We start from the raw sequence: 72,089 nt of genomic DNA on the forward strand, positions 1-72,089 counted from the left end.
TGTCAAGGCAAATGTAACGGACACTTTCTAAATTCATATTTTGAAAAGGAATCCATTCATGTAACTATATATTTTTTAAATAATGTTTACCATATAGGGAAGAAAAAATGGAAAATTCCGTATTTCATACTGTGCGTACACTCCAATCGCGGCCTGGTACGCCCCTGTGAGAAACAATCGAAAAAAACGCGCATATATGTTCCCGCCTATGTTGCTTAATATAGAGTTAGGCGGTTTCAGTGGCGTCACAGCTCTTGAAATCTAAAATAACGGTCATTTTTAGTACACGTGGTTTAGTCGTTTTGATATATTTGTACTGGACGTTTTCTGAAACATGTCTCAAAAGTGTGTATACCGTAAACATAACTATGAATGGGCCAAACATTGAAAAAGAAACGAACTATTTTTATTTTATATTTCATTTATATACAGTTTCTTGTAATGATTTGTTAGTCATTTTGAAGGTATTTATAAAAAGAATATTATTTTATACTTATTTTTTTTTCATTAAATTTCCCCCTTTGGGGGATTCTTACTGCTATAGATCTAGCCCCTTAAAGTATTATTTCGAAAACACGTCAGTTGTTGACGGACTTCGAGTTTGGTTAACTTGACAAGGCGTTAGGGGTCATCCGTCCGCCCAATTTGACAAACGCAGCAAAGTGTTAAGTTCCCCCAAGTGAGATTTCATTTTTGCGTCCAAGTTATATACGTAGTCAAATAAGGTCAAAATATAAATAAAGTGATGTATAAAGTATTTGTCGGAAATCGACTTCCCGAAATGTCTCATCAATCAAGCTGTTCAGTTAATGAGATTAATGGTTGAAGAAATAAATTTAAACAAATAGCAAAAATTGATAAATTGATAGCCCACGCCGGAGAAAGAATATTGGCCCATTGTATGGCCGTGCTGATGTTCCAGCAACTGTCACTTATGTTACTTATTTACTATCTCGACCTTGCCTACACAATCTTGAATGTCATTATCCTTTGTGTAACAACCACGTCTTTTGTATTCAGATAAATAGAAAATCGCAATTGTTTGAATGATGTTAGAAATAGGCAAACGCAATAAGGATTTGCTACCAAAGTTAAATATCAAGGTGACACAATAAGATTGCTCTTAAACTAAATTGGCTTTAACAATTCTGTAACAAGGTGGTTGAGATTTTAAAACATCGTGTGTACATGCGATCAGCATGCGACGAATACAAATGGATCAGTACACTGTCATATAATGTTGTATCGCTCCTCATTACATAGAAGAGAACTTTTTTGCTTTATATTTTTTATATAACCTTTATATGATTGTGGGACAATTGTTTAAGTTTACGTTAAAGTTTGTTTTATGTATGTGTTCAATCGAAAAGATATTATCTTTTTAAATATGTGTTTAAAGCTTACCTGAGCAAGAATTGCACAAGTTGACATATTGCGCACGTCTATGTCCGTCTTCCGTTGTCGTGAGTGGTGCGCGAATATTAGATTGCAGTAAGGATATTGAATGGTCATCAGCAAATGCTAAAATAAGGATTTAGAGGTTTTGGTGCAATAGAAACACGTTTTCTACTAAATATGGCATATATACTAAATAATCCGAAACCTATGCGACAAAAACTGAAAAACAAGTAATGCGAACATGTTCTACTACTACTACTACTATTACTAGTAATAATACTACTAGTACTATTACATCGCGACTACTATTACATCTTTAATTGTGACATTTACCAAGGTCGTGAATGTGACACTAAATGAAAGAATGAATGCCACTTTGTCTAGATAGTTTGAAATTGTATATATGCAAATTCTTTACACACGTATTTCATTTCGTTGCTTTGAACTTATCATGGATGTGCACAACAAAGACATACCTTTAAACTAAGCTGAAATTATCTATATTTTATTGATTATAAATACTTCATATGGGAAATAGAATATATATTTTGTGCAGTTTGGTCAAAACGTGAATTATCTCTCTTTGGCAAATACTTACTCGGATGTAAGTGGATTTTTTTTTCCAACATTGTGTGACATATTTAATCAAAGCGCTGAAGGCACTGCATTTGTTCGCTGTTGTATAATCTCAGACGCAACTCAGTTAAAAAAAAATATATTATAGCTTTTTATATCGCACGCTTGAAATGACCACAACCCATTCAAATTTATAAAGAGTGTGTATTAAAGCACAGGTCGAGATGTGTTTTTTTTTCCTTCAAATTATTGATACAGCTAATCAGTGTGCACAGGCTAATCTTATTTGACATGCATTAAGCCCCGTTTTCCCTGAAAGCAGCCAATATGTACAGATTTCAATGATAAACACAAGACTGGCCAACGTTGTCTTACAAGCTGTTTTATACACACTATGTAGTGTACCAGTGAGAACAGGCATATGAGGTTGTTAGAGCAAACGCTTGAAGCATTTGTCGTCTTCTAAATTTTACTGCAGTTATCCACACAGGCAGTCATGGGTAACGGTTCCTACCGTAGCTAAGCCATACTGATTTGCACCATTGCGTCTGCATTATTTGTGAGCTTCGCTCACAAATAATACGGACATTAAATATAAGAATTTTGTAAAAGCAAGTTTAATTTTACGTTAAATTGATATGTTTTTGTAGTATTTAAACACAGAAGTATCTTAGCTGTCATGATTATTGATACAAAATGTGTGATACTTACAATGCCTGGTTCATGATTCTTTTCTTTCCTTCGCCCAGTGGACTAAATAGAAAAGACAATTAAGGGTATGCGTTCGCATAACGGAACAGAACTCGTTTTAATTGATTGAATGAAAGGCACGTTTGCGTTTTGAAAATCATATGTTTTATATAAAAAACATATATATTACGAATCCCCTTTATGTCGAAGGCACGCGAAAAGTGATGAGTGTTAAAATCAAATCAACGATTAAAATAAACTGCGGATAATATTGGAAAATTGATTCTTTAATCAGTTAGACAAAGTTAATCGTTTGTTATCTATATTAACGCATATTAAATCTAAACAATAAGTAAATACACATGATAAACAATGCATAAACGAGTAATGGGTGCCGCCATGTATTCCCGTGCATAATTAATGCTACACACAAAACACAATAGGTAAGCTGCAAGTGATGAAATATTAAAAGTATACTTCGCAAAAAAGAAACAGACAGCAAAACCTTAACTGTACGCAATTAAGAAACTTTCCTCGCAGACATGAATGAGAAAGGCGATACGAAAAGGGGAGAAAATTCTGATATAAATGTTCACAGTTGAGCATTGTTTATGACATGCAGACTGCTCAACGAGAGGACGAGAAACGCAACATGATACACGATTTTCTTCACCGGAACATTAATTAAATTGTCTCTTATTTGTACATGACACAATTTACTCAAGATTCCTTTGTTTAACATGTTTTTTTTTTTAATCAAGCTTGTTGAACGTTGAAGCTGAATTTAAACTCTGGAATCGTTATTTATTTTATTGCAAGTGTTCAAATATAGTAAAAATCAATTGTACATCAGTATGTTATCGATTTTTTTTCAGTAAACGAAAACAACCGCAAACCGGATTCAAAACTGAACTACCTGCCTTAATCTTATGAAAATTGTGCATCAAGAAATACAATTAAGGTGCAATGAATAATGTATAAAATGGGAATATTATATGTGTTATTAACTATGAAAAACGAATTAATATTATCACGGTAAAAAGAAGATACTTTTCATATTATATCAAATGTGAAAGCGCCGATTAAAAAATGATTGATCCTCTTTAGTGTCAGGGTATAACGCGATACAAAATGTTTACTGTTATCCTTTTTCCAAGTTCCAGAAATAACAATCATAAGTGGGATATTTAACACGTTTCAAATTTACAAATACGAAAGTAGAAAATGGTGTTGGGAAATTAATCTTTAAATTAATTTGGGTTAAAACTACATTTCAGTGATTGCAATGTATCTATATTTTTAAAAATAGACGCGGAAAAATTAAAAACTGAATCCTTAAGAGTTTTCACGTCTTCCTATGATTAAAATGTAAAATAATGATTTGCATTGCACAATGTTTTAATTTCATATGATAGTTTTACATGTTTTGTTTTATTAACAAAAATATTTTAATAATTTGCTTACCCTTCAAACAGAAAGCCTCGTCTGCACAATCATCTTCTGTTAGTTTGCTACGTGTTCATTATTTAAATGAACTGGCTCGTTTATCATGAGTATAAAACAATTGGTATTTGCATTTTCCATTTACGTAAGGAAATGGATAATGTTCATCTATTTTATTGTTTGTTAAGACGGTTTTAGAGCGATTTATAATTGTTTTATCTAGCTGCGGTAGCGACTTAATCATTACTATTTGCGATAAGTTCATTGGAAAAGCTTTCGGATTGTTGTTCTGCACCATGTTCTCGGCTATCGGTAACTGGTATGGGATATTCTGAGATGGCCTGATAATTTATTGGACTCGCATACGATTGTTTGTCGTTTGGACAAAATACATAGACTGAGCTTCTTCAGTGAAACTGTATGACGCTTTCCATTGTTTTAATTTCTACGTGTACCGGTGCTGTCGTCAAATGTGCTCGCGTCTAATTATATTGGCATAATCTAGCACATGCCGACGTATTGTACAGTTTAAATTCTACTGTGTCTTTTAAAGTTTTATTACTGGCGAGTTAAGCTGAGCACAAGTTTGAGCATTGTGTCCAGACCGCTTTGCTAACCAAAATCCGGTCATATCTACAGTATAATAATTAACTAATGTTTTACAGCTTGCGGTTCACAACATCTGTGTCCTCTGTCTCACATACTTCATCTTGTGTCGGCAAGAAAACGCAACGCTCCAAACCGTTAGCGTTGTAAAGTGTAAAATAAACATAACGTTTTGTAAATAACACAATAAGATGTTTTAGAATATTTGTTTCTCAACATCACCATATCTGTTCCAGCCGAACGAAATATAAATACGATCGAAATCGGGTATATCAACCAGTAGCCAATTGTATAAATCTTTATATCTCTTATCCAGCGGATACATTTTGGTAATCTTCAATTTTATGATATATTTTTTGGTTAACGATTGTTAATAAAAAATATATGTCCGAACAAGTGCACGTTTTAGTTAAATTTTGGATGAGATTTAGCCACGGTATTTTACTTTGGTTTTCTTTATCCGAAAAAGGTTACCTATTGGATTGGCTAAAGTTATCCATATGTATATAATTGGCTACTGATGCTTTATTCCAAAAAATATATTTTGATCCGCGTCAACTACGCAATAAAAGATTAATACTCGACACCCAAATATGTAGTAGACCGAAAACATGGGCATATGTTAAACGCTTCATTAAACTATTTGTGTATCCGTCAACATTTGTTTATCATTTTAGGCATATAACATGATATTCATACCGTCTAATCTACCGAACGAAATCAGGTTTATTTAGATCAAATTTTCGTATTGCGTATTTCTATTTTTATCTTTTTATAGTGAACCCAAGGTTAACTATAAACATGTGTTAAGATTCCTTAAAGTGTGTCATTCCACATCGTGTAATATAATGTGTTTGAATTACATTTTCACAATCCAATTATAAAGTACGCGGTATCGTTTAAAGTTGCTTTACATCTGGAAAAGTATGTACAAAGTGTGATGGAAATATTAACAGTGCAACATGTGTCTGCATTATTTGTATAAGAATGCCATTGCAACCCAAGTTTCAACGCAGACAGACTATATATTTTATACTTAATGCTTTTAAAAGGGAGTTTTCACATGTATACAAATTATCGGCGAAAAGCGTTATTAACCTTTTAAATTTTGAATTTTATTTTGTTTATTGTCCTTCAACGAAACATTCGTATTTTTCAATAGTAATTTTAACTTATTAATGGCATTCCGCTTGTTTAAACATATAACAAATACAGACTGTTTTGGGACTTATTTTTGTTTCGAAAATCATAACTTTGTCATTAGGTGAACATGCTCTTTTAAGGGTTTTGTCTTTACGAAGTAACACAAACACAATGCACATACATATTTACACATTATTTTTTTATTTTTTCGAAAATTCTTACAACACAAACTTCATTCGGTCAGAATTACATAGTTATAACTGCATGTGCGGCAATCTAACTCATTGTCTATACTCGCGATATATAAACATTTGCGCAACGAGCATATGTTGCATTGAGATCTGTAATGAAATATACTTAAATATTTGTTTTGATCAGAAACATCAATATGCGATATAACAATATAAATTGGTAAAAATAGCATTTTTATTTCCCTATTACAAAGTTGAAAGCAAGTTAGAAAGAAATACACAACGCAATAAAACTGATTAGCGTTAAAGCATTAATTCTGTTGATATATAACAAAGATACTGGAAAAGTCTTAACGTTTTGTTGTAATTGAAGTGTTTTAACAACAAATCGTTTTAATTAAGCCTTTAAAATGTATATGCACATTAAATGAGATAAATACAAATGCATGATACCGTATCCAAATAAAGTCTTTTATTTCTCAATTGTTTACACCTTAGTTTTTGAATCATGTCAGCGTTAAAGACTGTCTTATTGCGTACTAAGTTGTCCCTCAATTATGCAATTTATTTATAGATGTGGTATTTATTTCATCAAGAAAGACACGTGTTATTCATATGGTCAAAACAAAAAGCCGTATCATAGCTATATTTATAACAAAAATAGCGCTGATTTGAAGACCCGCACTCGAGACCGTGTAACCGCGTCATAAGATTCAACAAAACATATCATTAATGCAAACTACAAGGATGTAATAAATAAGAAACCAAAATAGACCTAACAAAACTTCACACATACGTCTGCAAACCGTATCAATAAACAATATTTGCGCAACAAATGCCTGAATTATTTACAAAAGCAAGATTGTGGAACCATTCCGCTCATATATCATCCCTTCACAAGATTCTACCACGCATTGCTTTTTAAAACATGCGAAGTGTACAAACATGTTACATTTTAAATAACAATATAAAACAAGATAGCCATGTTATGAGCGAAGAGCAAAGTTTCGGAAACATTTCAGCGTTAAAGACTGTCTGTCAGCAAGGAAGACAAGCGTCTTCTATTTGGTCAAAACAAATAGCCATTGAAGACCCGCAGTCGAGACCGTAATAACGCGTCATAAGATTCATCAAAACATATCAGTTATGCACATTACAAGGATGTAATGAATAAGACACCAAAATACACATAAACAAGCTCCAAACATGCGTCTGCAAACCGTATCAATAAAATGTGTACATTTTGGCGTACGGATGTGTAGGAATCAAACCATAAAGGTGTGCATCTGAGTTGACATTGTCACGTTTCAAAACATCGAATCAAATAAAAAAGGATTAAGCCTCCCTTCCTGAAAACGGGGTTTAATGCATGTGCGGAAAGTATTGTCCGAGATTAGACTCTGCAGTACCCACATGCTAATCAAGTGCGACGCTTTTCGCCTATAATGGAAGTTCTTTAAGAAGATACTACATTTAAAAGATACCATACAAGCGGAAAGTACGCACATGCATACAGTCATGTTTTACCAGGGCGTCTTAACTTTATAAATAACCTTGCAAATATAGTAAGAATTATATTTTATATATATCAATAAAAAATATTTTCCAAAACCAATGGCTGAATTGTTAACAAAAGCAACATTGTGGAATCAATCCGCAATTATATAATCGCTTCACAAGACTCCACTATAAATTGCTTTTACAACATGCAAAGTGTACAAACATGTGACATTTAAATAACAATATAAAACAAGATGGTCATGGTATCCCTTAAGCGCTTACACTTTAGTATCATTTCAGCGTTAAAGACGGTCTGTGTGCGTAATCAGTTTGTCCTCAATTATTTAATTAATTTATAGATGTAGTATTCATTTCAGCAAGGAAGACACGCGTGATCTATTTGGTCGAAACAAATAGCCGTATCACAGCTATATGTAAAACAAAACATAGCAATGGTTTGAAGACCTGCATTGGAGACCGTATTATCCCGTCATAAGATTCTACAAAACATATCATTTATGCAAATTACAAGGACGTAATTAATAAGAAACCAAAATAGACATTAACAAGCTTCAAACATATGTCTGCAAACCGTATTAACCGTATTAATAAGCAGTATTTGCGCAACAAATGCCTGAATAATTAACAAAAAGCAAGATGGTAGAACCATTCCGCGCATACATAATCGCTTCACTAGATTCCACCACGCATTGCTTTTTAAAGCATGCAAAGTGTACAAACATTTAACATTTTAAATAACAATATAAAACAAGATAGACATGTTATCCCTTAAGGGCTAAGTTTCGGAATCATTTCAGCGTTACAGACTGTCTGTCAGCAAGGAAGACAACGTCTTCTATTTGGTCAAAACAAATAGCCATTGAAGACCCGGAGTCGAGACCGTGTTAACGCGTCATAAGATTCATCAAAACATATCAGTTATGCACATTACAAGGATGTAATGAATAAGACACCAAAATACACATAAACAAGCTCCAAACATGTAGAAATGCTTCTTTTCGAACAAAAGCAAAAAAACTATTGCAAAAATTTACTTTCCTATTTGTACTGAGTATAATATTATTATTTATGGAAAAAAATAAAGAGCGCTTTAAATGTAGTCCAATTCAATGCATATGTATGTTAGTACGTTAGAAACAAATGCAAATTTCTGCAACTCTTTTTCATTCATACACCGTGTGCTCCTTAAGGCATTATTGTCTGCTTCACACTGTCGATTTTCGTTTTGCAAGCGATGCAAATGTTCAAATTCTTTGCACAGCTCATGCACAACAAATGATGATGGCATGGGAAGAAGAGGGCGTCAGTCTTTTGAACTTTGCATTGATTGCAGTATAGCTCAGACTTCAATCGTGCGTTTTCACTGTAAATTGTCTCGATCAATGCTGAAACCAACAATCATTATGGCTGTAACTCTTAGTTAAAAGCAACATCCAGTTAAGTTATGATCGTGTTAGATGTTTAAACAAAAAGAGCGATCATATGCACATTTCAGGAAATCGAAGAACCTATTCTCAGTAATTTCTTAAGAGGTTTAAATGATTATCGTACCAGACTATGTAATGTTTACTGTACTCATTTTCAGTTTGGTAAACATCTGATGCAATATAATGGGAACAGACAGCATGAACAGCTATGAGTTATAATTCTGAATGATTACAGGGAATCAGTTGATATTTTTTGTAACGATTTGACAAACTCTCGAGCTTGGTAGAGAATTTATTTTAATGTTTTCAACAAAGGTTTGTTTTTGCAATTAAATTAACCACATAATTAATATATATATGCACTTTTTGTACATGTAGTCTGCTGCTGTTTATCCTTGGTACACGTAACTCTTAATTCTGTATATATTGTTTGATAAACAAACCGTCCCGATCAGATTATATGAAAACTTATATTGTGTACTAACAGACCGATATACATACGACCAGCCGCTATACGCAAGTGCAGTAAACCAAGCAATATAAGTTTAGAAAAACAAATTCAGGCAATTTTAGTTATAAATAAAATGTCGTAGATCCTGTTGCTGCATACATCAACATTATTTGCAAATAATAATTTACGTAAACTTACGTGTCAGTATTGCTATGATTCGGTCTTCGATATTGGTGTTGCATTCCGGACAAACCCTAAAGCGAGCAGAGCATCGCATGCACATCAAAAGATGGCAGCACGGCACAAACAAGACATTTTTATAGCTAACCCGGCATCTCGAACAGCATACACAGTCTTTCAGTCTAGCGTTTTCTATGAAAAAAGGTGCAATATAATATTATTTTATATGTGGCTAAGCTTTTAAGTCATTTACAATTGATATCTCCATATTAACATAATATTAAATTTTATATACACTGTATTAGGAAATACTGCAAAAAAAGAATAATACGGTTTCTTAATGAGATACCTGTATTTACAAAATGAGGATAAAATGTAGAACACATATGTCAATTGGAATACTAAAATGGTAAACCGTATAGAGAATCTATAGACAATGGTCCTTAACAGAATCTTATTTTGTATCAATATTAATTGGAAATGTTTTTGTCTTACCAGTAATCAGGTCTCGGTTGATTGAACCCATCTTGCTTAATTACATAGTCAGAAATCGTCTGAAAGTAGAAGTTGACATTTGTAATTGATTAACTGGTAAAATGTTCGAAAACTATTTAGGACTCATTAATGCACTTTTAATTTATAACTACAAATATCTCAGTTACAGGCAGCGCACTATATTTAAGCTGACGATCTACCGTTGTTCAGGGAATAAATTCCGTATTTTCATTGTCATTATATATACAGAGAATATAATGTGAGTTTTGGATAAAGATCAAGTTTATCATACGAGGCTTAGAACCATGTTAGCGCGAGGCTTGGTTCGAGTCGAGCATGATAAACTCGATCCTTATCCAAAACTAACATAATATTATATGTATCATATTATTTCGTCCCTTTTCCATTAATACTTATTAAAAATTGCATTTTAGACGATTTTATTTTTCCATACTTGACAAAAACATATTCTCCAATAGATTTAATTCGGAACTCGCGCGCTGTGGGTTTTTCCGATTTCTGAGCGCGCGCGGGAGGTACAAGCTTTGTTATTAATACAGTAATGACCAGTAACGTCAATTTCCGATTTGCTTCCCATTCAGTAGTAGATATAAGTATTTACACGACAGTAGTGTTTTTTTTTAGGAAATGCCAAAATTCAAATCTTTGTTGTTGTTATTACTATTACTATTATTATAATTAATTACACAAAACATATCTAACACTGATATACATGTATGTTAGACGTTTAATACAGGATTAAAGTCTAAATACACCGTTCAAATGTACAGCCGCCTATATACGAATGGGTCCAGTAGCTAACATCCTTAAGACATGAAAAACAGACTTTGTCAGCTGTATGGTAATGAAGGAACTTGACATATGCAATATTTTTTCTGAAAAACATTATTCATATTCTTGTTTTGTTCGGCATGCTTTATAGATATAACAAATAAAAGTAATGTATGGTAAAGCTCGTTAATGATGTGCCTTAAATTAATTCTAATCTTAGTCTATAGCGAATAATTTTCTTTACTTTTCAGATAAGATGAAAGAAAAACATGACATTATAGAGCTATATCAATAGACATATAAATACCCAACTGATATGGAACGCTATATTAGTTCTAGTACTACGAATGGACTGAGGATAGTAAGGTTTTGTTGTTTGGTACTTGTCTGTATGATTTTAAATATATTTGAATAGTATAATATATATACGATGGAGTCAATGTATTTGTAGTTTCGTTGACAAACTTCCATTAAAACTGTATGCCCAGGCCTACGCAAAGCATATGCAATGACATAGTTACGTGACCGAAGCTGGTAAAATGTACATGCTGCATTATATCGTGTTACATAGTATTCTTACAAATTAAACACGATGGAGATTAGTTCATCTAAAGAAAAATTATAAAATCATAGTATTTTTATCAACTATAACGAACGTTTGAGCAGAAAAAGTGGCGTTCACTATTCAGCGGTAAGAGTAATTATTGATTAACTCTCTTTTAAAATATGCTAGTCATCTTTTGTTTGTACCTACCGCGCGTGCTCAAATATCGGAAAACCCCAGACTGGAGAGCTCCGAATTACAACTTTTTTTGGAAAACCCCAAATCTGATCTAAAAATAGCGATAGTATAGAGCTCAAGGTTACACGATAATTGTTATGCTATCGATAGGATAAAATAACTTCTAATGCCTCATACTCAGGCATAATATCGTTGAGAGGTTAACATGTAAACACGGTTTAAATAAACACAAACGCAGAGGTTGAATAGTTGAGCGCATATTTTTGAGATAGTGTCTAAGTTAAAAAAGGCCTATGGTTGTTTACTGAAAAATATCAGGGTAAATGTGCACATAAGCAAAATAAGTAAATATCAAGGAATTTGATAAGCATATCTTAACATATTTTTAACTGTTATACACTTTGAAACAATGCAGGGATGCTCCGTGATTGATGTTAATTTTATATAGTCTTGCTATTCACCATCAAAAAGAAATGCCGACACAAAACGATGTCATAGACTCATAACAATTGTGTATTACAGTCATACGGCGACGGTATGTTCAAGTGTTTAAACAGATTTATGGGTAAACTCAGCAGATCTATGATGTTAACCAGTACTATGGAATCAGAGGTATACTCAAAATGTTAGTATAGATAACGCACAACTTACAATCAGTATAAACTTTACACATGTAAAAGGTAATTTTGTATTTGATATAAAATGCTCGTACTTACAATGCAGTCCAGCAAGGTTTACACACTGTTTTGAATTCCATATTGATGAAAGAAAAACAACCGGATTCAAGCACGAAATCTGACATAACTTTTTCAAACTACACATTGAGCATGTATTTCAAAATGGTTCTACACGACATAGTGTGTTCACCTTAAATAATTACACATATTTGGGTTTTTTTCCTATGGAATCCCAGCGTATGATTTGTTTGGGTAAAACCATTGTAGCATGATATCACATCAGCGATAGATTATGGACTTTTGGGAACCCATAACATATGGGAATTCATTTGGAAAAGCAAAACTGCATGTATTGCATCATTTGCATGATTGATAGACGCGATTTAAATGAGTGTTTGTCATTCATTATGATTAGGCTTTATGTTACAGTTTGGTAAAACGATTAAGACTAAATTGTTTATACATATATAAAATTAAAATTGTTAAACTTACTTGTTGCAAATCGAAAATAAGTTGAAATTAAAAATTGTTCGCAATGATTATAAATAATAGAGTAATTGTGTTTGCAAACACATGTTCGTGGGTCTCTGTATTAAATAAGGTGCAAATCAGCAAAACTCCAAAAATCGTCAGAACAGGATAAAACCTAGTACACAATTATATTTGACTAAAAGTATACAACTACACATGCAGAAATTACAAATAACGTTTTTGCTGCCATATTCAGGGCGAGTTAATATATTTTCTCCGTCCGTCAAGTACGTCGCTCTGATATTTGTATCACTTGAACTCCAACAGATCAACATTTAATGGACGTCTTATTCGTACGTAAATGCGTTTTATTAAGCAAAAAAACAGCGCAAAGATTGTACTAATTCACACAACTTAGTATTATTTTAAATATAACATTTTGCAGATAGTGTGTGTTATTAAAGATTGAGATGGCCTTTTTGATAAAAAAGTAAACCTGGTCGTTTTTAGAAAAGATTTACTTATAAACGACCTGTATATAATGTTACACACAACAATATTAAATATTTGAGTCATTTACAGAGGAGAGTTTCTAAAGTTTGGAAGTTAAATTGTTGACGACATAGAACATATAATTCACGAAACCTGACGCCGGACGCCGGAAACTTACCCACCAAAAATTCTTACCATGAACACTTTGTTCTCAAGTGGACTAAAGTAATATGCGCTGACTTTCATCGTTTGTAAGTGAAACATGTAACAGCAGAGTATGAGAACGATGCCATAAAAATTGCAACAGAACCTACAATGTCATTTAAACACCTGCTATGAAACGGTCGCGAACGGGCTTCTTCTAACAAACTCAAATCGATCTAGTCAACGAGACAAAATGGGGAACATAATTCAAATAAGAAACTCGTTAAACGAAATCTCTTTCACCCGTATGTATTTTATTAAAGAATTTGAACACCATTTTCGAGTGGTCCCCTAAAACAATCATTTAGAAACCTTTGAAAATCGTCTTGCCAACAATCAGTATTTGCTGGGCAGAGTTGATAACTGATCTCTGGATCTAAACAACGTTAATCTCGTAGTATCTCTTGATAAGTAAATTTATATGAAAATCCCACGTTTTCATCCCGATACGGAATTTTTAGTAAATAAGGAATACTCATATTTGTCTTGTCCTGAAAAAACGTAGTAAACGAAAACGTACAGGCGTTATCAACCGTCTGAAACTGTAGCGCTTACCTGGCTGAAGGGTGAAAGAAACGCAACATATCATTTTATATAAAGGAATTATTGGAATCGACTTCTAATCAGGAAACTATGTTCTCTGGTCTTGCAACAACCGTAGTTCACATAAAAGGATCTGTGCCTTCCGTTGTGCTATTCAAATTAACACATGTCAAACGGATATTCAGACACATCAGAGGTTAGAACAAAGACGCCACATTGCACTATCTGACATTCATTTTTTCTAAGTTTGTAAGATAAAATCTGTTAAATGTAATAAACCAGTCTGACAAAGTATGTCCGATGCAACAACATTATTTGTTTGTCACTATCCAAGTCTTAACAAAAATCATTGGCGGGTCGTGTTAGCCTGCTAGTCAATGAATACAAAAGGTGGGTTCATAGAACAATGCGATGAGTCATGTCTCAAATTGCCGTTAATTGAAATCTGTAGAAATTTATAAACTCTACAGACGGCACGTTTTTAACAATATTCCTGTAAAATATATCTTGACCCCGTTAATAAATTATCGTTATCCCTGAAAAACGATGCCACCAGAATACGGGACAGTTCACGTTTTTGAAAACGTAATTAGGCTTATGAAACTTGAAACGTGTTTATTTGCTTAAACGCCACTTACTATGAAAATACATATTCAATGGCGTTTTACAATAAGCTGAAAATAAAACAAATTAAACAATGTATAAATAATAAACCAATGATAACACTGGTAAAAGTATTCAATGGCGTTTTACAATAAGCTCAAAATAAAACAAGTTAGACAATATATTAATAATAAACCAATGATAAACCTTGTAAAAGTATTCAATTTTGGCGTTTTACAATAAGCTGAAAATAAAACAAGTGAAACAATATATAAATAATAAACCAATGATAAACCTGGTAAAAGAGATAAAATCGGGGTTATTTAAAACATTAAACCACATACGGTATTTCGATTAAAATACATTATCTCAGAAAAATGCATACAAATCACGGAAAAGGTAAGTTTTAAAATTCTTCTTAAAAGATTCTAAAGAATTCGATTGTATAAGATCCTGAGGCAAGGAGTTCAAAAGTCTTGGCCCAGCCGTACTGAAGCTCCAGGTCACTGAATGCCTTTCGCTTATTGAACAAAACGTCATATGGGGTCATGTTAGAGCCGCATGACCGCAGACCTTGTCTATTTGGAATATGTTTCGTGCGAAGTTCAGTGAGGTAAGTCGGGGCCTCATCATTTGAGAACTTGTACATGAATGTAAGTAGTTTGAAGAGTATCCTTGCTTTGATCGGCAACCAGTGCAACTCATATAACGCTTGCTTCGAACTGTCAAACTTGCTTCGTTGTAAAACCAATATGGCGCACATATTCTGAATTCGTTGCATTTATTAATAGGCAATTATTGCATATTCAGACGAAATCTAGTAAAGCGATTTAAATCTATAAATATATGAACTCTATAATAATGTTCCACTCCATATCGGCAGTTTCTACAGTATGGCTATATTTAAGACTAAAACAACAGCACGCCAATTGGTTTGTCTCTGATGTGTGGTTTATTGTAACAGTTTGAGAGTGCCTACGCTCATTATACATTTTGTGATGTTCATTTGTGGCTTTTGAAAAAATAATGAAGACAGGTTTGAAAACACAATTAGTCCAATTATTATTGAACTCGAAGAGAATCTCTGATCAATGATACTTTTTAAAGGCTCTTTTTTCCTGAAAATCATTGCGAATCAACAACCAGCGTTTACGTACATCAAATTATTTGTGGACTTGTTAACTCACGTAGAGTCACGCGTTTGTTTCATCATTATAAATCATGTATAGAATATGTAATTGAATGCTATGCCACACCAAATTAAAAGTCTTCAATGAAGAGTGAACCATTTGACCACAAGGTCATATCGAAAAAGAAACGTAGGACCTTATTTGGCTATGGGCTTCATCATTTAACAATTGTATTGTAAAATGAAATTTTCTGTTAAAAATGTATGTTGTAGATGAGACTTATGGACATTTTTTATAATCGTTTATAAATAACATGCATGATATTATAATAAACCAAGGAAACCTGTTTTCGGTCATACCAACAAATTGTTTAAGAAGTGGAGAGTTTGTCCCATTCGCTTGATAGCAAATGTACTGAATGGCATATACAACTTAATCGTCGGCTAAATTGTCGGTTATATTTCAAGCTTCATAGGCTATTAGCAGTACATTAAAAGTGAGTTATGTAATCGAAATTTGTTTAAGATCTTTCATATTCCTAGTTATTCAGACATAGTTTATGTATGTTTATCGCTAGCTATTTAGATTAATTATTTCCTATGTATTAATATATCCCCGATTTTAGCTGTACAGTAACAGCTTAAATACCTTTACCCCATATCGTTAAAATGGTTTAACCTTTAGAATGACATACGTACACTAAAAAAATGAATATTAAGCATTTTTATCGCGTATTACGAGTAGAAAAGTTTTCCCTTTCTGTCTACGTGTGTTTTAGCTTGTTTGAGACTGTTGTTTACCTTCTATACTGGAAGCATTAAATTGCAAATATCCGTACAAAGACTTGTATTAGCGTTTTTGAAACCACTTTCTGAAGCTTTTTAAACAAAGAGTGCATATTTTGTGATTAAATCAATTTAACCAGTTTCAACGTTTTACATATACCGTCCAAAGGCAAATTCCCATTTGCATGTGTTCGCCATACCTATTTCATTGTCTCATGTTATTCATGTTTATATGAATAATAGACCTTTAGAAATTTTATCAAGATAGAAATTATTATTTGAATTCGCATTCAAACCTTTTTTTCGTGAAATCAACTGACTTATCGACCATTTAAAGGCGTAGAAAACCTGATAACAAGCAAGACCTATATTTCGCTTAAAACATATGGTTAGAAACAAAACGCCATAAGTATCTAGACTAAATTGTCAAATATACCTATAAACCTCAATTCAAGTCGAGCTGTCACCACTTATGTTAACAACATTTGCAGATATGAGATAGATACTCATTTTCATTGATCACTATTTAGTTTTACTATACTTACATAGTTTCAAGAAGTCATTAATATGTCGACGATTCCTTGACTATACTTGCATTCAGCTAATACGGCGGCTCGGTGATAATCGTGTGCCCTTGTTAAAGTTCGAGCATATCTAAGGGGTTTTATCACCATGCAATTCATGACGCGATAACACATTTGTTATCAACTTTGCCACTGTTTTGGGACTTGGTGTCGTATTTGAGTTTATGTTTCAAGCTCAAATGTAAAGGTCACATATACAAGGCAACGGTCAAATACGAAGATTGTATTTAACGCACCTTGCACGGTCAGTAACTTCATTAATCAGACAATTAAAGAAAATTCTTTTGCCACTGATTTTTATCTTATAAAGGCATTGCAGCGCGTGGTTGGCTATTCTAGCTCTGGATTAGATGAACCAATCATGCAAAGAAAGAAAAAGGCAAGTAAGATATGACACAGCTTGCACAGATTGCAACCTCATCATTCAATGAGCACGTTTAATTGTAAAGCACAACGTATTTAACTCGAGCATTCTTTACTCGAAAACCTACGATAGCTCGAACATATATCTAAGTACAGGAACTTAGTGCTTAGTATTAATGTCAACGAATTTTAATTACTTTTGATAGGCCAAATTTAAGAAAATGTTTACAACATCTCAATAGGACACAAAAATAACTCGTAACCTTCGATACATCGAACATTTCTATCAATCCGATGAGTTTAAAAAAGCGTTTGTGTCAACTACATTGTTGACTTTATGGAGTATGTTTCGCGCAAAAGTCGTGTCCAACATTCAAAGGGCAAGGATTTTTTTAAGTATCAATGGTAGATTATGAACACTATAAAGCAGCTAAGGATAGAAACTTTGTCATTTATCAGGCATTATCATGCACAAACGTTTCCCAATGGTAACGACGTCATTGCGAGCAAAATGTCCCTTTATGCAAGTTAAATGCCATACTTTAAAGTCTATGATTCAATTATTGGCATGATACATACTGTGCTTAATGTCGTGTCATTATACAGCCGGAAAATTAAAATTAATTGCCTGGGATTTACACTCATATGAATAGCCGTTTTGGAATCAAAACGTGTTTCCCAAGCTTAGAGGTCAAGTTCACGCCGACATAATTAAATTATTACGAACGACATTCTCAACAACGGGCCGAAAAAACAACGGCAAGGAATTGAAATTGTTAGATCTCTCAAATTTATTTACCGAGTACATATATATGACAAGAAATATGATAACGTCATGCAAATAGGCATGCAACGTTTACGATATTTATGAAAGCAACATACAAACACATATAAGCGCAATACATCAATCGGGGTTCAAGTAACTGAGCGGTATACAGTTTTCCATTTCAAGAAAAAATGACATTGAACTTGTTTAAGCTGATCCCAAATTCAACCCCAACAAAGTTAGCATGAAAGATACCGACATACAAGAATCAGAATCAAACACAAATCTAAAATTATGAAGAAGGAAACGGTTTTTCTATTTAAAAAACAGTTACCTTGGTATTGACCAAACGATTTATAAATGCAATCCAAGCTATATCTACATTAAGCTACATAAATAAAAATTTTAGCCCATTCAAACCCCAGTTATAGAAACTGTGTCTTTCTATTGTTAGTAACAGTAATCTTTATGCAAGCTTGCTATATCTTTCTCTGTAAGTTTCTTTGAGATTGATCAATAACAACTCAAGTCCGCAAACAACATATTAAATGCCGCATGCCTAAAAGCAAGCCATACCTCAACCTAATAAGTATTTTAAACTTCGTTGGTTGAATGTTTTCAATCGATAATAAGGAGTTATATAGATACCACTGCCCTTGTATTTTTCATCGAATTTAGTTCAATTTGCATATATACACCAATCCGTTGAGCGTTCTGTTTCTTCCATAACCTAAATGAACGTAAATTGGTATATTTTTATGTCCAAGATAGACAGCTTCTCGAACCAAGGAATTTTCTGGCCATATCTTGTTTAGAAGTCCGGCCGAATTACTTTTTAATTAGCTGTAAAACAATTCTCTAGAGCTATATATGATGTAAGCATGTCCTTTGGCATGTCATCATTTTATTGACATCATTCCTTTACATTTCTCTTTAGTAACCTCCACCTTTATTTAAATGTTCAAGTGTATTTAAGCACAAACTAGGACAGGAATGTCTGGACGATTGATTGTATCTTCTGCAGGCAAACAGGACATGTCTCGATTCCAAGTGCACAGTCCGTACACATCCGATGGTGGGCACAAGGCAGGAACAGGACATTGGCGTCTTTGGACTTGCATCTCATACACAAAAGTAAGTTCTTCAGTAGCTGGTTTTCCGTAAGTGGGTCGTCTGTAATATTTCGATAACTGTTTGCAATCGGTTATTCACAATTATTCCTTCAGCTGAATATCGAAAGTGAAATTCTAAATGCATATTGCAAAGATTCATGTTCAAGAAAATCAAGAAAATAATATCAGTCCCTTACCATGAACGCACTCTTGGTTGAACGTGTCGCCATTTGAACCAGGTCCTTGGATGTTCATGATTTCAATTAAAGCGATTACGTCATCAATGCTCGGTATAGTTCCTGGAAAAGGCAATAATTAATTTATTAAAACTAATAGTACTACAAAAACAACAACAAGCAGTACTACTACTTCAACCCCTACAACTACTAATAATGCTGCTACTATTAATACTACTACTACTACTACTTCTATTTATACTACTACTTCTACTGCTGCTGCTACAACAACTACTACTGCAATTACTTCTACTTCTTCTACTACTAGTACTACTACTACTACTACAACTACTACTACTACTACTACTACTACTACTACTACTACAATACGACGAAGACTACGACGATTATATTATACTGATTTTACCACTACGACTACTACTACTACTACTCTAGACGAATAGTTCGTCGGCTTCTACTAATACTACTATACTATACTACTACTACTACTACTACTACTACTACTACTACTACTACTACTACTACTACAACAACAACTACTACTAATACTACTTCTACTACTACTATTACTACTACTACTATACTCCTCCTCCCCCTCCTCCTCCTCCTCATAATACTTATACTTATACTAATTACTAATACTTAAACTAATATTTATACGAATATTTATACTAATACTTATAATAATACTTATACTAATATTTGTAATAATACCTCTAATCATAATCATTATCATTATACATTTTAATTGCCTGTTGTATGTTACGGAGACTCATGTTTACAATTTATTTTTAATATCAACTTGATTGAGTTGAGATCATCTAATATAGCTCATACCATTTTTTTTCTTCACTTCTCTTATCGCTGTTTTAAAAGTGTCATCGCTGAAGCCCATGTCGTCGACTATGGTGACGCGTAACATCTCAATTTCACTGTCCATCATAAGGTCATTCTGATGTCTAGTTTCTGTCTCTGTGTTTGTATAACTCTGTTGTGAAAAGGCAGATTGAATAGAACAAGGCGATTTTTTATGCAATTTTTAGTAAACATAGCTTATTGAAAATATAATATGTTCAGTACTTATGTTCGTTTCTCAATTTTTTTTCAGTGTGGCTTTCGAAATGGATGCTAATCAATCTGGCACACACAGACAATACTGCAAAGGTTTAAGAAAATACTGCAATGGATAAACGATAACCAATCGTGTTGTATTCTTTGAGAGTATTACAACTTACATATCATTATTTATATTAAGTTGTAATCATAAACTAATGTTGATACATATTGCCTGCACCTTACCATTTAAAATAGTTGTACCCAACTTTCTTGACCTCATTTTATGTCGTTATTAGAATAAAATCTACGTTCATAGTATCAGACACCTTTTAAATTTAGCGTATGCAAATGCGGTTAGGTAAAAAATTAAGATGCGGACTAAGGGGCCGAAGTCAGCATTAGGTTTGTTTTGCAAGTAAGTTGTATTAAGATTAAGTTGTACGACAACTGCACTGTATGAAGAGGTACATTTATGTATTTAAACACAAATATCTTTTAATAAGGTATTCGGTGTGTTGTCAATTGTGTACATTTAATATATGATTACTCTTGAGCTAAGTTGGAGGTTTGGTACGCATTAAAACCAGATGTTATCATGTTTATGCTAAACTGCATTAAATATGAGAATAATGGCTGTTTATAAAACTTTCTCTTTGGATAATGTTTCAGTAGATGCAGTATTCCAATATATTAAATAAATAGCCCACAAATAAAGCCCACAACGCTCAATGTCGACGAAATGTGTAGAAAGTTGATACAAACACATGTATCCACATATATTTGTTTCAACTTGCTACACATTGAGGGTATGTTTTCCACCTTTGTGACAAGCTCTCATTTTTTAGTATAAAATGGGGAACAAGAATTCACGGTATACAATCTATTTAATAATTTCAACGCTAATTGTGTTTTTAAATATATGTTGTGTGTACATAAGACGGACTAATACATTTTTTCTTATGTATATAACTATTAAACTAGTATATCGAAAAAGGCGTGTTGTATACATAATAAAATATGTGCAAATGAAAAAAACATCTCACGCAAAACATATTAAAATTCGTCATGTAAATATTTGTCTTACGGGTCTTGCTCCAGTAGTTTGTCTTTGAACTGTCTCGATGAAAGCGTCTCCTTTGACTTCTCGTGAAAACCTACAGGACGGAAACCACCTGCAGTGCTCTGTCCAGGGATCATCGTACACTTCCCAGTTGCGGAATCCTCCATCGCAAGCAAAACACCGCACAAGGTCATCCTCTCCTAAAACAACAACAAAAACAACTTATGTGACCCCTTTTTAGTCACAGGTATTATTAAACTTAGGTATGATATTGCTTGACTATTTATGCAAAAAGAGGAGTAGTTTTGTTTATAACAATGGACACACGACATGTCTTGACAGGGAAGCAAAAATCATATTGGAACTCTTAACAATAACAAAACATTGGCTTGTTATTTTTATGCCTGCTTTCGTATAGCAATAATTTGTTCAGCAACTAGATTAGAACAAACTGTTATTTTGTGCTTATGATTTATGGACATAAATTCTGTTCAAATACCTGTGAAGTAGAGACCAGCACCTGCCATTCGTTGAGGTGAAATAACGCTATGAAAGTTTGGATTTCGGAAGGTGTCCAAGCGTTTTTCAGAAGAAGACATTTCTGGATGTCGGTAAGGTTTGGTTGAAACTGAAACGCGGATGTTGATCTCATTTGTTAAATAATGCATTATCAGTAAACAAGAACAGCTTAATACTACAAACATAATAATTAAGTATGCATAGTATTTTCTGAATATTGGAAACTGTAATATTTGAAATAGATAATTAATTTCCGGTGCAAAATTATTTTTTAATTGTTACATAATCAAAAGTCTTATCATACAAATGTTCAATTCATTCCTGTTTATTTTGTGTTTAACATATCTCCAATATACGTACAATCGTTCCCTTGGTTTGTTTTGAACTCCATATACTGCATTTGTCGAATATTCTCGGGCTCCATGGATTTTATAACTTCCTAAAACACAATATTCTCATCAACATGAATTATGGATACATATAACACTCAAACACTAGTTTCTGCTTGGAGTCAATACAGGATATAACTATAATAAGAACCATTTGTTCAGATAGATTTCACAATTTACGAAAAGAGAAACAGTTCCTGCATTCGGGAAATATACTATATTAAACACATTATGAAAACGTGATCAGTCAATAAATAGCAATTATACAGCGACCGAATGTCTTCGTGTCTTTTTAAAATGTAATGTATAAACACAAGCTGATCTCATCTTCAGTATTGTTATTTCGTAAAAGAACTATGACAGGAGATTTACCAATCTACGTTTCAACTCCTCAGCTCCGAATAGGGTCTCCAAATATGCACATTTTGAGGCATATTTGATGTGCTCCTCCATGGGGTCATCGGCCTCATTGAAATCTTTCAGTCCAATGCCACAACAAAAGCACCTCACGAGGTCACCAGGCCCTGTAGAAAATACAATAGCGTGTATGATTGAGTGCTCAGAGAAATATATGTGTCAACGGAATCGTTATACGATTTTAGAGCTTTGGAGCAAGTAACAGTACTATATTTACCAAAAAGTATAGCATTGAAATAACATATGAATATAATTTAAATAACATATGAATATACGAGTTGAATATGCTGCTTCCTTTTATTCCGATGTTAATACTGTTTCAGCTGCCTTTAATTGTGCTGGTAAACTCTTTAAATCAAATGAAGATCAGTTTATGTACACTAATCTACCCAGCAAACAATCTATATGGGACCCATATGGGTCCCATGTGGGCACCTATATGGGCCCCATGTGGGCTGCCAACATGGGACCCAGATGGGAAGTGCAACCGGGCTCCACATGGGTCCCATCTGGGCTGCCCCATGAAAGTATATGGGGCAGCCCAGATAGGACCCATGTGGAGCCCGGTTGCAATACCCATCTGGGTCCCATGTTGGCAGCCCACATGGGGCCCATATAGGTGCCCACATGGGACCCATATAGGTCCAACATGGGCATCCCTTTTACTCAATATGGGCTACATACAGGCAGCCCTTTTACTCAATATGGGCTACATACGGGTAGCCCTTTTACTCAATATGGGCTACATACAGGCAGCATTGTACTTAATATGGGCTACAAACTGGTGGCATTGTATTCAATATGGGTACACAGAGCCTGTAAAATTTTGGACAACGCATTCATGGAAATTCAGGTTATGTTAGAAATAATATGTAGGCTGCAAACATGAAATACTGTGTTAAATTGAACATCAGACAAAAGATTCTTGTACATGTACTTCCAATTTCATTTTTTAAATGTTTTATCTATTTCTTCTTGCTGGAACAGAGCGATATCAAAGGGTTCAAGAGCTAAATAGCATTATCCTGCAAGAAATACAAGGTTTTTGTTAAAAGACTTAAAAATTTATTAAAGTACTCTCAACTTTTATTCACATAAAGTATTACACACATATACATGGATACATACATAAATAGCAGGAGGATCCCACGTTAACTATTCTACCAGAGAATTCTAAAATAATATGGTGATTCCTAACTTTTTGAATGTAACATCAGCAAAAATATTTTACATGAAGTTGCTAACGAAAACATGTTTCTATCTAATGTTCTATCCGCATGGAGTAATGTTACTCATAATCTATAAACCCAAACCAACAGTTGAACTATTTTATGGAACAATAATGACATAACTTCAAACAATACGACGTTTTTCTATAACATTATATATGTTGACCAGTTATACAACTATAGAATTAAGGACTCCTATTATTTTGATATAAAATATATATTACATATACAAAATACCTTCAAGTATTTTCCTGATGTACTACACATTACTCAAAAGCATACCCATGCATATTAAATCTTTAACCAAAACAAATAACACACCATGTACTCAAAGAACATTTGTAGAAAACATACTTGCAAGACTCAACAAAATATTTTATAAACTAGAAATTAAAAACCCTGCAGAAAAATCCAAAAACTCAAATAAATGGCAAATCCTATTTCGAGAACAAGTCCATATTATTATCTTTGATATCTTCATACATTCTAGTGTTTTTCGTAATTGCACATGATATATATATATATATATGTCTTTTAAAACCTTCAAAAACTGAAATGCTGTTTCTTCTTTTGCAAAGGAATATATACCATTTCATTTCCAGATAAAAAAGAATGTATGCTTTCTTAGAAAATGATCCTTAAAGGAATGGTTTAGGATCAATGGAGAAAGAACTGTCAATTACATTTACAACATTGCTTAATATATTTGATAAAAAAGCTTGAACTATGCAGCAGTCCTAGAAAAGATGGATCGTAGCTTCATCACCAAGATGCTCTTCAAACTCATCTATTTGCTCAAATGTTCCAATTGGAAGACTGATGGCAGTTGCATTGGCTCGTCATCAGTAGCTGACCTAGCCAAGAGCCGATGCAGCATCCGCTTCATTTCCCTGTTCTCGTCTCTCATTGTTTCCAACACCGTTAAAATCTGTGTAACTGCATCTGAAGACAGAGTAAAAAAAACTGTACCTAAAATTATGTTGACAATAATATACATCACAGCTGGGTCTTATATAATTATATCGGATGTGTGCCGATATAACAGCAGCGGGCCCGATTTGTCCCAACAGCTGTTGTACAGCTAGGGCTGATTATAGCAACTTGCACCTATATGCCCGTCAACGTCAATTTGTTTCTTTTATTAGTAGAAGTATGTATTATTATAGATCACTAAATGACTGTGTATTTTATATTTTTTCAGTTGGATTATCTGTTTACATCAATTATTTATGTAATTAACTATCATTTTATAAGCAGTAGTTCCAAAACTGAAATTATTTTAAGTTAAAGTTTCAAGCACAAAAATTAGTTACTTTGTCCTATGAACTGGGAAGGCTCTTCAGCTGGACTTAATGGGAGTGACCGGCCTCTGTCATGCACTGCTGGACATTCCTTGTAAAGACGATGTTGGCAAACCAGGTGGTGGTGAATATTTTATTTTCTGAAATAAATTTGTACAATAAACATTACGAATTTAATTATTTCTTAATACACAGACTTTTTTAATATTCTGCAAATATGTGTTTCAATAATCATTAAAATTTGTCAACAGGCAAACAACCTTGGCTTGCGTGCAAGTAATCAAAGACCTATAAAAAAAACATTATATTATACGTTTAAATTAATATTATCAATGTATAGTATAAGATAAGTAAGATTTATTAGCATTAGCATGATTACTAATTTAGTGTTCCATTTTTTCAGGCATGCGCCTGTCTGCTATAAATAGTTTGTAGTGAATTTTAGGCAGAATCAAGTTGAATTAAGCAGTTTAACTAAAAGATTGATCTATGGCGACAAACGAACGTTACGACTTACGTCGCGAAAATACATGACAAAGGCAAAGCGATGAAGGATTCTAATAATTTGCACTTTAAATTATTAAACGCACAGGCATTCATTGAAGTAACAGATAAATAAATAATGCGTGATCAGCAATATATATCTGATTTCAAAAGAAATATATAATTACGTGTATAATATCACAATTTAACAAATTACCGTTTTGAGTGTTTTGTTTTGGATGTTTTCGCGAGGCGGAATTTACATCTGCGCATGCGCATATTATTTAAATACTTTATTTTTCTGCGCGATTATTTAACTTAAAATTATCTCTTGAAAATGACTTCATATTAATCATAGTATATACATTATTTGAAACAAAGCCATATCAAAAACAGAATTTTCAAAAAAATGTGCGCCCGATAGCTGATTTTGTCCTTTGTTGGGCGGCCCAAATGGGACCCGTATGGGACCCATATGGGCTGCATATTATTTGCTTATGCATTGATTTTCTATTTTTGGGTAAAATATTAGCAGTTGAGATCAAGTTTGTCATATATACGTTTTAAAAAAATAGTTTTTAATCAAATAAATAAAAGTTTATATCTTTTTCCTGATAGCGCAATAATATGGGACCTATATGGGACCCTTAAGGGCATTCCCATATGGGCTAACCCATATAGGTCCCAAATGACTCCCATTTGGGCTTACCCATATGGGTTTGCCCAGAAACAGCCCGGTAGCTGATTTTGTCCTTTGTTGGGTGGCCTTAAGGGCATTCCCATATGGGCTAACCCATATAGGTCCCAAATGACTCCCATTTGGGCTTACCCATATGGGTTTGCCCAGAAACAGCCCGGTAGCTGATTTTGTCCTTTGTTGGGTGGCCCAAATGGGACCCATATGGGACCTATATGGACTGCATATTATTTGCGTATCCATTGATTTTCTATTTTGGGTAAAATATTAGCAGTTTAGATCAAGTTAGTCCAGCATACGTTTTAAGAAATTAGTTTTTAATCAAATAAATACAAGTTTACATCTTTTTCGTGATAGCGCAATAATATGGGACCTATATGGGACCCTTATCGCCATTGCCACATGGGCAAGCCCATATAGCTCCCAAATGACTCCCATATGGGACCCGTATGGGACCCATATGGGCCGCATATTATTTGCTTATGCATTGATTTTCTATTTTTGGGTAGAATATTAGCAGTTTAGATCAAGTTAGTCCTACATACGTTTTAAGAAATGAGTTTTTAATCAAATAAATACAAGTTTACATATTTTTCCCGATAGCGCAATAATATGGGACCTATATGGGACCCTTGTGGGCATTCCCATATGGGCTAGCCCATATTGGCCCCAAATGACTCCCATATGGGCTTACCCATATGGGTTTGCCCAGAAACAGCCCATATGGGACCCATATGTGCATGTTTGCTGGGTAGCCTGTCAATGTAAATTTGATATTGTAAAAGAGATAACACGTTCACTTACTTCAAGCTGATTAAAGTTTTGAATAAAAGTAATTAATAAATTTACAAAATGGAAAAAAACCCACAGATCTACAAGTGCCATTGTTATTCTTTGTTTACATTGAGCCACTTAACAAGATTTATTAATACATTTCCGTATATTCTACTGACATTAAGATTTCCGTATATTCTCAAAATGTCATTAAATGCATTTGTAATAAAATCTGTTGCAGTCTTAAATGATTATATACGCACGAATAAAAAAATTCTATAAATTATTTGCTTGCATTCCGAGACCGCTAAGATTAGAAACATATCACAAATGCAAAATAGACATCTCAGGCATTTGATACACAAAGCATATTTTAAACGCCATTTTAATAAAACAGTTAGTTCAAAAATTATTTATGGAAAGCCATAGCGTCACAGACAATATATACTTTTACTGATTTCAATTGATTATATCCCAGAATAGACTGATATTTAGGATTTTTTCCTAAATCTGGATTGTTATTTTGCCTATTTGAATTTTATGCACACATTCGTTTTTCAATCGATTTCAATTTTTGTTAGCATGTTATTGTGCCAAAAAATGAACAAGTTGTTTTAACTAAAGCAGTTTTAATTTGGAAGTATTTAATACTCAAGCAATATAACTATAATGATAAATAATTCTAACAACTGTGAATGATTTATGGATTTATTAATGTAAAGAGTACATAGGCTAACATTAGTAAACGGCTTATAATGTAATTTTTTTTATTTATTTTAAAATGTTTTATAACAAAGTTGCTCCTTTTAGTATTTTAATTTGCATATTGAATTAACAGTTTATTACATATTTAAACTCGCATGAACCGTTTCGATCAACTGAAACATTGTCTTCCATACTATTGTTAAAGCAGCATACACCATATCGAATAGAACGCGTTTAAACACAGGACCATTAACCTTAGATGTTTTCAATGTTATCCACTTCAAGTCTGTGCTCGGAGCATTTTCATTTACGAATTATACTTATTTATGACTTATTATATGTGACCAAAGCTGGGAAAATCAGTCTTGTGTTCAAAAAATCACATTTTGACTTTTTGGCAATTTTGGATTCTCTGAACATTGTAGTTCACAAAAATGATATAGATTTTTTATTTATCACATTAAAAACTAATTTTATGACCTTCCAAAGTGACCAACCCTACATTTTACCGTCACTAAAAGTTATCATTTAATACAAAAAAACAACGAAAATTTTCAAACAACAAGCACGTTGTTTTATTAGAACAATAATCTTTCCTTTAGTCAAATACATAATTATAGTGCAATAAACTGACAACCGCATTATGGACATTTAAAATGTACCATTTATGTTGCTATGGTAACCAATCTACATGTTAATAATCACCAGAGCACACAATCACGCCTTTTATAAATCTAGGAATTGTATTTTCAATCAAGTGTTTGTTTAAAGGCAAACACAACATTAATTTCACTGTTTTGTAACTAGTTAAACGATAAAAATCAATAATGTGTGTGTTCCATGAACAATTTCCTTTTTTTATTCAGTTACATGTGTATTTAAGTATAATGTAACCTCAAACACAACAGAATGGAAAAACACAGCATTGAAAAGTGTTGGTTGAAAGTACACTTGTAGGGGTTTTTTTTAGAGAAAGGGGAAGACGCTGGACGCTGGGTGAAAGGGGAAAAAAGAGTGCGAAAGAGACATATATTAGGGGAAAAAAATAAAAACTGTTCATTTCAATGTCTATAACTCATCAAAAGAGGCTTGTCTCTGTCCTTTTTGTTCTTAAACACATTTAACACGTATTAAAGTCAAAGTCCTTAATAAAGTTGCAGGTGTAGATCTAATAATGGGAAATGTTTTCAACTATATTTCTGTACTGGGGCCGTAGGCTGATGTCAATTTTTTTATTTCAATTTCATGATGAATGGGTTGACGATCTTGATTTGCTACAGTATTGGAAGGGAAAGGAGCGGCAGCTGCCGATTGTCTACTTTCACTTTCACAATGTTCGATGTTGATTACCTCAGAATCCTGCTGGGTTATAACGGTTTTCGATGATTCTTTCTTTAAAAATGCCTCGATGCGTTCAGTATCTTCCGAGTCCGAATGTTTTATTTTGTTTGTGTAAGAACGCCAATTGTGAGACATTTTTTTCTGTTTTCACGTTTATATCTTGGCTTGCACATAGCCCGGATGAAAATTCGAATGGTTTCCGGTAATTAATTGACGAAACACCCTTCTCGCGCAAGACCGGTATCCAGTAAAATAGTCACATGATTATTTCGATTAGTTGCCCAGTTTACATGACGTAATTTAAGAGCTATATTTAGAATAACTGGGATTCCCAGATTTTTTGTGTTCGTCTGGAGAGAGAGAGAGAGCGTGATCGTTGTACATGGTGCAAATTGGATAATTGTCGAATGCACAAAGGAAAAATAAATATTTCTTTGAGAGAAAATATTATATTTTGGTGAAAAATGATATTTTTGGTGGGGAAATTGTATTTTGAGGGGAAAAATTCTGGAAGGGGAAGACGCCGAACATCGGCGTCACTTTCTTAGTAAAAAAAATCCCTGACTTGGATACTAAATGTTTCACTAAATGAAATAATCATTATTTATCATTATTTCTGATAGATAAAAATAGACAAAATAAACAATAACTCAAACATAAAAATTGTTTGTTTTTGTTACTATGGAAACAATGTAGCAAAAAACAAAAATATAGGATTTTCATTGTAAAACATAAATAAAAACAATATTCACACTGATTTTTTCCCAGTTTTTCTGATAGGCAGTCTGTGTCTATAAGGTGAAAACAATTGCATGGTTAGATCTACATGGAAAAAATGATTTTTGTTTTGTAAATATGAGATATAAAAAACTTGAAAACAAGCTTGTGCAATTAGAACAACAAAAGTTTGCATTGAACATTTCAAAACCTGTATCAACTGACACATTTAGCAATCGTATACATGTTTTAGCTTTCCTAGGAATAGAGGACTTTTTGCATTGTTTGTGGGAAAATATATCACCCAATACCTTGGCCAAAATAAACACTGATACATGATGTATGTAATTGTTGTGGCACCATCAGAGAAGATCAGTTGCGCATCTTAATGCATCTTCTTTTTTGGGGGGCACAGTCTGTTTTTTGTTGCTCACCAGTTGCACGTTTCGGACATGTCAAGTTTTTGGTTCATCTATCCGACAGAATTCACGAATGTTTTTAAATAAATACCACTGATGGTCCAGATCAAGCCCTTTCACAAACATTTCTTATGGCAGGTTGTCACAGCTCACATTAACATTCACTTTCGAGACCTTCCTGAGAGTGATTCTGACTACTGGTGAGTCACGAAATTCCCTGCATTCCACAACATCGGGATGCTCCGCTGACACATGGAAATTAATGAAATTTGGTGACATTCTTTGTGGTGAAACAATGTTGTAAGGTAATCCTTCCTGTCTTAGATAACAACAGGATTTGAAGAGTCCCCCACAAGCTGGGGTATGTTGTGGCCCATCCTTGACGATAACCCCACAGACGCAGCGACATCAGACAACATTTCTGCATTGAAGTTTCTGTATCAAGATTACCATTTAATTAAGATACAATTGCAAAATATAGTTTTTCTATTGTCAAATTATTATTTTGTTGTTGTTGATGTTTCAATAGAAAACTACAAAGTTTGAAGGATGATTTTGCATGGGATTTTGTTTGCCATATCAAGAATTTCATACCAATAAAACAGCTGAAACTATTAAAATGAATATTTATTTTCCTGTTACAAGACATAAAGTACCTACACACTATTTTTAATTGATTTATGTTTTATCATTTTTATATTTTATTACATGGCAGAACTATACAACTGGATAGACCTATGGAAATGCAAACATGGTTAATCAAGAAGGATCATGCAGGTCACATACATCATACTGTGATAAGGAATTTACCTCCACTTTGACTTACAGATGCCAAAGTGCCAATCTGGTTTAAACTTTGTATCTTATCAACATAAAGCTTAGTGTGATGATTCTGTGTAAACCTGAAATGTTAAAAAATAGTTATTAAAAAAGGTCAGGCTACAATTAAGAATATGTGTTTTGTAGTAATTGACTGACTCAAAAATGTTGACTCATTTCAATATATTATTTTAAGAGAATTTTCCTTTTGGGATTGATACCAGAGTAATTTTTTAAACATATTTACTATATATCAAGATGCTTTACCATTTTGCAATTGCATTACTGCAAACAAATATTTTTAACAACAGGTTTAGCTAAATTAATTTCTCAACATTAAAAAAAGCTCTCAAAAACACAATAACTAAGGGCTTGTTATTACCTACAAGAACTCTCCACAGAAGGTACCAGATGAATATGTTGTTTTTATTTTGGCCGCAACAGTTGTCACACTGAAAGTGAGAATGCTGTTCGCCAAGACCGTAACTTCCCAACCTGTAGAATATCAAATTATTGGTTATTTATCTACATAACACTTTTTTTATAATAATTATTATTAATTAAATTTGTGCTTAAACATTTTAAAAAAGTCAACCTTAAATTTGTTTTGTTTATCAGCTTTTGCCACATGAAGTTCAGACTTTTCAATAAACGCAGTATCTGATGTTTTTTTTTGACAGCTTCTACATCAATATCAATATCAGACTCATCATGGTTTGACTCAAGGTCACTTTCATCACAGGAGTTTGAAATTCTATCAATATAGCTAATCTAATGGCTAAATAAAAAAATTATACCCCTATATAGTATAAAGACTAGTCTTATACTATATAGGGGTATATTTTTTTATTTTTATTTAGCCATTAGATTAGCTATATTGATAGAATTTCAAACTCCTGTGCTTTCATAATCATCTACCACATCAAACAAATCTTGAGTAGCGGGGTGAGAAGTTTCAAAATAAAGTTCATTTACATTCGATAAATCATTTAAATTTAAAAACGAAGTGTCCTGGTCTTGTGAAATTTCACATGGAATAGTGTTTGTGTTAACAAATTGAGACATGATATTTTAAAGTCAAATTTAAATCTTCCACCATTTCATGTAAACAATTCAGTTGCTATCGTACAGTTTACTTCCGGGTCAAACTTGCGAGTCGCGAAAATTAGTCACAAAGCCAAAATACACATATATCTTTCACTTACCTATTTTAAGCATGTGGAAATATCATTTCTGAACCTTCTTCGATTGAAGACATCCATTAGTACACGATGTCATTTTGATTTACAGCGTTTAATAGCCATTGAAAATGAACACTACGAGACAGGTTGCGCTACATGTGAACTGCTCAAACGAAACAGTGTCTTTCAAGGGGAATAATTTGAATTAAATATGCGGATTACAAACCACCAATTGTGCCAGTGTTTAAAGGACATATTCATGCTATATTGTGGAAATTTTCAAAGAATGTCATAAATTATGAGCCGAGAAATTGTATGAAAAAGACGAAATATCCAGCGCATTTTCGTACAAGATTTTTATCTCGCGATTTCCCGACATAAACGTCAGCGTACACAAGACTGATTTTCGCTGACGACGTCACATATATTGTTGAATAAATTTTACATGGTTTACTGAAATTATCACCCCGTCAAACAACATATGTTAGCTATTGGAAATGGGCACTTTAAAAAGAAAAGAAATGCCATACGACACAAATAGTATTGTTTTTTGTTTAATTTGGGATCATACCATGTGATATGATACACCAAGTACGTGCTACACATGATAAGAATATTATTTACCCTTATTATATTATAACTTCTAAATTACTTCGAAGAAACGGGTAACTTTCATAACAAGTGATCTTGACTGTGGATTTATTTATAAATGACCACTCTATTAAAAGAACAGCACACATAAGCGTACCTTTAACAAAGAAACCTGCGTGTGCGCATTCGTCCTTTGTTGGTTTGTGATGGTTCCATCCTTCAAATGAACTGATCCGTGTATCGTAAGTATCATGAGATGGATATCGGCATTTTCCATGTACGTGTGAAAATGAATTATGTTGATCTCGTAGTACATTGTCGATACTTCGGTTTGTATGAGGACTGTTATTAGGTATTTCTCCAGTAGAAGTATCTACTAAAATATCACTATTGGAAGCATGGTTATTTGAACCGTTCGCGGACGACTGTTCTGTAGCTTGTTCTCGACCATCAGTAACTTGTATCGGCTTTCCATCGTTGGTTTGATAATTTGCCGGACGTTCATGAGTTTGTTTATCATTTGGAAAGAGACACAGTATTTTATTATATTTCTTCAACGAAATCACGTATGCGTCTGTTTGATTTTTATTTTTCCGTGTTCTGATTGGTTTAATCTGCATGATCACAGGTGAATTTCTCAACATAACATTGTGCACAGTTGCGTAATGTACAAAGCGGCGATTATGTTGATTGCCTGAACTATTAATGTTCGATGCAAGTTTAAAAAAGAGCTTTGTATTGTCCCCAGACTTCTTTGCTAGCCAAAGCCCCGTATTTTCACTCACACAAGCAACAAATTCGCGGCAGATGGCAGTCCCCATGACCTCTTGGCACTCGGAGAACAATCCTCTGTCTCTCATCAAGCTTATTTCATCTGGCGTCGACAATAAAACGCAACACTCGAATCCGTTACCTTTTGTAGAAAAGTAAATGTATCGTTGGTGAAACGTTGATGCTAGGAATCTTACAATGGCTGATATCTCGGCGTCGCCATACTCTTTCTGTTCGAACAAAATCCATAATTTATCAATATCTGACCAAACACATTGTATTCCCTTCACCATGTTTAATTATTGTCGATTGCTTTGTAAGTATTCATAAAACATGGTGTATAGATATTTCGATCACATTTTAGTAAACAATTTATACTTAATTTTTAGACATCACGTAAGTATTGTTAACACTCCCGCTTATCATAAGGATACGCACGATCATATGTCATTGTTTGAGATCCGGTACTAAGAACACGCACTTGGATTGTTTAAAAACATTGGCAGTTATTTTTATCCATTACAATTTTAGATAAAAGCTATTAGGATCCCAATAACTTATCTCTTCGTCTCAAACAATTTAATGCATCAATAGTTGCTATTCGTAGCCCGATGATTCTTTTTTTCAGAACTATTTGGTACGCATTTCGATTCGATGATTTGTCGGTTTTCCTTAATCCACGTTTCCCCAAAACAAGCAATACAACAAGTTTACAGTAATCTTTCTATGGTGAGATACTTTCTGTTCAAATTAAATGGAAGTGTTTTCAGAACAATTATTGTTGCCGTGTCGTTATGTTTCCAGAAATGTACAGCGAAGTCCACCCATAATACCCGTAAATATGTGTAGTTGATCATTTCATGTTTAAATTAATGAAATGATTGTTTGGGAGCAAATGCGCATGGCTAATAGCGTCCACAGTTATGAATAAACGGGCAATATTGAAATTCCCATAATGTACACTGCACCTCATGATGGCATTTTGATTGTTGGAATCCCATAGACTGCGTCATAAGTTATAAATGCACGGATAATCCTTGAACATGTATGTTTGTTTAATGTTTGTAACATAATCGGATACATACCGAATACAGTTTGAACAGATTTCTAAGCAATCATGTACTCCACGATTTATACAGGTTATTTTAAATAATCAAATAAAAAATACATCAGTAGTTAATGACGTAACTGGGAACCCACGGGTCGATATTTTTTCAAAGGTGAACGGGTATTTTGGGTTTACAAATGAATCAACCGCAAGCCCACCCCCCGCCCCGCTCCGCCCACCCGCCGGTAAAACCCAAATCTAATACACTGGTTTAAAATCATAAACATTTTAACAATGTAATGGCCCATTAAACGCCCGTTAATCACGAGAACCACCTCTTGTTTGAGATGCATGAATACATGAGCCAATGCTACTTCCGAGGTGTCGCTTAGGCCCGGATGTTTTAAAATTTAATGGATAATTGTACAGGGTGATTAGGTTTTATATGTTTTTTTTCAACATATGTCGCATTATGTTTAACAATCGGCCAATGTATAGGGATTGAGCAAAGGTTAAATTCATCCCATCTCTTTTGGAAAAATGCAAAAGTATCTATTACGTCGGCGAGAAGCCAAAATTTTTGTTCATGCAGCATCTAATATATATGTTGTACGCATGTCGTTATCGATTTAATTGGGTGGAAATTTGCTCGTTACACAGGAACAATTCATTAAAATGCTATTTAAAACTCCACAATGCCACAATTTATAAAGGTTCTCATGTTTTTAAATGGGTTGAGAATGTATGTTTCTGTACATTTTGGATGAATTAATCTCTGCTGAATCGCAATATATTGTCCGATTTTAAAAATAATGCGAAATATGCTGAAAAAAGATATAAAACCTAATCACCCTCTAAAATTATCCATGAAATTTTAAAATATGCGGGCCTCGAGCACCTCCTCGAAAGTTGCATCCCCTCATTTATTAACGTGATTAACGACCTTGCTTTACGTGTTCCTTGATGATAACTCAAGAACGCTTAACCATTTCAAACAAACGTATTACAATAAAATTCGGGTCCAGATCAATGTTGGTCACTCGAAACTACATATTGACAAAGTTAATGCCCTTTTTATCTATAATTAAATATATTTTCGGTTAAAAACCCGATATTTCTAAAATAATGTTTTACACATGTGCACCAACTCAACTTAAACTGAAGTTCATTTTAGGTTTTGACAAGGTATCGTTTGGTTCAACTTAAAATTCAATCAAACATTGTTTGTAAATGATTATTCACGAAATAATTCATCATTTGAATAATATTTGGTGCACTTGTGCAATTTTATAATTCAGGTCATGCTCGGCTGTGCTCACAAACAACTTAAACTTTGCTTTACTTTTAAATACAAAAATCTGAAAAACACAATTTTCAGACAGTAACTTAGACATGAATTAATTTGTTTAAATCACGTTTGTTGCTTAACGTTTACACAAAACAGGTAAAGTTTGACTTTGATTATAAACCGCTGTGGTTATTAACCGCTTATGTTTCCAAATGAACTATCTCAGGATAATTATAGCACGAATGATTGAGCGGTTAATACATGTTTGTTTTGAATATATTATTGATTAAGATTAGACACGTCATGTTGGATCACTGACAAAAATACCAAAAGCTGTGGCCAAACATTCCCGAAACTTGGCCCAATGTAAACGATCAAAACATATCATACTTAAACACGCATTGTTAAAATTCATGATAAAAAGCATTACACACGTATCGATTTCGGTATATGGTTACGCATACACGAAACTAAATATATTTGTTTATTTGTAACTAGTTAGAAGTAATATTGTTCTTGGTTTGAATATGACGATTTGTAAAATAATTCTTTGAGCATATCCTTTGATAACAAACTGCATACCCATTAAACAATATATTTGTTTAGAAACGTTAGAAAAAAATCAAGATATCATTAATTCGCAATAAAATGACGGTACGATATTAAACAATTACTTTTATATTTGAGTATTAACAAAAGACACATACAATCAACCGATAATTTACTGATGCTAGTCAATAAGTTTATCATTCAAAACACGAATGATGCATTACTTGACTTCCAAGTTGCCATTTGCATTAAAAACGCGGGAGACATCAGCTTACGAATCCCCACCTTCCCGTTAACTATTCTTATATTAAAAATAGTTCATCTCACTCTTTATTTTAGTACTAGAAAATTATTACCATTTCGGGCATACATGATATAAAAATAAGAACATTAGAGTCAAAACCGTTCACCTAACTCCTGTTTCTCGTTCTAGAAAAACGTGTTTCAGCTGTAAAATTCTTTATTACAATCTTATACGTACATATAACAGTATAATTTACAACTATAAAAGTATAAAAAAAACATACAAGTATAAAAGTATCACGAAAACACACACTTGACTGTATAAGCATATACGGGAAGAGAGATTGCGACCCGACATTATATACGCAATGATTCTGTAATCGTATCAGCAATAAAAATATACATCATTAAGCGTCACAGACTCACACGAAAGCATTTCTTCTTCTGGCGTATTAAACACATTTGTTTTTAAAATCATTCGGCAATGGAAAATATCACATCGCTTCATTAGATTTCACACCATGACGGTACAACTTCTCTTCAACCATTATGCTAAATAAATTCGTTTCACTTGATAAGACGTTACACAACAAAATTTTGACGAATTGTTTAGGCTAATTACAAATATTATGCAAAATACACACAGTTGTGTGTTATGGCAAGTAAATAATCAACAACCATAAAATATTATATAAAAAAAAAACAATAATTAACAGCTATGGAGTGTTATGGCATTGTATAGAAAGTTTATATTTCCACATGGTACTTGTCCTACAAACTGTGTAATTTGAGCGTTATATGGCACGTATGGTCTGTGAGTGTTGTCGTACTATAAATTAACAGAGTTTCTCTTTAACTTATGGTGTGTGACAATTACATTTAACACCATTATAGCAAAACGTAAATACACTCGTTGAGTAATTATAAATATAAGTTTTGAAAATAGTTGAGCGCAATTAAGAATAAGTTTTAATGCATCGAATACAAAGTATGAAACAAAAATAAACTCCTATTGCCAATGACGGTAGTTTGAAATAAATTCAGAAAATTAAGTATCTGATCGCTTAATTTTTTAAAACACACATTTATTAAATGTCAGGCTAGGAAAGTACAGCCACATGTGCATTAAACATGAAATTGCATAATTAAGTAATAAACAACACATTACAAGAAATGTTTGTAGATATGTGCGTCGAGCAACAATATAAACATTTATTATAAATTGTTAATTCTGAATATGTACAGTTATCTCTCAGACATCAGCTAGCAATAGAAATGATTTTACTTAAGGAGTACCTATGAATGCACGCAGCAATGTCTACATGACGTTTTATCATTTATCAACGTTCACTTATCGGATCTAAAGATATTTATGGTACTCGAATATTGTACCTAACTTTAAAAAATCTCTTTTGACCTGGATCTTTGACCTTAAAATATTAAAGTGTCTTCTTTTCACAAAGTTATACCATTTTACCATTTAACATGATAGTAAGCAAAAATGATATGGAGTGGAACTAAATGGATTTTGGAGCGACCATGTCACTGATCCATACACTGAGCGAAATTCCACCCTTGACGTACACGTGCAACTCAATTTACCTATGTTTCTTTGAAGGCTGATAATAATTTAATATGCACACACATTAAAAAGAAACGTACTGGAAAACACCTCCACGCAGCAATTCGTTTCAACGGTATTCACCTGACATCAGTTTTTAAACATATCTTGTTGTAACTAAATACGTGGACAACACATTACATACTGATTGGTAAAGTTGTAAGTACGTCAGGAATTAATCAAAAATTGCATGAAATCAAGAAATGCAACTTGTTTTTAAATAATAAGGTTAATAATCAATGCAGTTGCATAATTATATTGTCCACTCTCATGAACTTTATAATTTGACAAGAACTATATATGAAGTAGCAAAATTAATTTACATTGTGGCAGGGATTGCATTATGAAGTATCGAACACCGAACATTTGCTATCTTTTTAAAAGCGAAACTATGCTACCGTTATAAAACAAAAATAGGTTATGTAAAAAGCGATACTTGAAATACTAGATATACATATATTGGTTTGATTTTGTAGTATATATGAAGGACACATACAGTGTCACTTAAACCACTTCCAGATTGTTTGGATTATTCCGTTAACTGATAATCATGTACACCCATCATCCTATTTTTATGAACAACAACAATAAAAAGCTTATCATTATAATGAAAGAAAACACGATCTTACAGACCCTTCAAATAACGAAATCAATGATAGTTAAAATGAATTATCAAACTTAAACGTGCTATACAAACTTGTTATATAACAAATCACAAAACGAGAAAAGCCAATCAAACCTAAAAAAAGAACGAATATAGGTTGTGGAGTCGTATGTAATTGCAATAATTAATTTAAAGAAAACATTTTATCAAATAAACAACATTATTTTTATCAAGATTTGTCTACTACTGTGATGTAAAAATAACTATTTAATATAATTTACTTATGATGAATTAATTTGGCTACTTAAATCAGTGTTTTCTCTTACAATGTAATGATAAAATGAAAAAGATAATCTACTGTCGTTAATGCTACCTAGGACCTAAACGTCTGCTTGGTGCGACGAATCTCCGCCGAGCAAGCACAACACACCTCCAAGTCCTTGGCACAGTCCAAACACAAGAGATGGTGTTGGCAAGGGAAGAAGAGCACGTTACTGGGTTCAACCTTGCATTTGCCACAGTATAGTTTTGACTTCAAACGTGCGTTGTCGCTGACTATTGTTTGGATTAACGCTAAAAGAAAATGTTACTTACTTAATACAAGACATTTGATGAAGGAACTGGGTAATGTATTTGATTTGGCAATACATTTCAGTTGCATTACTTCTTTTCCTTTGTTTAACAATTTAACAACGGAACTGCATTACAGTTTTAGATAAATGCTCTTTATACAATTTAAAACGTTTTTTCATCGATAATTCTGCAGATTTAGTTATACTTACGTGTCAGAATAACCTTGATTATTTCCTCTATAGTTGAGTTGCATTCTGGACAATACTCTAAGCCAAACGCACAGATCATGCACATACTAAGATGGCAGCATGGTCTAAACAAAGCGCTCTTATAGTTGACCTGGCATTTCGAACAGCACACAAGTTTCTTCAGTCTTGTATTTTCTTGAAACAACAATTTTATGCATCATTACGCTTCATAGTGGTTACAATCGATCATCGTAAACAATACTATTTTAGAATAAGTTAATGTTGAATTGTAATTGTAGTTTATTGTGTTATTATCGTCGAGAGTAACCCTTGACGTATTATATCTCGATCCGTAACATAGTTGGCTGTCTTTGGTTTTAACGGGCATAAATGTGTACTGGAGAAGGCGTTTATTTTAAGATAGACACTTATATGAACACACATGAATTCAATGCTTTTGTATCAAGTTGGCAAATCTACCTTCTTTCGGAGGTATACTTGCATCTTTTCCGTTTCCCATGTTGAATGGAAACCCGTTCGCCTAATTCAGAACTAAAACACAAAGTACATTAACTTTGTCAATACGCTTTGCATACATATTCTTATGAGAGATTTTCATAAACATGCATACTCGGTTTTGTTTATTAGTTCGAAATATATGTTTTTGTCAATTTTAATGAGGATTACATTATCTTAGAACGTTAAACACTGAACAATTACATACAACATAATGTTCTATGAAGAGAAATACACATTTAAAGGGGCCTTTTCACAGATTTTGACATTTTTTAAAGTTTGTCAGTAAATGCTTTATATTGATAAATGTAAACATTGGATCTAAAAAGCTCAAGTACAAAATCAAGAATACAATTAAAACAAAACAAAACAAAGTAACCCTCAACAGGGCTCGAACCACTGACCCCTGGAGTCCTGGAGTAAAAGTCTCCCACTTAGACCACTCCGTCATCAGTGCTCATACAATGAAGAATGTATTTTATACTGTATGTAAGCAAACCTCGTAGTTTCACAAAGTATAACGACAACAACAAAACTCTCCAAATTATTCAATCCTTTCGCGTTGCAACGCTTTATAAATTTCAAGTTTTTAAATCGTCAAACGATGCTTATAATGGCTATTTCTGAGCATAGTAAATGTTCAGTATTACTGTTTCCTCACAAATAATCATAACTGAAACGAAAATTTTCGAATCTGAAACAACTTTTTTTTTTAAAGTTTGTCAATTTACGAAAACGTGAAAAAGCCCCTTTAAGAAGCAATAATTCAACGTTTAACATGATTTATGATAAGCTGATATGCATCATGTGATACTGATTTCAATATTATATTTAATTCATCAACAACATAAACGCGTAGAAACCAATCCGTGTAAACATTGAAATTATCCTTAATAATTGAAATAAGTTTACCGTATTCTATTTTCGTTTTGCATATTCCTTTATTTGATTTATTCAAAGCACTAAGTGTTAAACACATTTCTATGTTAAATAAAGTATAATTGAATTTTTTGTTTCTACTATCCAATTCAGACTTTTTATTACTATTGTTAGGTTCCTTAATCAGAAAGTACACTCAATAAATAAATGTTATACCTGGTTTAAACCATATAGAAAATACTGGTCTACCTCCGATCATAAACTTCCTGGACTTCATCGCTTCACGAGATCATCTTGATAGCCGAAGCCGCGTTTGATACATACAAAGCAGCTTTAAATGTAACCAAATACGATATGATTCATATAGGATTTTACGATGGAAAAACACATAACACAAATTAGGATTTAATAAAATTGTCATTCACCCGTTCATTGTTAAATAACCAATGCGCAATTTTATGAATCGGCCAAAAGGAACTCATTTACAGAAAGTAATAGGAGCGTTCACATGACATAACCCTATACTTGAATCAGTTCGGTTGCGACTCGTAATAGTTTATAAGGTTTACGATATGTAAACTACATGCTGCTCACTCGATATAACTCTAATCAGATTGTGTACTTATATGTTGAAAACTTTTCTTCAATACAGATAAAGTATAGAAATATCTTCATATTAAGATATTCCTTGACTAAAAAATAGTGTTTTTATTGATATTGACATTTGAATCGCATATTTTCCCTTCAACTTTCGTTATTTAATTTTATTGTTTGGTAGATGACCATGCAAACAATTAAAGAATATTATTTGCTTAAATATTTAATAAACAATTTAATCGTGTTCAATATCTGCCACGTATTTAATTGACCGACTGACTGACTACAGTTATTTTGATGAAATGGCTTCGAAAATATTAAATCAAACGACGTCATTTTTTACAATTTGTCAACAAGCTTAAATACAGTTTGAAGATAGTTCGTGGTTAAAATTCAGGTTCATGTTCATAAAGGTTTTCCCTATTAACACCATTCCAAAACTACATTAAAATAATAGAAGTTTGATCAAATAATTACACAGAAAGTGGTTTTTGCGATATCCAAACATCAGTTCCTAAAGACAATGGAAGCATTTCGAATATGAGACTTTGTGATTTGCATATGATTCATTCTATATCATAAAATACTGTTATAGAATTAGAACTTCTACATGTTCGAGCTGTCATAATAACGTTGTAATCAATGTTCGGGTTGTAAAAATAATATAAGAACCAATGACTAGTTGTCAAAAGAAAATATTGCCAAAGTATGGATTGCTAAAAAACGTAGGAACCAAAAACTAGCTGTCAAAACAACGAACGAATTAATGTCCGTGCTGTCAAAATATCGTCGAAACTATTGTCCGTGTTGTAAAAACATCGCAGAAATCAATGCCCGTTATTTCCAATTTTGTGTATGCATATGAATATATTATGGAAATTCCAAACACTACGCACATAGTTAGATAATTTGGAATCCCAGTCAGAAGTTGGTATCCCAAATAAAATGTCTGTACATACGTGTGTTATCACAGACATATTCATGTATGTGTGTAGCAATAGTTCGATAATGTACAAACATTAAACCGCATCTCATTTAGAATGATGCACGCTGGTAAGTTTAAAATGCCTCTCATGTTTTGTGGAGTTTATGTACGTCAGGTGAACATCCAGTGTTATATTCGTTTTCTTTTTGTAGTATTTAATTTATTCAATTTTATTCAGTTTGTATTCAGTTTTGGTTTAGCATTTAAAAAAGAAACACAGATAAAGTTTGATTACAAACCGCTGTGGTTATAAACCGCATATGTATTTCAAATACACAATTATTGAATAATGACGGTGGCTTGCACGATTTGAATTGATAATTCTCCTGATAGAAAATATTATAGATAAACATGAGATACACACTGATTGATAACTGAAAAAATACCCGATTAAGAGAACAGAAAATCTTGGAACTAGTCCTAGAGTAAACACGTAGTATGTATGGTAATTTAACATGCATTTTTACAATGAGTTGACAAGAAGCGCTGCATACGTATCGATTTCGGTTAAGAATTATGCATTACCGAAAGTATATTTTAAAACTTCCATTTGTCATTAGGTAGCAGCGATATGTTTTCTTTTTTACAGTCAGATTTCTTACGAATTCTCGAGTATATATTTCGATAACAGTAAACATACTCATAAGAACCAATAGCTTTGTTCACACACTTTACAAATGAATCAGGATGTTTGCTTTTCAACAAAAGTAACATAAGTCTATGAAACAAATCACTTTTATAATCAGAACACGTCACTCAACAAATATTTTACTGATACTTAGCAACGATATAATCATACATAAAGTAAGAAAGGTTTTTAATATCGCTATTTTAGAACGATACAATTTTGTTTCATTTTCTATCGAAAAACGAATGACTCATTACTGGACCCCAAGGCTGCCATTTGCATTAAAACGAACGGCGACATCAGCAAACGGGTCCCACCCTCCCGTTCGCCTCACTCGTCTTTCTCGAACTAGAAAAAAAATGTTTCAGATGTAAATTCTTTATTAAAAATCGGATATATATATATATATGTGAATACGTTTGATTTAAATTTCTAGTAACGAATATAAATAATAGTTTCGGGCAACATACCATAAGTCGCAAGTGGAAATCTCAATTTTAACATTATAACTAATATTTCAAAGAAAATTTACCACATAAAATATAGATGTAATTTTAGTATTATACAAAATAAAAGTGTTCAATAAGTAACAATTAGAATGCAAGTTAATAACACAAATAAACACAACAGACATTTAATATAGTCTGTTCATCATATAAACGTTTGAAAAAACTTTACACAAATTAAAAAAAAACAACAAAAACATATGTCTTAAATCCAAACATTTTTTAATATTTTCAAGCACTAAACACAAAATTATATGTATATATATTTCTGAAGCATGAATGACAGAAAGGGTATTTTATCTTTATCTATAAATATACGCTATGATTCTGTAATCGTATCAACGAATAAAACATGCGTCATTGAATGTCAACGAATCACACGAATAGGGAACACATTACCTCTTCCGACTTTTCAACGCGTGTTTTGAAAATCATTCGGCCATGGAAACTATCACATCGCGTCATTTAATGTCACACCATGACTGTACAACTTCTCTTCTACCCAAACGCTCAATGCATTCGTATCACATGCCAAGATGTTACAAAACAAAACGTAGATGACTTTGATAGGCTAACTACACATGTACATGTATATCTACAGGTATAAAACAATACACACAATATAACAAATCAATTATCCACAGCTATGGAATATTGTGTCATTTTATTGAATGTTTATATTTCCACATGACACTAGTCCCACTTACTGTGTAATTTAAGCGTTAAACATAAATATTTATACTGTGAATCCGTTAAGTGAACGTTGAACCATTTTAACGCCATCTTAACATTTGAGCATGTATTCCCGGGAAACGCCTTAATAAAATCAATGAAGATTGCTTTAAATTATAATTCACATGTTTTAATGCTATACACAACTGTTTTACTAGTTTTATTTTTCATATGCTATTCATGTATTTCATGGCTTATAGCTTACAGTGAGCTTAAAAGTGTGGCATGTCAATATACATGTATTAAAATGCCAGCTTCACATGTATTTAAAGACACAATTGATGGCTGTTGAATAACAAGTAATTTAATAGCAGGAAGATTGAATCTATTTAAATTCATTCTAGTTTTTTTAAAGCCTTAGGTAATGTTCATTCTAAACACAAAATGACCATATTTGAGTTACAACATTGTTCCGTTTGCTACCAAAATATTGACGCCATTAAATGCTTCAGTCAATAAAACGTTTTGTTGATACAAGGGTAACGCATTTTCGTAGTGGCACCATACACAGGTTGTCATGATCGCGCACTAAAATCTCTCTTTCCGTATATACTTATAAAGTTAAGTGTGTTCATCATTCTTTTATTGTGGCTAATATTTTCATAACTGTATACCTCATTGCAATGAGTTAATTCGTGATGCACACGAATTTCTCGCGTAGATGCTATAGTTCTACCCGATGTCTAAGAGATAATTGTAAATATGCATTATTAATAATTTCATTATAAGTGCGTACATTAACGTTTTTGCTGCTCGACTAACATATCTACATACATCTCTTGTTATGTGTGGTTTATTTCTGTGTTATGAAAATGCATGTTTAATGTATATATGGGTGTGCTTTACTTAACCGAAATTTACTATATGTGTGTTTCGTATATCGCGAAAAAATACATGTCTGAATGTTCAGCATTGCTTGCAAACTACTATCATTGACAATATGGGATTCGTTTGTTGGCATTACCTTTATTCAATAAAGTTACACATGTGCACCAAACATTTGAAAATATAAATCATTTCGTGAATTATCATCTAGAAATCCCGTGTTAATGGAATATAAGTTGACAAGGGGAGAAACCTCGTGCAAATGAAAATTGAACTGTAAATATAGTTGATGATGTGTAAACAAACTATTTCAGGAAAGAATGTTTGAGTCATCAAATGGAAACCATGCTGGAAGGTTATCTTAGATAAGTAGAAAGCACAAAAAACTCTGCCAATATTTAGTGTTGTGTGACCAAAATTGATTTGGATCCGCATGCTATTATAACACGTAACACATGTGTAAAACTTTGTGTGAATATGTTCACCTTCTTTGAGTTATCTTCATGGAACACTTTTTAGAACGTTTAGTCCAAGATGAGCAATTACACAGACTTGTAAACTGTTTATGATTTTAAACCACCTTTAGATTGGGATATTGTAGGCTGGCGGAGAGGGGCGGACAGCCTGTTGATTCATTTGTTAAGCAAAACAATACCAATGCACTTCTGATATTATTGCCAGGATTTATGCTGATTTAATTACCAAAATTACACTGCATTAATCTTTCGAGTACACGTTGAGTACACAATTCTTTTACAAATCTGCCCAAACTGTTTTCGGTATGTATCCACTTGTGTTACATTTAATAACTTCTTCAAAACCAGATTGACGGGAATAAATGGTAGACTTTACTGTACCTTTCTGGATACATAACGACATGGCGAACGCATTGTTCTTAAAACACTTGCCTTTACTATTACTTTTAAAAGGGTAATATCAACTTGTTGTTTTGCGTGTCAAAAGCATACTGTCTTTGAATCATTCTTAAACGATTTAGTAGTAGTTGATATCCTACTTTTTAATACGACATAATTATCGCAAATATTAAAAAAATAAAGGACTTACCATTCCTTCGTTAAAATAAACAATTAACACGAAATTGTTCACGAATCTTCATTTTTGTATAACAAACGGAAACAAAGATTGACTGCCTCTAAATAAGAATCAAAGGTATTGTTTATAAATATTAGCTTTTAAGGTCCGGCATTATATGTCATTATTGCAAATTCTTAAGCATCGGATCTCAGTCATGAAGTATACAATGAACACAGATTTTTTTCCAATTTGCCCAGCTTCGACTACTGTTGATGCTTCTGTATAAAGTAAACACAATGTACTTGTACATTTTTCGGTTAGCGTGTCCCTTTTAGCATAAACGTAAATATACTATATCACACCGAGGTAGCCGTAATAAGTTTCTGAAGATGTATATTTGATGTCGTGGTTCAATGTCAACATTAACGTAATTATAAACAATCTATGATGTTGCTGATGCATAAGCAAAAAGCATCACTGCCTGAATATTTCTTTCCAAACGATATATTTGTTTCATATATTATTTATTTATCCGTTATAAAAATAAACACATTTAACTATACCGAAATTTAAATTAAATGATGTGTAATTCAAGCTGCCCCGTATTAACATCAAACGGTCCTTAATGGAATTTACAACATGAAATTGCATGACGAATTTCAAAAATACAGAAAACGAATATGAGCAAAACCAAGATTATGCTGGAATCAATACTGACAACAATAAAACATATACTGATGTAACAAGAAAAACAACGGTGTATGCTTTACCTACCCTAGGCCGCCTGGGTTTCCAGCTTTAAGTGCAAAGTTTTGACCTTTATTAATATCGCATATATCATAATTAATAGGATTTCTGATTAGCTAAAATAACATTAATGAGTGGCAAAACATTACGTTTGACTAAAGATGACCATAGGAACAACACTTTGGTACGATACACGAGTAGCAAATTTAACTGATTAAGGTCACAGGTGGTGCATAGGAATTGTATTCCTACGTTCTTGAGCAGAATATCGAAATACATGTAAATATTATCACTCTGAAAAAATCATACTTCTAATTACATGCAACACTTCGTTGGAGAGCTTTCCTAAAAGTACTGCTTGTACCTTATGACCTGTATGTTTTCATAGTGTCGTGTATGTTTTTTTCTTTCCACAAACTTCACACCGCTTCTTGCCATGTGCACAGTCCAAACAAAAGCGATGGTGTGCACATGGAAAAAAACAGTGCGTTCGACTCACTCGTTTTACATTTGAAAAAATATATTTTATCTTTTAAACGTGTGTTACTTTCATCACAATGGCAGTGACGCTGAAAAATAAACATTATATATGCACGAGAATTATAGCAATAACTTGTATACACTTTATATTTATCAATTCCTTTATTACGAAGACCTGTGTCTCAAACAACATATTTACATTATAATAATTCAATAAGCAATACACTCTATTAACCAACTACACAAACACCCGTAAGTTTTATATTAGAAAGATGCGCTGATATGACGAGGTACATATCATTACCTCTTCAACATTTTTAATTTCACTCAACCCGGCCTTAAGAAAGTACATTTATTTGAAAAATGCAAATACAAACAATGTATAATTACTAGAACATAAACAATTATCATTTATAGTATTAATCAGTTCATCACACTAGCCTTACCCGAATAAAAGTTTCTTTGGTCTCCGTAATCTCTTCGTTGCAGGTTGGACAGAAACGTATTTCTCGGGCACAACAAAAACAAAACATCAAGTGACAACATGGAAGAAACAATTCATTTCGGTTGTTCTGCCTGCATTTCGTAAATTTGAGTATGGTCCGCAGACTTACATTCTCTTTGTTTCTTGAATATCATAGCATTGTAAGAACTACTCGACCCCATGACATCCGTTTACATCACTTATTTACACATAACATTTTCACGTTCAAAACGTAAAAGAAGTCGTATTTTATAAAGATTGTAAAACAAACATCAACGATACTTCTTGCACAAATTAAGCGAACTTCCTAATTAGATGTAACCGTATAACAAATATCGAAATGATGTAAAACCGAATAATACATACCTTACTATATATAGTAACACATTTGTACAGGTTTTCATGCCATTATCACCATTGCGGGGGTCATTATAAATATTCGGCCCTAGGGCCGATTATTTATTATAATCGGCCCTCAGAATGTGTGCGCGTGACGTTCAACTGGAAAAATGGCGTCCTCTTTCAGTCTTTTCCACAAATCAACGAAATAATCAATCATAATTAGATTATTAAATGACAGGAAGCACGAAATTTGGATGATACAAATATCGATTGAAACTGAAACTCTGCTTCACATTTGATTGATGCCTCTATTTGAGTTTTAACAGGATTCACCGAATAGCAAAATTTAGAAAGTAAAAGACACACATCTCTATGACCCAGCGCATCCGAAGTTTTGGTTAATACAAAGCACGTGAACAAGGCCGTACATACACGGACTCAAAAGTCGGGATAAATCATTTCAGAAATCAAGACGCTAGGAAGCGTGCACGTAATCATAAAGAAAGGGTCCGCCTTTAAGCTTTTTGGTCAGCTCTGGCTCTGGTCCCTATCTTGACGTAAAGTATGCCTAGTTCCGATGCTGAAACTTGAATGCCCTGTGTTTATTTTCCCCGGGCATTATACCTGGATGCCACGTTGCGTTAATGAAGTGCAGGAATACATACATTTGACACGTGTGAAATAAGGTTTAAATGTGCAGGCGTGAAATTTTCACCAGTTTACAAATATGTTCGCGAATATTTAAATACATCAATTTATTTCAAAACATAGTAATGCAATATACGAGTAAACTAGCATGCTTAAGTCCTCATTGGAACAAGATAAGGACTACTGTTCAACCTCTTGCAATTCTGTCCGCAGATGGATCGTATAAACAATAATGAGCACATGACATGCGTACTATGTTTTAGACCTTTATAATTTGTAAAGAAACAAAGTATGTTTACAAATTAACATATTCATTACTTTCCAACAAGCAGAGCAAACGGATCAGGTATCATTATTGTTGGAAGCGCTTTTTTAATCGCAGCATTCTGAGTTATGGTCTTTTACATACGACTAGCTTATCCCATCCGGGGCAATCTTTCCTGACCCATCTGAGTCCTTGATTCAGTGGGAGGCCCTTCGAACATTGGACCAATATTAAGCATTGCAAGATCGGCTCTTGCTGAGAGATATCTTTAGTTTGCTGCCGTTCCATCTTGAAAATTAGCCATTTCAGAAACAGTCACTAATTCATCGGCATCAAGCGTACGTTGAAGGGACACGCACACACTGCGGACCGTGTCGCATCTTAAATATGGGGATTATCAATTTGGGCAGCTGGGAGAACTTTCGTAATTATACCAGTTTTGCGTCCAGTAGCTGCGATAGCCATCAATGTTGCGGTAACCTGGTAACCCGTTCATTGGTCTAGTGGGGGCATGTTGACCATTGACTGGTGGGTATTCTAAACTAGGTTCGACTCGACAGTCTCTTAATTTGTGGATGCGAAACAAGTCCCAAACGTAGTCTATAAATGCGTGGAAGAGGAAACGTACAGGATCGTGGGCGGCTGTATTAGTACCTTCTATCTGTCTACCAACACAAACTTGAGGACTATTGTTGAACGATTTAAAGTTGAACTGAGGTAACGCCGTGGTAACGGTGATGTCGCGAGTCCGACAGCGCGTCATGATACTACGGATATTTGCTTTGGTAAATAAAGTACTTTCGCCTGCAATAGTCATTGTCGGCGCACCTATAGGGTTATCCAGTTTTCTAATTGCCTCGTGGTTACCAGTCTGTCATCGTTTCTAAAGAACGCCTGCGAGAACAAAATTGTGTTTACCGCAGTGTCAATATCTGAGTCGTGGGTGGTATTCCAGTACGGGAGTGAAACTTGATCGCTAATTCTTCGTATTGCCTCCTCGAACATGTTGTAATCAAAATGCTTAATATATTATGCATAGATATTGCATAAGTTATAGAAACGTTAAAAAAAAAAAAACAAACTAATTACAATTGTGGAATTTGATAATATCGAACGTTCTTGTTTCTTACAAAGCTATATATACTCTGTGCCAGCCGAGAAAGTTGGTACCCCCATGTGCGGACGTGGTTACAATATCCCGGTGAAGGTTTGCGAACGTGTTGTACTGTCCATTCTGATACACAAGAGTAATAATGTTAATACAATTGCTTGTGTTGCATTTATCGATGTCATTGATTCGATTGTTTACGTTGAAAGTATTATCAGTATTTGGTGATCTATTTGAATCAGAAATACATCTCAAATTATTTGATTGGGTAAAACATATGGTTTAAAAGCTACATCCTCAGTGGTGTACACTAATAAATGCATTTTGGAAAGATTTTTCGGATAGAGCTGTCACACAAGACAGGTTGAGGTGTACAGAACGAAACAAAACCGAACGAGAAGGATAGGGCGCAAAATATACCGACGGTGCCAAAATGTGGTCTCGAATGATTACCAATCTTGCCGAAAGGATGCGACAATTATATAAAAAGCACTGACATGCTATGTCGTTGTTGTCGATGACACAATACATATTTGGTGTATAAAACTCTTAAGATGAAAGAGGGAGTGTTTTAACTAACAAGTATGGATGATGAATAAATTGAATCTAAACATTAAATTGCACAAAAAAGTATTTGCATTTTAATTAAAAAGTATTCGAGTCATGCTTTACATCCATATACAGATGATCCATGAAAAAGATTTAATCATTTTATTGAAAGGAAATGTCGGAGGATAAAAACCATAGACAAAACAGTTTTTTAAACGTTATGCAAGAAGAGTTGGTGAGGAAAAAAAACCTGTTGGATGAAGAGGAATTAAACAAGTTTTTGTTAAAGTACCTATTAATTCAATAAGTTTTAACATACTTGTTGTTTTTTCATAATTGTACGCTTTCTGCAGTGAATTGAAGGCTGGGCATATTATAATAAAATTGTACTCACCTTCAATATCTCTTACATGACATTTTGTGCATATGCGCTAATATCTTTTTATAGTGTTATGTCAACCTGTTTCAATGGCTACTGTGAGAGACGATATTCGAAGATTTGTAAGACAAACCCGCAATTCCTTCAGAAAATAAGCAAGATAAGGTTCGAATTCCAACGTGCATTCAGATAATATGTAATAATATGTATAATACTCCACTTATGATTACAAAGATTACAGATATATTCAACGTATATAAAGTTGGCGCTAAGGAAAAGAATAAGTAACCAAGTTTCAATGTTCAATGAAGACCCAGATCATTATGCGTATTTGCTCTATGCATGAGTATACCTGTCGCTTTGTGTGAGTCTAACAAAAAAAATGGACCTCAGATAACACCGTTAACAGTTTCTTTTATCCAATCAACAACTCGATAGAACACAGTTGAATGGCTGTCATCAATTTCAGTTTTGAACCGCTTAAAGTTTATTGTTTTTAGAAAAATACAAGTACTTACTATTCAATTCTTTGGAAATTTTCGTTTTTGGGTCATTTGATCAAAATAGGAATAATAAAACTCTAGAAATACTTTTAAAGAAAAAAGTTTGAGTCAGTATCCGCTTGTCTTTTTATCAAAATTAAATTGTTGATTTCCTATTGTATTCAATACCATGAGCACTATTCAACATTAAAACACAGCTTATATTAGACCAAACTAATCATAAAGCACTATAGTGCAAAAAGCATTCACCACGTTGCAATGAAAAAAAAAGCAGAAATAATACAATTTCGATTGAACTGCATATTAATTCATTGTTTAATAAGAGCCAAAGAAAAAAAAACAAACATTGATGATGCACAATTGAATTAATTAAATACAAGTACCAGTTTAACTCCCTTAGTTGCTAAAATTTCAGAACCCATATTTATAAAAAACAAAATCCAGATCATCTTAATGCGATCACGAGCAGACCCAAGGCACTAAGCAAAGTTAAAATGCCCAATTGTATAGCGTTTATATGTGTGTACAATGTGTTTACAGTGTAATAAGTGATATTAGCTGAAAATGAAATCAATCGGCGACTAAACGCTACATTTACCTCGTAAGGTTAATGCTTTTATTAAGCCTAAACGTGAATCATTAAATGTATGTACACCTTTAATGTCTGTGTTACATTTTAGTCGACATTGTATTGACAAAAATAATAATTCAAAAAGATTGTTGGATACATTTTTAGCAAATGCTATGCTATTTGTTGGAATTCAACATTGCGTTGTTAAAATAAGTTCATGGTAGTATCATGAGCGAACAAATATCCACGTATATTTAATTATATTTGCGGTAACTTTGTGAAGAACGCTAAGAAATCATATGTACTTAAGTGTGATTTTTTTTACAAATTTCGATACAATTTCCGATGAAGACATACTTGGCTAAAATAAGTTTAATAGTTTATTAATCTTGTAGATTTACTTAATTACTCATGTTTGTAGAGCATTCCTGTTTTTGTTGTTGTCGTTGATTTGAGTTTTATCATTATCTTTAATTTTAGTTAACAGTGAGACTCGTCACTCATTTGCTTCTACATATACTAGTTTAAATAGTTTTTATATTCGTGAATAACATTTACATCCCTACATAGTCCCAATTGTTTTCTCTTTGCTTACTGTAAATAAAGATAAAATTGAAACTTACTTGCAACAGTTCCATAATAATAGTGAAGAACATTTATTTATGTTTTCTAAATGATTGGAATGTGAACTCTGAATTTGCGCGAATGACCTTATAATACGTAAGACAAGCAACATTTTCAACGCTCTTTTTTCCCCCCAAGTCAAGAGGCGTAGCCACGTTCGGTAAAGCTAAATGTGTGAAATATTTTAAGCAATCATAATAATGAAATCTGTCTCATAGACATAAATAAATGCGTATATTCCTTAATTGTGTAAATTTTACATTTGAGAATATTTGTCCCTAATAAATTTTTACAATACAATACCTAACTACTAGATCAGCTATTTTCACTACATAGGAATAATCAAACTCAAGAAATATTTGCACAAATTTATTCTTATGAAAAATCCATAGGCAAGCGACGAAGTGACTAATTTCGTAATTAATGCGTGGCAATATATTTGGTGATGTATAAACATGAAAAAATAAATAAAGGAAGGACCATCTCACTAGAACGGTCATAATACATAATTTATGGTTTAAAGGTTTTAAGGCGTAACGAACCCCACACGAAGCCGGAAAAAAATACAGAAGTGTACGGTGAACTTTTATCTCATAACATAGAAGTTATCATTAAAAAGCAATTATGGAGAATGTAATCTCAATAGATATTTATTTACACATGTGTGTGATATTCATCAGAGAAACATATTACAACTTTCTTATACGCGATGAAATGAAGTAAATACTACTATCAGCTAAATTCCTTCTTGCTTACAAAATTTCAGAACAAATCATAATTTTACAAAATGTCTCGATGACCGATCAATATCTCATAGAGAATTCGCAAATCAAAGACTAAAATGCCCGATCACATAGCAAGACTTAAAGGGGCCTTTTCACAGATTTTGGCATTTTTTAACTTATTTATTAAATGCTTTATATTGATAAATGTAAACATTGGATCGTAAAAGCTCCAGTAAAAAATCAAGAATAAAATTTAAAAAAAGAAAAAGATCATTGCCCGGAGCAGGTTTCGAACCAGTGACCCCTGAAGTCCTGCCAGAGTCCTGAAGTAAAAACGCTTTAACCTAATGAGCTATTCCGCCGTGTACACATTCTTGACGTATTTTATACATTATATAAGCAATCTTCGTAGTTTCACAAAATTTAACGGCAAAAACAGAACTCTCCAAATTATTCAATCGTTTCGCGTTGCAACGCTTTATAATTTTTAGGTTTTAAAATCGTCAAAAGATGCATATAATGGCTATTTTAGAGCATGGTAAATGTTCAGTATTACTGTTTCCTCACAAATATCATAACTAAAACGAAAATGTGCGAATCTGAAACAACTTTTTTCAATTTTGTCAATTTACCAAAGCGTGAAAAGATCCCTTTAAACAACGGAATTATATTTTGACTATAAAACATGTAAATGAATATGCAAAAATGTATAATTCAAGTAGACAGTTAAGACACATTTAGCATTTACGCATTCAATAAAGCTACGTTCTTCACTTAAAAATTACACAATTAATATTACAGGCGTCTAGATTTATATATTGCAAAATCCCATAATTTATCAGGCACAAATGTAAAAAAACAACCGATGTGTATATGATTAGGCCAGCCTATTAAAATTATAAAAATTGCTTTGCGTATAACGTGATAAAAGATAATACAGAACCCCGCAAAAATACACATCTACACCTACACATAGCATTAGTTTATTATTATAGGGCCTATAAGCCGTTTTAAGCCAGTATAATTCATACATACTATATGGTTAATTTTGTCTTTCGAATGCTATCATCAACATATGTGATGAGCTGATTCAAGAAGTTTATCAGTCAGTTACTGTCATCAGTATATATGTCCTAAAAACTAAAAACAACGTAGGTTTTACCGAAGTGGTGTGCATATTGTTAAATATTGCGAAAATTATAGCAACCAATCCTTAGGTTTAATGGCCTTATTTAAAAGTGGATACACTATATTGAATTTATTTGTTATTTAACTACGTATCATAAATAATGTTCATTAATGTTTTTGAAAGTGGGGCTTTCTTCAACATTCACCATATTTAAAAAAATGTGGTGACATATAAATGATAAAGGAATTGCAACGTCTCGTGACTTTGGCTATATTTCACTTACTAAAACAACCAAATTAGTGATGTCTATGTTGTGCTCTGGCTCGAACTGGTACGAATTATAACATAGTTTATTCAGTTGAACATTGCCCCATTTAAAAAATTGACATTTGTATGTATGTTTATCTTAAAACATCACAACAGTTAAAAGTTCTTGTGCAATCGTGCGGATAGTTCGTTAATTTATTGATTATTATCAAAGTCAAAATTTTCGGGTCTTTCATGTATGAACAAGCCATTAAAAGATACTAAAATAAAGGACGACGCTTCGTTTACAACCGTTAACCAAATTAAAACAGAACTCGATAGTTAATTAAGGAATTGTATTCATGAAACTTTAATTGCGGAATGCATCGATAATAATGCATTTAAAAAAAATTAAGCTAAATAAAGCTGTTTTGAATTTGTATGATGATTTTTTTTTAGATGATATGGTGATAAGTGTTGTAAAAGTTTTTTTAATTCTTATAGCGTTTGTATTATTTTTCATCACTCTATTAAAAGGACACTCGTTGTCGTGCGGTATCTTCCGTATGTGTAATGGTACAAAACATATTTCGTATATATCTTTACAAGTAAATGAAGTCACTGTGAATTTCATGTACAAAGACATTGCTTCCTTTTGTTGTCGAATATTTCGTTTTTGTTGTTTCAGTTTCTTCTACTACGTTATGCTGGTATTAGCTATTTCGACACTCTGTTTGTATATGTATGTTAAATCTGTTGAGAGTAAAACTGCACATTATACCATCTACATGATATTACATAACCAATGTAAACAATTCTTGGAACGCTGCGATTTCTATTTTCATTGTTATATGCCCTTGTTTGCAATATTTTGACCATTTTCTGTAACTGTTACTTTTCTCAATAACTAGTTATAGTATTTAAGCTCAAATAAGTTAATTGTCGTGTTTTGCCCACTTTACTGACACGATAGAGCTGTTGTTATAAACAGCAACTCGCAAGACGACTATTTAATCAATTCAAGTTGATGGCATCCGTTGGTTTGATTAATGACACGGTGACTGAACATTAAGAATGTGTACACGTGCAGATGCTAAGTGATTTGCTTTATTAATTTGACATATAGCGCGCTACTATATTCACGTCTTCAATGAATGTACTAGTTTAAACGAGAGAATAAAACAAGAAAATTGTAACGTTTCTTCGAAAGATATGTACGCACACCAGTTAACAAAATTCACAGCAAATTTAGGATATTATTACTGTAAATTAAGCTTATATTTTTGTTTCTGTTGATTTAAGAAATCAAGTTTGAACAAGTTATATCAGGTTGTCCAAGACTGAACAAAAGTTCGTTTACGCTCGATGACCCATGAGTGGTAAGTTATATAAAATCCAATTATACCTGTAATTCGAAACGGTCTTCCAATCAGTGATATTCTAAGTATTTTGATTTTATATTGGGTGACGTTTAAACCCTAATTTTACAATTGTAAAATGAAATTGATTAAAGCTTGTTGTCACCGTCGTGAAACGGTAAACGCATATATGTAAATATGTAAGAGGTCGTGCTAAACTGAATATGTAGTCACCGTTTTGTAACGGTGAAAGCAAAACAATTGTTTCGGTTTTGATCTGTTGAAAATCGCGGCGAAAAACACATTTCGCTCAAATTGAATCATAAACACACGCTTTACATTCATTTATTTTCATTGCATTCGTATTACTCGATGTTTTAATAAACAACAGAACAATAGGATCTTAATGTTTTTGTAGAACATGACAGAGAAGTATCGTCAGCAAACAGAAGGGTAATAATAAGAACATTTTCTACAGTATCATTAATACAAATCAGGAAAAACCACGGTCTTAATACTGAGCCCTGAGGGAAACCGGTATTTACTTGTAATGACAAAGACTATGCTAAGCCAACAAATACTTTTTGGTACGGTTAGACAAGTAACTTTCTATCCAGAGTGGTATTTTTCCACTCATTACATTTTGTTTTAGTTTCAATAAGACCTTAATTCCTAAGTCGGGCAATGGCCTTGGATATTCTCATTTACATGATTTGAGAACATGACACTAAGGCATGATCAAAAGTATGCATCTCAGCAGGAGGCCGTTACGCAGTTTGTTTAAGTCCGGAAAACAAGTATTTAATATATTCAGCTTTAATATATAATGTTTTGATATACACGCAGCTTTCAATTTTAAACTCTTCACAAACAGACGTGAACAGTATTGATTCGAGTAAAACTTATTGATTAGACCTGACAGATTTATGTAATACAAAAGCAATATCTTTGTAGATAAACTTGCCCTGCATTGCATCTTACGAAAGAATTTTAAAGGCAGGTTTAAGCTCAATTGTAACACTAACCAAAAGCGAATTGGGACTATGCCTGTTTATATTGAGTAGTATGCTACATTCATAAATGCCATACCGTTTTCATCGTCTGCAATACTGTATGAAATGCATTTCTTTCTCCGTCGGATATCCGTCTATATTCCCGTCGAGTTCGGAAACCTGTCGGTGGAAACACATTGCCACAACCATTGGCACATCCACAACCACAAGGATTTGGAGCATCGTACTGACTTGGACCATCGAACTGACTTGGACCATCGTACTGACTTGGACCATCGTACTGACGCTTGCTTCTTGAGTTCTTCACACCTTTTGGTTCAATCATCTTAACATAAATTAATTTATTGTTTTATAGATATTATTTATTAATGAATTATAATTTGTATCAAAATATTAAATCGAAAAGGGATATTGAATCGTGCAGACGAAACTATAATAGTTTACCATGTTAATTACACTTAACATATGTTATCAGTTATACAAAATCGCAATTGTGATATTATCTGACCATGATGAGTGTTCAGTATATTAATATATTTATGGAAATCAACACTATTGTTTTTTTCAACATGTTGTAACCAGAGTTCCACCGGCGTTGCAAATAATACTACACACTTGAAACAAATCATCTGATAAAGTGAATAGTATTATGTAATTCGCAATGTTAATGGTTAATGGTTTATTATTACATTAAACAAATTCCTTGTAATAGCAATACGATTTATAATTGTGATGTAAATAATTTCACCTTATATTATTAATCTAACAATTCGTTTGAATTCCTGAGTAGTGTCTAATTAGTTAATTGATATAAAATCATCAGTCATATAATTTAACTAATGACTTCAATTGAAAGATAAGTTTCAATCAAGCTGCCTGTAAATAAAATGCTTGAATACACTTTTAAATCTTAAGACTGTCATGATCATATTAGCTTACGGATTCCAGAAGGCGTTTAACGAAGTCTATGTTCTTCTTCGTGATGTTGTAGTCCTCTCATCGCACCATGTCAGTGTTCCACACGAACTGCTGAATACAGAATCGGTGCACATCCTCTAGCGTCTCCAGTATAAGCACTTCGGTGCCGGCGTAGTCGATCGCTATCCCTACGCCAGTCGGTTTTCCAGCATTTTCCCGTTCTTTGATGTTTAGAACGGATACCGAAGCGTTTTGAGAAGTGGTGTTTGCTAACGTTGAAAGACTTTTGACACAGTCAGCGAGCTCTGATGGTAGGAAATTGTCGATCTGGGCAGCAGCAGCATATGTGAATATCAAAACACACAAGACTGCCAGGATTTTCTTAAAATTGTACAATTGAATATTGACAAATTTTAATTAAACACCGCAATTAAGTTTTCTCTGTACGTGTTTCTTGTTCTAATAAATATTATGGTTTGAAATGTGGATTTTCAGAACGAAGCTTTTTGATAAAACGTGATGCCGCCTAAATCAAATCGCTAATAGTTATAGCCCCTATAATTTAAATACCTTTCTTTCTTATGTTGATAAATACACTTGGAAATTATGTTGATAAACTATCAATTATTATTATTGTTGTATGGACATGTGTTATTTAATTAAATTGCATACATAGCAGAGTTATATAATATTTTTTCTCAATGATTTTAAATACCCATATGTTAGACAATTTTAATTAAAAAAAAAATCATACATAAGATCAACAAATTATATTATGCCATTAGTTTACTTTTCCCAAAACAATGTTAATATAAAAATGTGTACTCATGAAATAAATAAATAATTTATTTATTGAGTCTCAATTAGGCGCAATCGTGTTTTAAATTATTATTTATTAAGAATGTTTGGTGAATAAAGACCCTTAATGCAACAATATCACTGCACTGTGTCTCACAATCAGAACAATAAACTTACGGCATAAAGCGCTTACATTTGTAATGCACCAATTACTGTGTTAAAATGCCATATAATGCACTACAATGTTGCGCCTTTCATACCACTAACACGTGTTGCTGATTTGATTTTTTTCTTTTCAATCGTTTTATATCTTTCGCAAGCAGACACATTCAACATGCGAACCAAGTATTATACAATGACAGTGTTGTTAAGAATTGAATTTATATATAAAAAAGAAACAAATATTGATTGACATTGGAATAAAAAATAAAAAATAGTTGATACAATAATTCCTTTACATGTATTATATAGATGGTTAGGTATAGTTGTTTCACTTGAAAAGATCTAAACTTTATACGATACCAACGGGAACAATTTATTTTTTCAAAGAAACACTTCGATAAAATAAACGGTTGATTCGTTGTCTTCAAAATCACTTCTGTAAATTTATCGGAGAAACAATACATCATTTCTCACTTGAACTATGATCTACTTTTTGGAAATTGCAATTTTATTTGAATTTGAATTCCTTGTTATCATAGAAAATCTTCAAAGCGAATATAAGAAAAAAAAGTACAAAATGTTTGTATTCTCCTCTATGCTCACAAATTTAATGATAAAAAGGTCTATTGGAAAACTTTACATATAATTGTGTTTTTTTTTAAACTGTTAATAAAAAATACAAACTTAATTGCAAAGCCTCCATAGCAGTAATGAAGATATTATTGTTAGGTTTTATTCTAGACGACTTCAATTTAAAGTCTAAAGTTGGGCGAAAGACTGGATTAAATATACGAAACCCATGGTAAACTCCCCTTTTTCTCAACACCCAGTGGCATAGCCATGTTGGATATGTCGTGCGTTTTTTTTCAATTATGATACTAAAATCTTTATAAACAATGTAAAAATGTTTTAAAGGACATTAATAAATAAATTAGCATAATGTTTATGAATACTATTAATTGTGTCTTTTCGGAATTTTGCTCCATAAAGAATTTATCAAAAATAACAAAAGGCAATATTTGATATTTTCAACATATATTTATCATGAAAGTCAAAACATAATAGAAGAATAGTGATTCTTATAAACTCTTCACAGAAGGGAACTCAATAGATTATACAATAAAAGACAATACATTTAAAAGTACATAATTCATGAAATACAAATTACTAAACTTAGGGCCATCGAACTGAAACGGTCATTACAAACAATTTTTTTTTTTTTTTTGGGGGGGGGGAATGGTTGAAAGTAATATCGAACTTTACACTTAGCCAGAACAATATTTAAATCATACACAAGAAAAAAACAACTAGATATAAATTTTATTGCATGGCAGTTACAATTACAACGCAATGATGGATGTAAACTAGATCTAATCGCAATTTTATGACACAATTTGTTGATATTGAGCCTAGCAATACAATTGCAACTTTTTGATACATGATTGGATGAAGTAAATACTAGGACCAGCTAAAGTCCCTGCTGAGAAGATTTAAGATTTACAAATAATTGAATAAAACAAAATTCCAGATGACCACGAACGTATGTCGCATATCTTGTACACGTAATGAAATGCGCCGAAATCCATGTAATCGTTCGTGAAGTCGCCAAAACGATCAAGAGATGAAATATCATGCAATTTAAAAAAGAGATCGATTGCAGCCGTTAGTGAAACGTTTGTTAACTTACTAACACAATCGACATTAATTGAATACTATTCATGATGCAGGGAATGGTTTCCAACTGAAAGAGATATTAAACAGTTCATCAATAAGAATATTTCAGTCTATGATAAGGTATTAAGTCCAATCTTAAATACCTAAACGTTAAACGTTATAAAAATTATTCTCAGTGATGTGCGAGCACAACCCACTCTACTATTGTTATTTGAGTCAACACAAGAAAAATCAATCCAAAGGTATTTCGGGTTGCAATTTTCTAATTTTCTAATTCCTCAAAACCAACCGATAACATATATGAAGTTGAACATCGTTTACATTTGTATAAACATTGGAAACCATTCAACATTTTTTATGTACATTTTTACCAATTCGGTATATCTTAAGCATATCTGCAATATATTTGCCACTTTGCAGCACCGTAGATAATCATTCGGGAGTAACCGTTGGCATAATTGAGCGTTTCGTTCGCTTCATTAAGGTTTGTTTTGTGGTAAATAACGCAACATGGGTTATACGACTCTGCACATAAATGCCTAAAACGCTTTATTACAACAATCACCGATTCTATCTCAAAAAGCCCCCGCATTATTTTTATAATTTTAATTGACAAATCACCTTATAGGCTGTCGTGGACGGCTGTTAACGTTAAAACCTTGGATCATTGATTTGTACTCGTTAAATTTAGACCCTTGGACCTTAAATACGGAATATACATTGATTGATATTTCCGAAACACCGAGTTGTTTAAACTTTTGTTTAAGACCTTGATTCTAAGCACTAACTAATAACTTTTTGATATCGCAATTAACTAACCATTTTGAAACATGCTCAACAAACTACATTACAACATATATTATAAGATATTATATGTCAATTTGACTAAAGAAATCCATCCTTAAAAGCAAGGGTTCACATAGTTTGCCTTCTTTAAAATTTCAAAGATAGAGTTGGAAAGGTATTACTATTATTGTTTTTAAACCGCCATCTTATAATCTTGCATGTTCAGGACCAGAGGAATTTGCTCATCCAGCTTGTTTTCAATGCCTAATTACTGTCCGAGATTTTCTGAAATTATACCATGGAAGCAACACAGTGACCAATTGTATATACAATACATGACAATATATTTGTAGCTGCATAAAACAGGAACACAATTAAGATAGGACCATCGCATTAGAACGAACATGGCAAATAATCTAAACGGTTTAACAGCGTAACAAACCCCACAATTAGCCAGAAAATATACACAATTGTAAGATAGACATTAATGTCATTGCATAGAAGTTATCATTAGGCAAATAGGGAGAATATAATCTCAATTTAATTTCTAATTTATTTTACAACTGTGTGATATTCATCAGAGCAACATAACTACAACTTTCTGATACGCGATGAAATGAAGTAAATACTAGTACCAGCTTAAACCCTTTGCTGATTTCAGAACACAGCGTAATTTAATAAAAAAAATCCATATGATCGATAAACATCTCATAGAGAAGACGTTAAGCAATGATTAAACTGCCCGACCATCTAGCAAGACTTGAAACACGGAATTATTGTTCGACTATAGAACCTGTAATTTAATATTCGAAAATGTATTATTAGAATTTATAGTTAAGAAAATTATTTACAATTTTTGAAAATATTAGCATAAAATAAAGCCTCGCTATAAAATTACACAATTACAGACGTCTAGATTTATATATTACAAAACCCCGTAATGTATTAAGCACAGAGGTTTAAAACAATCGATGTGTATAGGAGAAGCCAGCCGATTAAAAGATACAAATCGCTTTGCGTTTTACGTAGAGTAAGATAATACAGAACCTCGCACAGCACAAATACACATATATGTGTAGCATTAATTTAGTATTATAAGGCCTAAAAGCCGTTTTAAGCCAGCATAATTCATACACACTATCTGGTAAATTTTGCTTATTTTCCGAATTCTATTGATCACGTATGCAATTGGATGATTCAGGTAGTTGATCTGTCAGTTACTGTCATCAGTGTATATGTCCTTAAAACTAAACAAAACGTAACTTTTACCGGAATGGTATGAATATTGTTAAATATGACGAAAATAACAGCAAAAACATCATAGATTTAAGAGCTGTTTTTAAACGTGGATACAAAATACTGATGTTATCGTTTTTAAACTACATATTATAAATAGTGTACATTAATGTTTTTGAGAGTGGTTCCTTCGTCAGGCCTTCATCATGTTTTATAAATAAAATAATAATATATTTTGACAGATAAAGGATAAAGGAATCGTTACGTCTTGTGACTTAGGCTATATTGCACCAACTAAAATAATTAAATGAGTGATGCATATTGTTATGTAGAAACATTACATCCGTATGTATGATTAATTAAAAACATCTCAACATTTAAATGTACTTGTGTCATCGTGCGGATTGTTCGTGCATTTATTATTTATTATCAACGTAACAATTTCCAGGTCTTTCATGCATGAACAAGCCGTAAATAGATCATAAAATATAGGGCGACGCTTCACAGCGAAGTAATTTCGAAAAGGCCTATATTTTCTTCAAAATTATGGTACTAAGCGCTTGATATTTTATTGCTAACACAGAAAATAAAATTCAGAAAAGATTGGTGAAACAGTTCTAAACATTTTCATTATAACTGTACACGGATTATTTGTAAACGCCCGTTGGTTCTTTCTTTCAGGACAAGCCTTTAAAGCTATTATTAAAATGAATAAGTATTTATATAAATTTACTTATATGTTTACGAGTCACATATAAAATCTCTTCGGTAGACTTATAATGCCATCTTTGAACTATAGCAACGAAATGTGTGTTTTTTTATATATATATATCTAGTTAACCTGTTCATATGCAATTTTGTAAAGAAATCCTTGATGTTAAAAGATATGCACAAACTGACTTTGTATAGGTCGTCTTGATTTATCAATTTTCCAGGTATGTTAACATTATTAGATGTTTGATAAAGTTAATACGAACAGAAGAACATTCATTTAATAAAAATGTTTATTTAATGTTGGTTAATGATACAATCTTAATCCTAATAAAATGAACTGGTTTTCTCAAGACTCGCTTTGTAACTTAGGGTTTGTTAAGGTCTAGCTTTTTCGAGATGTCGGAAACGATAGGGTATTTATTTCTAACGTTAAACAAATATTAAATGATAATTGAATTCAAAATTGGAATGCGAGATGGTGTAACTCCAATAGAGCCAGCTTGTTTTTAAACTATTGCATTTTTTAAATTTTAGCCTTATATAAAATTGTGCTCGATTAAATAAAACAATCGAATGGGTTTTTCGAAATAAAGATGCTCTTCACATAAATTGTATGTAGAAAATGGGCGATGCGCTTAACCTTTTCCCGTTCCTATAAGCGAAAGAAAGTGTAATAAGTGTAATACATTAGAAGATGAATTCCACTTTGGTTTATAGTGTAGGATGTAATCAGAGATAAGATCTCAGTACATACCATTCTATAACAAACACCGACCTAAATGCTAAATTTTATTGAATTAATAACAACTGAAAATTAATCTGTTACAAACATAGCTCATTTTAGTAAGGGATGTATGTGTTAAATTTTAAATTGTATTTTTAAAGTAACTGTCATAACTGTATTTGGATGTCTTGTATCAATTGTTATTATCTTTTCATTTAATGTGTCACGTAATTATGTATCGTTCGTGGAAAAGACACAGTAACCAACAAAGTTCCTTTCTGATTTCTTTGCGTTTTATTTCTGCTTATTAACACAACACAACGTTTCCAAAATGTTTGTCAAATACAAGATACATGCGAAGCCCGCAATGGGCCCATCCCGCGAAAGCCAGCAATAATGCGACTTGTATGTTCGGCCGTTTAAGTAAGACTGTCCATAAATATAGATATAAACAACGAAAGCTTTGATAATTGTTATGTGTACAATTCTGATTGGCTGTGTAACGTCACGTGTCTACATGTACAATTCTGATTGGCCGTTTGTTAAGTCACGTGTCTGCAACCTAAATATACGTATGCAACGGACACCTAACGAATACATACGGAAATGACCGAAGATTGACACATACGGTAAGCAAATATTCGTGTCCGGTAATTATAACCCGAGACTAATAATTTGTTGATCCAGATGGCTGCCTATTTAAGATTGTATGAAATGTGGTACAAATTTCGATCATTATATAAATCCAACAATGCCCCAAATGTGCGTTTTGTGTGCGTTATGTTACACAACTTTCCCCCTTAATTGGATTTTTTTTATATTTTATGATTTAAAAAAATCTTTTAAAATTTTACTATTGAATTACTAATTAAATAACAAAAACTACATTCATATAAACACACTCAAATGATGGAAAATATGCGGATAACAATATAATTTCCTTGACAAGCATCTCTGCTGAAATAAATAACATTAGTAATTGATAAACAATTTAAATGTCAATCGAAATGTTGTGTAGAACATCATATGTTGATCGTTGGCCATCTGTACATCTGGTGTCGTCCATGTTGTCTTGAAGTTGTAGCTCGCGGCGAATACGATGTTTCATTGAAGTCATTGCCGCCGTCATGAAGATAAGCCGATTGTGGATTCGCCCGTGGCAGTTGGAATGCGTTTGTTGATTCAGCTCTGCTTTCCGATGTTAAACTTGCGTCGTCGATTGTCGTTTCCGTTGTATTCATCGTTGTTGTTGTTTTCGTTGTCGTTTGTACTTTTGTTGATGACCGCAGCGTCTTCATTTCTCTCGGGACATTAAGATCTTCTATTGGCCATAATGCTCACGAGGTATTAACTATAGCAGTGTTCTCCTTGATGTCTTAGGCCTCGGAAGTATCATTCCAAATGCGTTATCTACGCACGTCAAACAGTTCAACGGCTGCATCTACTCTATAGTGTTTAACGTCACAAGTATTGTGTCCAGTGTTGCGTCACTTGTTGTCCTTCGAAATCTTCTGGCGTTGGTCTTCTTTTAGCGATAGAACCAGGTATTCACTTTGAGAGTAAACGCCGTGATGTTCCATTCTAATTATGTTGTTTGTTTCTTCTATTGGTTGTGGAAGGCGTTGTCTCGCGAAGTCGCTCTTCTTCGGCGTTGTCTTCAAATCTCGATATTTTTATCTGCGTCGTGGTGATACAAGTATCAGTTGTTCAAAATCATGGCAAACATTTATAAATATCCCCTTAGTTATTGTTAAATATCGTCATGACAACTTACTGTGATATCTTATTCAAAAAAATAAATTCTTTACAACGAAAAAATATTAGTCAATTCCTCGAAACATACTTCGGATAAGTACATGACAGTTTGACATCTGACAAGCCATTTACTTAATATGACTTGTGTACCGCCTTAGGCATAATCATTTTACACACGTGCAGCCAGTAAATTTTTGACAGGCGCGCGCCACTTTATTGACCTAGAGTAATGGGTTATGATAGACGTACCTGTTCATATCATGGTTTCATAAACCTCATCTTTATCACTATAGTTTTGCCGTTGGGCATAGATTTATTGACATGTTTGACCTGTGCACTTGTAAAAATGCGCAAATATGACAAGGCAGACTTTTATATATATGCATTCATAATATAAGAACACGTATCGGTATACTTCAAAATTCAGGTCTTTGCTCCTAATCGAACTACTCAAATAATTCTTATGCGACATCGCATCTTCTGTCCATAGCGTAATTTGCTTCGATGGCACAGGGATAAATTCTCTTACTCATGAGGACGCTAAGGTTATCACAACCTCGGGCTCGGTATGTCCGAACGCTGATCAGTCAGCCGTGCTCATAAAATATAATTGTAACCCTTAAACAATTATACTAGAAATTTAATGCGTACATATCGTTATATTTTCACTGCGCTATACGCGTCAGATCGCATTAAATTCTTACTTAAAATTACTCAAGACCTTTAATATTACCGATATCCTATATATATTTGCATCAACACAATGACGTATATACATATTTACATAATATTTTTTTTGTGTGTCTGCCCTATTCATATTCGCAATCAACATTATTTTTCTTATTTCCTATTTTCTTTCTTTTACAATTCGGAAAACTATTTTTAAATTTTCCAATAATTTTATCTATTCGTCCTCTTTAATTTTCTTTATCATTCTAATAAACAAAACCCGCCTTATTTTCTTTATTAAAATAATAAACAAAACTGTCTTAAATAATCTTAATTCCTAAATTCTTAATTCTGCCAATGTAAAATACTAGGTAAATTCTTTGAATATTTTTTATATTTGTTCCTTCTTCAAGTTTTTCTATTATATTAATAAATAAAATCATCCACACATTTTCTTAATTAAAATAATAAACAAAACTGTTTTGAATACTCTTATTTTTCTCGTACATTTTAATTTAATGAAAATTTACAAACATTCTAACAATTTAAAATATATTGGTATGCAAAAAACCATAAGTCCGTACATAATCCTATATTCTAACAATACCAAAAATATATAAAAATTCTTTAAATACTCTTTGTGTGTACACCTTTAATTAAATGATTTCGATAACTCATAAAAATGATGTACAACTCAAATATCTCTTTTTATTCTCAATTCACCGCTATTTATAAAAATGTGCCGATAAATGCAAAATTGGCATGATTTTGATATTTGTAAAATTTGTTCGTACATAATTTATTATCAACACTATTATTTTTAACATCTAACTACATTAAATTCTTTAAACAATTCTTAAAAATTTCGTTGTCATGACGCCTTTTACTTTAATTTTCTACTTTATAAATTTTGAAATTCCCTCTCCAAGTTTGCCATAATTGTTTTAAACAACTGACCTGAATTCATGTCGCGTTGTGGTTGTGATGTTTTCATTTTTTCGGCACGTGATCGCACTTGTGATCGTACTTCGGTCGTATCCATGGTACACGGCTCCATAAAATGTACTGTGTAGCGTAATTATGTATCGTTCGTGGAAAAGACACAGTAACCAACAAAGTTCATTTCTGATTTCTTTGCGTTTTATTTCTGCTTATTAACACAACACAACGTTTCCAAAATGTTTGTCAAATACAAGATACATGCGAAGCCCGCAATGGGCCCATCCCGCGAAAGCCAGCAATAATGCGACTTGTATGTTCGGCCGTTTAAGTAAGACTGTCCATAAATATAGATATAAACAACGAAAGCTTTGATAATTGTTATGTGTACAATTCTGATTGGCTGTGTAACGTCACGTGTCTACATGTACAATTCTGATTGGCCGTTTGTTAAGTCACGTGTCTGCAACCTAAATATACGTATGCAACGGACACCTAACGAATACATACAGAAAAGACCGAAGATTGACACATACGGTAAGCAAATATTCGTGTCCGGTAATTATAACCCGAGACTAATAATTTGTTGATCCAGATGGCTGCCTATTTAAGATTGTATGAAATGTGGTACAAATTTCGATCATTATATAAATCCAACAATGCCCCAAATGTGCGTTTTGTGTGCGTTATGTTACAAATGCTATATTGCAGTATCGCATCTGATAACACACGTCTTCTGCGACGATATGGCTCTAAGGTATTTTACTAATTGTAATTAATTTAATTTAGGCTAGTATGTCAAATTCAACCGCTATATTTTTATATAGCTTTTTTCATGACGTTTAGACCATCTATATTTTCAATTGTGTAGGTTGTCTGTATATGGTTTATAACATCAATGTTCATCAACATCAAACGACGTTATCATAATGCATTTGTTTACAAACTAAGAGAATTGCAGTCTGTAAATAACGGGTGCATATTTTTTTATATCTATCTTTGAGTTCAAAATCAATAGGCGCCTTACGCTTTTCAAAAGAAACCGTCCTAACAATGTGTTCACGGTGGTACTTCAATGCGTTCTTTAGATATCGTGCAGAAACGAATGGTCTACGGATCGACCCCCGGTCTCTTCTAAGGGGATATGGATAACAACAAAACACGATTTTCTTTAAAAGCAAAACAGATTTAACTCGTTATATAATACAACTCCATAAAGCCATACACGTGGAACAAAAGGTTATAATATCCTATATTATTACAAAACAATATTAAATGAAAACAAATATTACTCTATCAACACATATATCGTAAAATTCAATGTTTACATCTTATGCTTGAGACTTTGTACCATTCAATAATGCTTAATACAAATTATATATTCATGTAAAGTACAAATACGATTGTCCTGTCAGTTTGAGATGATATGTATCAATAAATAAACAACGTATACAGTGTAAAAATCACATGCCCTCGTGTTAATGCAATATAATCAGCATATGAGCGGTATTAGTGTATTAAAAGAGTTTTAAAAATATTTTGGACGGCATACAATCACACAGCAAACAAACTTAAATGTATAAAACTGAGGCAGTAGTTTGAATTGGTCAATGCACATCTTTTGGGGTTTTAACGTGTTATGGAGCTGCAAACTTCAAGCTTGTAGAGAATTATTCAAATAGACATTAAATAAAAAAACACCATATAGCATCTCCAATAAATCAAACATATCTTCAAAAAGTTAGTATATTTTCATTTACTTACTATTTAAGTACTCAATGCAAAATGGGTAAATGCATTTAGCATGGCAGAATAACATAAAGTTCTTAGGTACAATTTAATAAGATATAAAATCTTAATTAATAAATACTACAATTTAAACACAATAACTAATGCTAGATTCATTTGCAGATTTGAACCAAGTGTTTTTTTTAATAAATATTTTATGTACAGCATTATATACAAAAATGTTACATACAAGTCACACTTATTGCTTAAAAAAAAATGATTATATTTTATTCATGCGACTGTCTACTTAATACTGCTTTAAAAATCTTGTTATTACACACATTCGTAGCCTTGAATTAGAGAATGAATATATATAATTACATATTTCTTATTATAACTCAGAAACGTATAAGTATTAAATAACTGTCTCCATGTTCTGTTTTACACAACAGCTGCATTATAGAAAACCATTTTAAAAATATCATTTTTGTTAGAAGGAATATGCTTGAACATACATTTCATTATACATTCCATGCTTCTACTAATTTAATATAATAACTAGTATACAAATGGCAAGAATGCATATGATCTACTAACATGCGAACACAATATGGTATTGTAGTTTCAATTACAGTGAAGCTAAGCACAAGCAACAATACTTACAACATGCACTTACAAGACAATAATAGTATAGATATTTAATGTCTGACACAATTACATAACAGCTATACGAATGGACGGACATACACAGTAAGCAACATATATTCTTGTCATGTACACGGTTGCGATTAACTTCATTACCTGTATTTTATTGGTACATTACTCTAGAACAATATCCAGTAAATGGCAATTATATGGGTATGATTTTATTGAAATTGTAAATCAAAGTGTATTATTCGTTTGTATATGGATGATAGAATGGTTTCATGTATTCGCATATATCTATTTTGAACAAAAATCAATTCAATAATTGGCCGACTGAGCAGTAAACATTGATAAAATATACACGTTCCCCTTTACCATAGCTAAGACAAATACAGACTTTACAATTAATGTTCATGGAATTTAAATAGATGAAAAGACATTTACGCAATAATATTCATGAATCAAATTATCACATCGCACTTTATGAATGTATTAACGGTCAATATCAAAATATAAAGGTATATTTAAACCAAATTCCGCAATTATACCCATCTAATCGCCATTAACTGGATATTGTTTTATAAGTTATATAAAGATCTTTTACGTTAATCAAATTATAATATTACAATATTATTAGGCATAATCTGCAAATATAAAAAAGAAAGATGTATGTACACCAAAGTTCCTACTATTATACTATAATAACCAGATACTTTTTTGTTTTCTGTTCTAAACTGATCCAAGTTGTCAGTTAATGAAACAATAAACTGTCATGGCTATTGATGCACGTAATAATTTTTTTTGAAGTATCGTTTTTTACCCCAACTCCCCTTGAGCCAAAACAATATATACTTGAGCTGCAAATGCCTACCCTCATGCCACAATATAAAACCATCAAATACTAATATAACGGAACGTACTAAGACTAGGATATTTACTATTTAATAAGTTTTTTATAAATGTGTTTACGAGAATTACCTTACTATTTTTCGGTTGAAACATTATCGAAACAAATGTAAGTTAAGACGTTTTTTGATGTTGATAGGACAAAGACGTATATTTAGCATGTTCATGGTCTTTTTTCATTTCGCTTTGCCCATGGATCTATTGTACAAGAAATCGAGGCCTTGTGTGTCTTCACAACCATGTCCCTAATGGAAAGTCGAACTACTTTGTTGGGTAATGTTTTGGTGAAACGATTGGTGTATATAGAAAGCAAAGTGCCTTTTGCAAAACAGTTGTCTTTACATGCTAAGAAAGAATTTAGCGCTAAATGGGAACCGTTAAACTTGTTTGGGTAGG

The 72,089-nt window shown here is 32.7% G+C and overlaps 2 protein-coding genes and 3 long non-coding RNA genes across 9 annotated transcripts in view; all 5 read right to left on the reverse strand.

The window, feature by feature from the left end:
* Nucleotides 1–6,034: 6,034 nt before the first annotated feature.
* On the reverse strand, nucleotides 6,035–12,540 carry LOC127853999 (uncharacterized). The gene is made up of 4 exons (XR_008036871.1): nucleotides 12,372–12,540; nucleotides 10,122–10,180; nucleotides 9,645–9,818; nucleotides 6,035–8,953 (listed from the first exon to the last, which is right to left on the reverse strand). It is a non-coding gene; the product is annotated as an uncharacterized LOC127853999 (long non-coding RNA).
* Nucleotides 12,541–18,274: 5,734 nt separating this feature from the next.
* Nucleotides 18,275–35,018, reverse strand: LOC127853494 (baculoviral IAP repeat-containing protein 7-B-like). 2 transcript variants are annotated; one of them, XM_052388051.1, is made up of 11 exons: nucleotides 32,714–32,732; nucleotides 31,891–32,003; nucleotides 31,500–31,591; nucleotides 30,582–31,124; nucleotides 22,979–23,130; nucleotides 22,578–22,656; nucleotides 22,198–22,326; nucleotides 21,723–21,898; nucleotides 20,420–20,570; nucleotides 19,583–19,684; nucleotides 18,275–19,446 (listed from the first exon to the last, which is right to left on the reverse strand). In XM_052388051.1, the coding sequence occupies exons 4-11, from the start codon at nucleotides 30,631–30,633 to the stop codon at nucleotides 19,256–19,258; spliced, it is 1,032 nt and encodes a 343-aa protein (XP_052244011.1). In that variant the 5' UTR covers nucleotides 30,634–31,124; nucleotides 31,500–31,591; nucleotides 31,891–32,003; nucleotides 32,714–32,732; the 3' UTR covers nucleotides 18,275–19,255. The 2 variants fall into 2 exon arrangements, with proteins under 2 accessions (XP_052244011.1, XP_052244010.1); XM_052388050.1 differs by lacking the exons at nucleotides 30,582–31,124; nucleotides 31,500–31,591; nucleotides 31,891–32,003; nucleotides 32,714–32,732 and adding an exon at nucleotides 33,438–35,018.
* LOC127853495 (uncharacterized) lies at nucleotides 24,066–26,291 on the reverse strand. Its single transcript, XR_008036635.1, has 3 exons — nucleotides 26,254–26,291; nucleotides 25,566–25,693; nucleotides 24,066–25,194 (listed from the first exon to the last, which is right to left on the reverse strand). It is a non-coding gene; the product is annotated as an uncharacterized LOC127853495 (long non-coding RNA).
* Nucleotides 35,019–37,286: 2,268 nt separating the features above from the next.
* Nucleotides 37,287–42,072, reverse strand: LOC127854066 (uncharacterized). Of its 4 annotated transcripts, XR_008036904.1 has the most exons (4): nucleotides 41,594–41,760; nucleotides 40,646–40,717; nucleotides 40,187–40,360; nucleotides 37,287–39,977 (listed from the first exon to the last, which is right to left on the reverse strand). It is a non-coding gene; the product is annotated as an uncharacterized LOC127854066 (long non-coding RNA). The 4 variants fall into 4 exon arrangements; XR_008036905.1 differs by lacking the exon at nucleotides 41,594–41,760 and adding an exon at nucleotides 41,810–42,072 and having other exon boundaries at nucleotides 37,287–40,360; XR_008036902.1 differs by lacking the exon at nucleotides 41,594–41,760 and adding an exon at nucleotides 41,777–42,072 and having other exon boundaries at nucleotides 37,287–40,360.
* A 27,560-nt stretch (nucleotides 42,073–69,632) lies between these two features.
* The window catches only part of LOC127853649 (uncharacterized), an 8,167-nt gene continuing 5,710 nt past the window's right edge, over nucleotides 69,633–72,089 (reverse strand). Inside the window, exon 8 of the mRNA XM_052388336.1 lies at nucleotides 69,633–72,089. This exon is cut by the window's right edge and continues 66 nt beyond it. Coding sequence (XP_052244296.1) covers nucleotides 71,857–72,089 — 233 coding nt within the window. The 3' untranslated portion in view covers nucleotides 69,633–71,856.

This window comes from Dreissena polymorpha, chromosome 12, assembly GCF_020536995.1.
Source record: "Dreissena polymorpha isolate Duluth1 chromosome 12, UMN_Dpol_1.0, whole genome shotgun sequence".
In the NCBI taxonomy this organism is placed as follows: Eukaryota; Metazoa; Mollusca; class Bivalvia; order Myida; family Dreissenidae; genus Dreissena; species Dreissena polymorpha.

Coding starts and splice junctions, on each gene's coding strand:
- LOC127853494 (XM_052388050.1), bottom strand. CDS start 34,344: ATGGTGAAGGGAATACAATGTGTTTGGTCAGATATTGATAAATTATGG. Junction 22,657..22,978: donor AGGAGTTGAAACGTAGATTG/GTAAATCTCCTG, acceptor ATTGTGTTTTAG/GAAGTTATAAAATCCATGGA. Junction 20,571..21,722: donor AAACTACTGGAGCAAGACCC/GTAAGACAAATA, acceptor TTTTCACAACAG/AGTTATACAAACACAGAGAC.